The sequence below is a fragment of the Lycium ferocissimum genome, chromosome 6 (assembly GCF_029784015.1).
Source record: "Lycium ferocissimum isolate CSIRO_LF1 chromosome 6, AGI_CSIRO_Lferr_CH_V1, whole genome shotgun sequence".
Classification (NCBI taxonomy): Eukaryota; Viridiplantae; Streptophyta; class Magnoliopsida; order Solanales; family Solanaceae; genus Lycium; species Lycium ferocissimum.
Window position 1 is genome coordinate 70,805,001 of NC_081347.1, and position 72,089 is coordinate 70,877,089.

At 32.0% G+C, this 72,089-nt stretch overlaps 7 protein-coding genes across 11 annotated transcripts in view; 2 read left to right on the plus strand and 5 right to left on the minus strand.

The window, feature by feature from the left end:
• Window positions 1-2,360, minus strand: part of LOC132060283 (ankyrin repeat-containing protein NPR4-like) — a 21,123-nt gene extending 18,763 nt beyond the window's left edge. The window contains exons 1-4 of one of the 2 annotated variants that reach the window (XM_059453244.1): window positions 2,210-2,357; window positions 1,339-1,862; window positions 562-717; window positions 1-64 (exon numbers count right to left, since the gene is read on the minus strand). The exon at window positions 1-64 is cut by the window's left edge and continues 373 nt beyond it. In XM_059453244.1, coding sequence (XP_059309227.1) covers window positions 1-64; window positions 562-717; window positions 1,339-1,660 — 542 coding nt within the window. In that variant the 5' untranslated portion in view covers window positions 1,661-1,862; window positions 2,210-2,357. Of the gene's footprint in view, window positions 65-561; window positions 718-1,338; window positions 1,863-2,209 lie in introns of both variants that reach the window. The other variant, XM_059453245.1, reaches the window with a different exon arrangement.
• LOC132060282 (ankyrin repeat-containing protein NPR4-like) overlaps window positions 1-2,428 on the minus strand; it is a 58,393-nt gene extending 55,965 nt beyond the window's left edge. For all 3 annotated transcript variants that reach the window (XM_059453242.1, XM_059453243.1, XM_059453240.1), the window contains exon 1: window positions 2,306-2,428. The gene's annotated coding sequence lies outside the window, so the exon portion shown is untranslated. The remainder of the gene's footprint in view (window positions 1-2,305) is intronic.
• An 8,903-nt stretch (window positions 2,429-11,331) lies between these two features.
• Window positions 11,332-12,929, plus strand: LOC132060981 (uncharacterized). Of its 2 annotated transcripts, XM_059453872.1 has the most exons (3): window positions 11,332-11,907; window positions 11,977-12,212; window positions 12,596-12,924. In XM_059453872.1, exons 1-3 carry the CDS (start codon window positions 11,871-11,873, stop codon window positions 12,773-12,775), a joined length of 453 nt encoding a protein of 150 aa, XP_059309855.1. In that variant the 5' UTR covers window positions 11,332-11,870; the 3' UTR covers window positions 12,776-12,924. The 2 variants fall into 2 exon arrangements, with proteins under 2 accessions (XP_059309855.1, XP_059309854.1); XM_059453871.1 differs by having other exon boundaries at window positions 11,332-12,212; window positions 12,596-12,929.
• An 8,091-nt stretch (window positions 12,930-21,020) lies between these two features.
• Window positions 21,021-23,497, minus strand: LOC132060982 (uncharacterized protein At5g23160-like). The gene is made up of 2 exons (XM_059453873.1): window positions 23,073-23,497; window positions 21,021-21,781 (listed from the first exon to the last, which is right to left on the minus strand). Exons 1-2 carry the CDS (start codon window positions 23,391-23,393, stop codon window positions 21,218-21,220), a joined length of 885 nt encoding a protein of 294 aa, XP_059309856.1. The 5' UTR covers window positions 23,394-23,497; the 3' UTR covers window positions 21,021-21,217.
• An 11,477-nt stretch (window positions 23,498-34,974) lies between these two features.
• Window positions 34,975-41,387, plus strand: LOC132060286 (GTP-binding protein BRASSINAZOLE INSENSITIVE PALE GREEN 2, chloroplastic). Its single transcript, XM_059453247.1, has 4 exons — window positions 34,975-35,133; window positions 36,211-37,566; window positions 38,865-39,028; window positions 40,752-41,387. The coding sequence occupies exons 1-4, from the start codon at window positions 35,025-35,027 to the stop codon at window positions 41,070-41,072; spliced, it is 1,950 nt and encodes a 649-aa protein (XP_059309230.1). The 5' UTR covers window positions 34,975-35,024; the 3' UTR covers window positions 41,073-41,387.
• Window positions 41,388-55,720: 14,333 nt separating this feature from the next.
• LOC132061608 (antifungal protein ginkbilobin-like protein) lies at window positions 55,721-56,194 on the minus strand. The gene has a single exon (XM_059454383.1). The coding sequence runs from the start codon at window positions 56,192-56,194 to the stop codon at window positions 55,721-55,723; it is 474 nt and encodes a 157-aa protein (XP_059310366.1).
• An 8,023-nt stretch (window positions 56,195-64,217) lies between these two features.
• On the minus strand, window positions 64,218-65,213 carry LOC132061609 (protein pleiotropic regulatory locus 1-like). The gene has a single exon (XM_059454384.1). It carries the CDS (start codon window positions 65,211-65,213, stop codon window positions 64,218-64,220), a length of 996 nt encoding a protein of 331 aa, XP_059310367.1.
• Window positions 65,214-72,089: the final 6,876 nt, after the last annotated feature.

Here is a 72,089-nt window from a genome sequence, read left to right on the forward strand (position 1 = left end):
TTCACTATAGCAAGAGCCTCTTCATGCATCACTTTTGTATCCCTAATGTGTCCGATTGGTGTTACTGTAAACAACAAGAACTTTCTTGTAACATGATACAGAACTAACAAATTGTACAGCACGAAATGATAAATTTCTTAAGAATCTCTAGTTGATTTTATTCCACTACATCAACCTGTATTGTCAGTATAGAGATTTTCATAGGAACAACACTATCACAAGAGTAAAGTAATAGTTCCAAACACAGGAAGTCATTGCCCATCTACTACTGTTTTGCTCTTATCGAAGTCAATATTATTAACATTATAACTTAAAATATTTTATATGTCCAACTCCCTATCATGTGTCTTAGTGCATTTGTCAATCAGTTCCACAAGTGTCAACACCTTTCAAAGGAATATAATTATGAATCAGTACTTAACCTAATCAGGTACAGCAGGAAACTGAAAGTGGTTAATTATTTCAAAAACAAGCTCTTATTTTAAAGAGTTAAGGTGCTTGGCCAAAATTCAGGAGAAACGACTATTGCAGGTGATAACATGAATATAGTACGAACAGAACCAGAATAATGCAACCGTTGCCAGAAACTTAGTTGTGTCCCACTCCTAAATGCAGAAGGTTTCCCAGCCATCAAGCTCAAAAGGGATTCGTTATTGTCTCCATAAAACTCTGCCCGGGCCAAACCAGGATGAAGTAGAACCAGATCTAGCAGCACATCTGTTTTATGCAAGGAAAGATTAAGCAAGGTATTCTAAGATTTGGTAAAAAAGTGAGCTACGGAGTACATAAAATTGTATTAGAACATCGTATTTCCTCATGTGCTCTAATTAATTGCTAATCTTTGAATATAAGATTAAAAAAAAAAGACATCTGCAGATTTACAAAGAATTTCCAACTTGTTAAAGCTTCTTCACTAAGGGAAGAAAAAAAAAAATTAACATTCTCTTCATCTTGAAATTATTTTGCATGCCCAATATCAAAACAATTTTCTCCACTTCCATCTTGTTCTTCATTCTGTTCATCTTGAATAAATCGAGAGAAGCAAAATTTTGGAACTTTTCATTTTCTCTTCCATTCACTAGCTTCCATGTAACATGTGGTAATGTGATAATTTGTGGGACTGCATTATCCTATTTGTTTTGTTATGTTATTTTTGTTTTAATAAATATCGAGGGCAAAAATCTAATTGATCAAATTAGATGGCTCATTTCTGATATAATGGTGTTACTTCTCAGTTCTATAAAAGAACTTTAGTAAAATTAGTCCTCTACTAAAATCCTGAAGTTCCGTTATCTTGAAGAAAACTCTTATATTTGAAGCAACATGTATATATCTCACCATAGAATCCAGCCACTACTAACAAATGGAGAAAGAGGGAAGCAGTTGATTCTTTGGTTGGCGCGGAGCCTTCCATCGTCCTGTCCATATCCCCAATCAAAAGTAAAACCATCTCCCTATGACCATATCTAGCAGCCTCTATGATTGGATACGGCCCAACAGCTTCATTGAGAGCTGGCAAAGTCGGTGGGAGTCCCATTTCAAGTAGTAATAATTTCCTGGCTGCCTGCATGTTCCCAACCATTGCAGCCACACAAAGAGGTGTATGACCATCTCTGTTACGCAAAGTCAATGGTGGTCCAATCATTGTTGGATTATGCATCAGGTCATCAAACCACTTTCCAGCACCAACAAGTAATGAAGGCCGGTGTCCCCTGTTCCTGTTATCTTCTTGGACATGGCTTCAACAAAAGGAATATGTGGGAAGAGAGATTGAGCAATTTGTTCAGAACCACGTTGGTCGCCTCTGAGTAATGCACGGTGTAAAGGCAAGCATCTCCACACCTCCTTCTTGTCGATTATGTCTGTTCAAGTATAGCCAATTTATTCTCAAGGGGGACAGATGAAGCACTCCTCCCGTCCCAATTTACATGACACCATTTAACTTGAAATAAAGTGAAAGACTTTTGACTTTGTAATCTAAAATAATCTCTTAAATATTTATGTGATTATAAATCGTTGTTTCATTAAAAATAAAATAAAAAAAACATTTATGAAGTTAAAAATTTTATAATTAAGTTTTTTATAAGTATAAAAACGTGACATTTTTTTTAAAATAGACCTAAAAAAAAAGGTGTCAAATAAATTGGACAAATAAAGTACAGTTAGGAGGAAATGTAGAATGATGAAAAAGAAGGAATAGCTTTTTTACCAGGAGGGGGCGATGGGTGATGACCATTACTGTTTGCTTCTGCTAGATACATATTTTTCAGTGTTGGAGTCAAGCTGGAGCAAGCAAGTGCTCAACCTTCTCACTTCTGATGACTACTGGATAGTAGGGGAATCCGTACCACCCTTTTCTCAGGGATTTATCTTCACTTCTGATGACTAGTGGATAGTAGGGCCATCTAGTACCACCCTTTTCTCAGGGGATTTATGATGACTAGTGGATAGTGCCATCACACAGAATTGATCTCTTCTCAAAATTGACTCCTGTCTGTCTTTTTCTTTTCCTTTTCTATTCTCCCCTTTTAACGGTTTCCTTACCATTTCCCTTTTTTAACATTACCATATACATTCATAATTAGTAAAATACGTGGCCAAATCTAGCAGCCCTTATGATCGGATATGGCCATATCTCCAAGAAAACATCCACATTGTCTGTATTCCACCCTCTTTAATCCTTAGGCCCCGTTTGGACATAATTTGAAATCATATTTGGACATACAATTTGAATATTTTAAATTATATTTTCTCTTATAAATATAAAAACTCTCACAAATTATGAAAACTATCAAAACATTCCGGTTAACATAATCTTTACCAAATGAGCAAATCATAGTTTATAACAAATTAGTACATTACTAGAGAGCTTTTCTAAAAAATGCAACATCAATTAATCAAACTTTACTTCAATAAAATCGAAAATTTAACATGAATAGTAATGTAACTACTATTTAATATAATCTTCTCACATAAATTAAAGATTGGTAGACATAAATAAAGGTTGGTGGAAGTTAATGAGATTGGTAAATGATTGATAGGAGTAATTGTTAAAAATATTTACCAACTTATGATTTTTTTTTTTTTTACAAAGTATTAACTTATGAGTTAAATTTTATATTTAAAAAGATTGAAACCATGGTTTTAAATCCAAACCATGCTTTTTTGGATGATTTGGGTTCAAACCATGGTTTCAAACCATGACCCAAATTTTGATGGCCAAACCCTGGTTTGAAACCATGGTTTCAAACCATAGTTTCAAAATTGATGGCCAAACGCCTACTTAGAATATAATGAGCTCAACAGGCACCTTAAATTCTTAAAGTAAGGTACCTGTGTGCCCACACGAAAGTGCAAGGAAGAGGAGAGTGGAATGTCCTACTTATCACTTATAGCGCAAAAACTCTCGCACTTTATTCCCGATAATTGCACTAAAATGTCCCTAATTAAATAGGTATTAGGATTTGGACACTCGTTTTGAACCAAAAAATAAAGGCCAAGTAAACACTCTTTTTGAACCGCAAGGAGTAATTAAATAAAAAAGACCTCCTGAGTTAATTTGAGCTACATATCAGCCCTTTTTTTGTAGCTGAAATGCAAGTAATTGCACGGTTTTATCCTACAAATGGACTGGTCTTTAATTTTTCCCCTTCAAAATTGAACTTATAGGGCATAAATTCTTTAAGGGAATTGCATAACTTGTGATGCGTAACTTATGCCTCTCCGTGCATAAGTTCCATTTTGAGGGCAAAAATTAAATATGAGCCCAGTTGAAGGGCAAAAATTAAAGACCAGCACAAAATAAGGGACAGAAGTGCAAATGACCCGCTGAAATGGGCTGAGCTACTAAATGGACGGGTCGATAACCCACCCAAACTTACATGGGTTGGGCGGATTATGTTTTCATGAACTAATTTTGCCTCTCAAATTGCTAATCTTTAATTTTTGCCCTTCGCTTAAAAAAGTGGCCGAAAATACCATAACTTCTGGGTTTGAACCCCTGTCGATTAAAAAAAAAAATTGCAAGGCAGGAACTAATTTTGGGCAAATGTTAAGCCTAAGGCAGAGGTTTGCCTTAAGGCCTAATTTTAGGCAAAATTTTATCTAAAGGCAAACATCTGCCTTAGGCCTAATTTTTATCCGAATAGGCCTAGTTTTGGGCAAATGTTAAGCCTGACAGAGGTTTGCTTAAGGCCTACTTTTGGACAAAAGTTTGCTTTAAGGCAAACATTTGCTTGTGCCTAACTTTTGTTATGAAACTCTACCTTGTATTTTTTATTTTATTTTTAGCGGATTCGAGCGAGAATGCTGAATTATTAAGTAAAGGCTAAAAATTAAAGATCAACAATTTGAGGGTCAAAAATTAACGATCACCCCCGAATAAGGCCAATCATGCAAATTGCCCCAAATTTTGCCGCCTCTAATTGTTCCCGACCTGAAAATTCTGCAACGGTATACCAAAGTTCTATGTTGAAGAAGTCAAAAGTCGTTCACACGAACAAAATACGACCAAAAATTGAATTCAAAAAGTTAGGATTACCGACTGGCAGTTTATCACTCTGCAGCATAAAGTTGTGAATAGATGTTTTGGTAACAAACAAAAATCAACTTGTAGTTATTCGAAAAACAGCACATGGTCAATTCCAAGAGATTGAATTCACCAGAGGAATTTGGAGCTCTGTTTGGATTGGTTTATAACTAGCATTAGTTAGGAATTAGGAGCTCTGTTTGGATGGGTTAAATAACTAGGATTAGTTAGGAATCGTTTTTGACTTATTTTTGCTATTTTAGCTTAAAATCAAATGGCTAAAATATTTTTTTTATTTTACTCAAACATACAAAAATATTCAAAACCTACTCTTTCTGTTTCCTAATAAGTTTTTTTTAATGCTTATACACAATTTTTAAGAAAGTACTTACTCCTAAAAAATTAAGAATATTTTTATTAACTTATTCTTAACTAAATGCCTAAAAAAAATATTAATAATTCTTGATTATATAAATAACGGTAATTTTGGAAGAATAAAATCAATTTCGTCTTAAAATCTCAAAGCACCAGTTAATTTGAAACAGATTAAAAAGCCAAAAACACTATTTATTTAAAAAGGCAGGAAGTATTTTGACTTAGTCTATTTGCATAGAGTAAAACAAATTTACTTTTGAAGAGTTGAAAGATACGCTTGAAGACTGGTCCGATAAAAAATTTTGTTCTGTTAATAAAAAGAAGCACTAAAAATTAGATGGGATGGTCCGAAAAATATTTTAACGTGGAAATAAAACAACAGCAAAAACAAAAGTACAAAGAACTTATAAAAGCTTGAATCACATGAATCTTTTTTTTTTTTTTTAGCCGAATCGTTGGTTCAACATGTTGACACCCAATTTTGTCTCTCCTTTACTCCAATTCATTTTCTTGAGCTTCTAATAATTATTAATAGACTAAATATCTTATTTTCGCCCTTACTTTATTACTATTGCTACTACTATATAATTATCGTTAGGAGTACATTGCTTTATTAATACCTTGTATATTGCTACTTACTCGTTCACATGTTAATAATAAGATATAATCTATATAATATTCTTACTTATTATTACCTTACTTATATTTTATTAAATTACATCTTATTAATTTTAATGGCTAAATTATTAGTAGTATCACGTATATATATATATATATATATATATATATATATGTTCCTACATAGTATTATGTTAATTCAGCCCAAAATCAGTCCTAAAAACTACTTGGGCTGAGGCCCGATTAAGTGTGCGACCAATTGATAAAAACACTACACATTTTAGTCTCTCTCGATTTTTCTTAAAACCTAATCTCCTAACTTTTCGGCCTAGTTCTATCTCTCTCGCTCTCTAGCCATTTTACATAATTCTGACTTTCTTGACCATGGACAAAAGTCTGCCTATCCCATTTTTGCACAAAATTTGTCTCTACATCTGCCTACATATGTGCTCTGTTGTTTAAAGAGAAGACTTTCCCGTTCTTGCTTCAAGACGTGCTATAATCTTCAAAGACCATAAGTGATCGAACCATTTTCGGGTAACGTCTAAGTCAGATCACGTGAAGATCTGTTCAAAAACACTTTCGATATTCGGATTCAAACGGTTCCATTTGACTCGTTTTCAAACCCTAGGTGATTGAAATCTTGCATGACTTTTGACTTGGAGGAAAGTCACGCAATAACACGGGGAGAGGTCTTGGGGTATATAAGTAAGCATGCCACCTCCTGTGACGCGTTTTAAAGCCGTGCGGGCACGGGCCCCAGCGGACAATATCAGCAGTGGGTTGGGCTGTTACGGATGGTATCGAAACAGCTCTGTGTCGACGCACTTGTCGATGGGGGGAGTTGGGGCTGTAGTTTAGGCAAATCCGGGTGGCGGGCAAAACCTCGATCTTGAGTCTAGGCGAATCCCGTACGGTAGGCAAACCTCGGCGCGGACGGCGAGTCGTAAAGAGGGGTGTATGTGACACCCCAGCTTAGGAGGAAAGTCAACCAGTTCAGATTTTGGATCGCCAAGTTAGAAGGTTGAGAACAAAGGATGTTGCGTCGGTTAAAGTGTTATGGCGAAATCATAATACCGAGGAAGCTACTTAGGAAGCGGAAGAGGACATGAAGAAAAGATATCCTCACTTGTTCCCAATTTCGGTATGAGTTAAGTTTTGAGCTATTAGTACGCAAGTTGATTGTGTGGTTAAAATTCGTGTTGGTTAATTACCTTCCAGATACTATCTCGTTCGAGGGACGAATGATCTTGAGGGATAATGTAACACTTCGTAAACTTGAACTAGGTGTGAATGTGTAAAAATCTAGTATTAAGATGATATTATGTGATATGAATCCATTCTTGATGAATTCGGGTGGAAGATGGTCGTTTTGAAGCCAAACCAACTAGTGAAGTTCTTAAGGCCTCTTAAATTCGCCTAAGTTTTGGTAGGTCTATCTTCTAGGCGATTTTTATGAAAATGTGTTACGAATTTAGAAACACTTCCTCAATGAAAGTTGTAGATCTTTGAAATATCTTTCCAACGGTAGGTCGCCCATCCCAAACGGAGCTACGTACAAGGAGTTATGTCTATTTTACCGAATACTGTACGGAAGCGAGCACCGTCGCATTTTCGGGCGCGTGGGGGCGCGTGCGATGGCCGCATCGCGAGCCGATCGCACAAGTCCGAGTATTGAGCTGCAGAACATTTCCTCCAGTGACGCGCGTTTTAAAAGCCGTGCGGGCACAGGCCCAGCGGACAATATCACTAGTGGGATTTTGTTTCAAATCCGCTCAAAACTTTGAATGCTAAAAACTTATTTTTTGTATCTATAAATACTAGCATTTGGAGTCATTTGGACCAGGTTTTGCCGTCACTCTTGCTCTCAAAAGCTTGTTGTTTTCTTTTCTTTTCTTACCTCTAAAAGTCCAATCATTTCTTGCTGCCATTTTTTTACATATAAAAAAAAATACTCGAGGATTATATCGGATTCGTCGGATCTAAGACCCCCACCTTCCGATTCAGCGCACCATTAAAAGGTAATTTTTCCTTCGTCTTAGCTTTATTTCTATTTTTAGTTACGTCAGGTGTTTCTTTTATTTCGATTCTGTGGTATATTAAGTTTAGTTTTGAAATATTGTTTGAGTTAAACAGGTAATTTTCTATCTCGTGATGGTTTTTATTTTAGTTATTTGCTTGCAAGTGTATTTATTGTTTCGGTCTGTTATATGCTCATTCTAATGTAACATGAGTTAATCCTTATATCAAGTATGTTCGGGCATCTATTTTTAGCATTTCGTGTTCTCCTATCATGTTTTCAGTTGTTGTAAGTGGCCCATTGTTTTATTTTTGGAGTCACTGATTTAACGGTATTCCTAGCCTCCCTGTTTGTTTAGATTTAGTATGGATCAGAGATTTTGTTGGGGTTGGCTCTGAATATTTTCATTAGGTATGACTTTGGAATTACTTCCATCCCTCCCAAATGCTTCTATTATGATTCATCAGCCTTCCAGTTGATGTAGTGGGCAGGCACACTACAAGAAAAAAGATATTTGGCAACGAAAAAATTTTTGTTGTTATAGATCGATTATTATTGCAAAAAGTACTTTTGGCAATAAAAAAAAATTGTTGCATAAACTTTTCCCAACAACAGCGTGCAACAATTTTTTTTTGTCGTCAAAAGTACTTTTTGCTGCAATAATAAATACTATGGCAACAAAAAGTTCATTTGCCAATAATAAAACTAAGTTGTTTTTCAAATATTAATTTTTTTGTTGTCATTTCTATACTTTTTTGTAACCAAAGACACTACAAGAAAAACACGAATTACATGGCGATTTTCCTACGGATTATACAAGAAAATTCGTAGGTAATTCAGTTTCCTGTGAATTTTCTTACCAAAAAAATTCGAAGGAAAAATCTTCGTGGGTAATTATTACATGGGGATTTTCGGATCCCTAGGTAAATTTATAGGCTAATTTGAAAATCCCCATGTAAATTACGTGGGGATTTTAATCCCCAAGTAAATTACTTGCGGATTTTTTTTGCCAAAAAATTAATAATTCCCAAGATTGTTTTGGTAGAAATTCATAAAAATAGAAATTTTCCTAGGAAAAGATCCCCATGTAAATTCCGCATGAACATTTTCCCGAGTAAATCGGTAGGAACTTAAGACAACACTTTTGTTTTCTATTTTTGCTTGATTCCTCAGCTCGATTATTAATTCTCTTACCAATTCTGCTACCCCACGTGCTCGACCATCCATATCTTCTATTTTTAGTTAATTCTCTTACCAATTTTGGTCGTTGCGAGGAATAATAAATTTCACAAACCTCGTGCACGCCCCCCAATGTGTCGCTGAGTTGGCATTTGACTCTAGATCGTGGCTTATAAATTGTAGAATGTTCATTTTCTAACCGGTGTGGTACTGTTTGTTTATCTACTATCCTCATTTCTCTCCTCTTCTTTTTATCTACTCAATAAATCTTATTTTCTTTCTAATTAAGACTTCCACAATCCACAATAAAACTAAATAATTCAAGTGAGAGTAAGAGGATTTAATTATGACTATGCTAACTTTTATTTTTAAAAAAAAGGAACTCTCAGCTATTTTTCAATTTATATTGGCACAATAAATTCTTTTAAAATATAAAAAAATATCGTTATTAAACATAAGCAGTGTCCAAAAGTGCTACACCAATTCTAACAAAAAATACAAGTTCATCGATTTTAATGATGTTAAAAGTTAGTAGTTAAAATGATGTTTGAAAAGAGAATAAGAAGATCACTTGATACTTAAATATCAATACTAAAAAGTATCAATTAATATAGTTGAAGTTACATACTATAGTTAAATTACATCAATTTAAATACATGTGGACAATAAAAAATTAGTTAAATTATTTTTATCAAGTCACTTCAATAATGTTATAAGTTAACTGAGAAGATGTTTGATAATAAAATTACTTGATCACTTGATATTTATATTTTAGCGCTAATATTTACGAATTAATACTAATCATAAGTAACATACTACGGAAAATTAAATCATTTTAAATGCTTGTGAAGAAATAACATATACTCCTATACAAAGTCGGATTAATTTGAATGTGTGACGTGATCGTATCTTTGCTTTCTCATATTATTTTTTGACATCAACAACATCAAATTCTTAATTTTAAATATAATGAGGTTTATGACAATTATTTTTGTACTCCCTCCGGATCTAGGATCTAAGTGAGCTTACTTTTCTTTTGAAATTAAAAGTGTCCCTCCGTTTGATTTAGCAAGTTTTGAATTCGAACATTCTACATTATTATAAGTTTAAGACAACAAGATTAAAATTAAAGAGATTTTGCTAAATTATACACATCTTTAATTTAAACCACAAAACTCGAAAACCTCTCTTTATTACTCCTTTATGTGCTTAATTAAATTAAAACACATGAAGAGTTGAATTTAATACCGGCCATTAGACACATTTTCGATCTCAAGTACATATAATATCGTTATATAATATCGTTAACCTTTATATGGGATGAATATTTTAACTATTCTACTATAAATAAATTTTAAATATATCCAAGAAATAGAATAGGTATAAAAAATGATTTTAGTACATAGAACCCCAAGTAGATCCTCAATAAATAATCCATAGTAAAATCGCAGCAAAAAATCCCCAATTAATTTCCTGGGTAATAAAACTCTTACATAAATCCTAAGGAAACAATCCTAGCTAAAATTGCATAAACAAAAGCCCCAGGTGACTTCCTAAGTAATAAAATAGCTAGATAAATCTACAAAAATAATCCTAGTTAAAATTGATGTGCTAAACAAATCCCTCAAGTAATTTTCTAGGTAATAAAATTCCCAGATAAATACCCAAGATATAATTCCCAACTAAATTCGCAACAACCAAATCCCCAAGTAACTCCCTAGATACCTAGGTAAATTCGCAACAACAAAATTCCCATGTAATTCCCTAGGTAACAAAATCCCCAAATAAATCCCCAAGAAAAAATTCTCAGCTAAAATCTCTGCAACAAAATTTCCAAGTAATTCTCTAGATTATAAAATCCTCGGGTAAATTCCCAAGAAATAATCCTCAGGTAAATCCTGAGCAATAAAATCCCGAAGTAATTGCCTAGGTAACAAAATCCTCAGATAAATTCCCAAAAACAATTCCCAGTAAAATCGCAACAACAAAATTCCCAAATAATTCCCTAGGTAAATCTCCAAGAAAAAATCCCCAGGTAAATGCGCAAGTATAACTACATGGGAAATTTCTTGCCAATTCACAAAGGAAATATAATTTTCATATTACTTGCGGAATGATACTTGGGGATTATTTTCCTCAAATAAATCCCCATGTAAAATTTTGGCACCTGTGGATTTACCTGGGAAAATCATATCCGCAGGTAAATATAATAGATTTTAGGAATTTTTTGATTTTCGCATGAAAATCCGCGGCAATTATCTGCGAAAAAAATCCCCATGTAATTTGAGTTTTTCTGGTACTGAGATTTGACAATCCACACTAAACAGATTGTTGTCAGGGGCGGATTTACTAAGGATAAAGGGTGTCATCAGATACCGCTTGGTTGAAATATTTTACGAAATGCACATGTAAATTATATGCAAATACGAAATAACATACTCTATATTTAAAGGTGATAAGGCTTGATAGCGGTTGCTTCTAGCATAGCGGTTGGTAGCTCATTTTCGATTAACCAAGTTGTGAGTTCGAGCCCTTGTGCTTGCGCATTTTTTTAAACTTTGACCTCAGTTTTCTTAAAAGATTATACCGGTGTGACAATGATGCAACACCTACATTAAAGTAAAATTTACTTGGTATAACTACCCCTAAGACTTATTTATGGATAATATCTAACCTTTTTAATATTTATGATCCATAAATATATTTTTCAAATTTTACACTTCATAGCTACCCCACTTTTTTACTAAATAACCGTGCAGCACCATATCCCTGTTTAGGCGCATAGTTCCCAAATATACTCTATCTCTCTCCCTAAATACACGCAATTAACTCCTAATTCCCCCCATTTCTTCCATAATTCAAACCAGTTTCTTTCACTTCTTTAATTATCAATTCCGTTTTTCACTCTCACATAACTCCACATTATTTTTACTGTTTCTAAGTAAAACATTTACCAAAAATAGGTAAGCTTTTTTTCGATTTTGATTTTGTATACTGTATTTCAGTATATTTTTTGGCAAGATGCATGTTGTTTGCTGTTTTTTTTTATTTTTTGTAAAATTCTCTGTTGCTTTAATTTCATCATTCTCAGATATACAAATCATTCATTCTTAGTGTTGTTTTTCCTCAAGATTCACAGATTCGATTTCAATGGCTGAAATCGGCTCTCCGGGCACGAGAACTCGAGGTATAGAAAATATAATAGATGGTCCTAGTGTCTCTTTGGGATTTACTCAACAAGAAAACCCCATTGCAGGAGGGTCATCTTATGCTGAGACGTGTAGCAAAAAAATCAATGATCCAAGAAGGATGAAACAACATCATGATTCTCATGATGATAAAGAAACAAAGAGGAAACAGTCAGCACTAGATAAAAAAGTTTCTCAAGTGCCGCTACAGAAGAAGAGAAAGGTTACCAAGACTGTTCCTGGAGGCAAGGGCAAAAAAGTAGTTCGGAAAAAACCTTCAATTGATGTAGAAGACGATGGAGAGGTATTTTTCCCCTTTTCATGAATGTATTTCAATTCACCAGATCTATATTTTCCATATATTTATGTGTATTTTTTTTTTCGTATTTCCTTTGGTTTTGAATTATTTATGTGTTTTTCAATTTGTTATATACATTTTATCATCTGGTAGTTATGTTTTTGTGTTTTGTTATATTTTTGTTTTTAATCTGGGTTGGACATTCTATCAGTATAATTGTTCATTATATTTCAGTGTATTTCGGTGAATGTCAAAAATACAGCATGTTTGTTACAAATTTTAAGACTTTAGCAGTTGTGTTTCTTTGTAGTTGTGATTTCTTGTTTTTAAATTTTTGTATCTTAGCTTCGTAGGAAAATTGTTGTGTTTTACATATGTCATTTGTTCAGGATTCTAGATTTTTGGTCACGAAGCAGCCTGCTGTGGCCCCATCTATGCAAAGATACACGAACGTCAATGTAATCAGTGACATTAGGGGTAAACTAACAGGGGTTGGTCAGATGGACAAGTTTGCAGACTCTATTTTTGGGAAATATCTCAGAATGCAGCATATGGATGTACAAGCATAATTGTTTAGGTGCTTCATGGTTAAAGAGCTTAAGGGAAGTACATACGAGTGCTTTACATTTGAAATAAATGGAAAAGTATTGCATTTTAGCATTAGAGAATTTGCACTAATCACTGGATTGAATTGTGTATCCGATGCAAATGAGTTTGTATACGATAAGACGGAAAAAATAGGCTTATGGATGATTATTTGGGAAGGAACATCCGATCATATCAAAAGAGGGCATTTGGATTGAGTGTTTCAACAATACAGTTGGGAGGACAAAGGCGAGGACGCCGTCAAGATGGCCATATTTTATTTTATAAATACATTCATATTCACGGTGAGCTGCTCGATCAAACATACCTAGGATACATTTGACGTTGTAGACGATGGGAGATATGTTGATTATCCTTGGGGCAAAAGAGTCCTTCAAAGAGTTGGTTACAAGCATTAGTCAGAAATATGCCGACTTCAAGCAATATTATAGGATTCACAGAATGCCAATTGCCATGCAAGTTTGGCTGTATGAATCTTGTTCAAAAGTCCCATCCAATATTGCGATTAAGTCGGGGAATTTAATTCCAAGAATCTTGAATTGGCGGACCATTGAAGAAAGACCGAAATTTGATGCTTTGATGGAAGGCATGTTTACAAATGACATACACCCGGTAAATTTTACACATGCATTCCTTTTCTTTTTTTTTCTAACTGTATTTGAATCAAAGTTTATTCGTTTGCATCCCGTTGTATATCACTTGTATTTTTCCATATATATTTATTGTATTTCAGTATATTTCTCACTCTATTTTACTGTAATGTAGATCATCACTTTGTTGGGGGGGTGGGGGGGGTGGGGGTGGTAATTATATGTATTTCACTATATTTTTCATCGACTCGGTCCTATATCACCGTTTTTCTCATTATAGCCCCCAAATATCATAAATGTTTCCATATATTTTTTCCGAAACTATTATATGTATCTATACAAATATATTTCATTCAATTTCTTTTGATGTACTTAATGTATATCACTTGTATTTTCCATATATATTTATTGTATTTAAGATATTTCTCACTCTATTTTCTACCGTAATGTAGATCATCACTTTTTTCGGGGGGGGGGGTAATCATATGTATTTCACTATATTTTTCATCGACTCGTCCTCACTTATATCCCGTTTTTCTCATTATAGCCCCCAAATATCATAAATGTTTCCATATATTTTTTTGACACCATTATATTATCTATACAAATATATTTCATTCAATTTCTTTTGATGTACTTAATGTATCTCTCACTGTTTCTAATTTTTTTTTCACGGATTTGTACTTTTGATGATGTTGTTCCAACCACTGCTGAGTTGGAACGACTTAATTTGCCTCGTGTTGTTTCACAAGCTATCCCCAACCCAACAGACAGTGAAGTTGCCGAAGGCAACGAGATGGTGATGATGACTATGATGACTTCGTACCACACCACCACACAATGTAAGGGTAAACAACAATAGCGGTCACCAGTATCCGATTCACCGCCTCATAAGAAACGCAGAGGGGTTTCGATTACGATTCTACTATTAGGAAACAATCAAATTTTAACGAACCACTCACAACATCGAAGGACGCTTCGACATCAAGGGATCGTGATGTCCAAACAACCACCAAAGCGATGAGGTGAAGCGCTTTCGTACAAGAGTTTCAAGCTTTTAAGAAAGATGTAAGTGTTTTGTTCTCCTTTTTTTTTTTTTTTTTTTTTTTTTTTTGGAATATATTTGCTTTGGTAAGGGTTTTGAAAATTTTGACATATTGTTCTGTCAAAAACACGTAGGTATCGTTCGGGATTTTCTATCGATCTTAACAAGTCCATGGATGATATTCGCAAGTGCATTGATGACAACTTCAAAAAGGTTGTTGAGGCAATAAAGGGAAATCAAACCTCGAAAAGGTAAATCCAAAAATAAAATTAATTTTATTCACAAAATACGATTTTGAATGAAAAGCGTTCCCATACTTTTACGAATAACATATATATGTATTTCACTATATTTAAAATGTACCGAGATTCATCTGAAATATACCAAAAACCAGCTACGAAAAGTAAATATTCAACTTATAGCTATAACTTGCTAGGGGCTACTAAAAAGTAGCTATTTGTGTATTGCTCTTCATTTGGGGTGATCTTTAAGTTTTGCCCTTCAAATTGGTGGTCTTTAAGGTTTGCCCTTCGCTAGGGACCCCTTGGTCACGGGTTCGAACCCCCGCTCACTGAAAATTTAAACTTTTTTTTTGCAAGGCAAAAGTTGTAAAAAAAATGCAGAATTTCAGCCTTAAGGCAGAAATGGGCAGCTCTGCCTTTTTTCTGAACTTATGCCTTGCAAATTTTTTTTTAAATATTAGCCTAAGTGGGGGTTTGAACCCATGACAGCTCCCACTAATCAAGAAACTTTAAAACACCATTTGAACTGCTGAAACTTAAAGACCACCCCGTAATAAGGGCATTCCTGCTAATTGCCCCCATTCTGCTACTGTGATGCGGGCCTTAGCCCAAGTTTCTTCTTCGTCTTGTAAGATCTGAGGCTGACTCGATGAGATGCGAATATTATGGGGAAAAAAACATAAATGTACAAAGTTCAGAAATTTTTTACAAAATCATAGAAGGATTAACTATTTTACATTCCATGACAAGTAAGGATTTGTATACCGTAATAGATGATAAAACATAATCCGGCTACATTCCAGCTAAAAGCCCCTAAAATTTCGTTACAGTCTGTTCCTAGAGTATAAAATGTTGATTGAATATTCATATATCATTTATGTACATTAAAAAAAAAAATGTTAGTAAAGTTAAACTACTCAATAAAGACAAACTACTTTAAACTGAAATTGTTCTTATTAATATATGTCATATACAACACTTATTACTCACATGACATAACAACAGATTTTGTCTGCTCTCATTTCAAAAATTAAAAATGCAGAAGGAAGCCTGAAATCTAACCTCATAATTGCAAATATATACACTGAATAAATTATGTATAAATTACAATAAATCATGTGCAAATAACAATAGATAATTATACACAATATAAGTCATGTATAAATTACACCAAATAATATACCAAGTATGTGTGTATGTATATATAGAAAAACATATTTATATAGGGTATAATTAAGTATATAAGTGGAATATATTTATACAAGGTATAATTAAATATTTAAGTGGAAAGAATGTATACAAGGTATAAATAAATATATAAGGGGAATAAGTATATATACAATATTATAATTGTGGTTAATTGAATATATATATGTGGAATGCATGGTATATATTGTACAACATAGTGCTGATATTTAATAGTGTATAATTAAATAAATATATATGCAGTATTATAATAATGTATAATTATAAATATATACATATACACTATAATAATAAAAATTTAGTAGTGTACAGCGGGGTTAGAATTTACTAGAAGGTGAGAAATGAGTGGAAATATAAATGCTAGTTATTAAGAACTAAGAAGATGAGAGAAAAGAGATATAAGTTGATAAGGATTATTTGAAATATATCCCTTGATTTGTGGAGTTTTATTTCGTGTAGAAATGTTCTATTATACTACGCACTGCTAATTGTATTAACAAGGTTGCTATTTTTGAAAAGAAACATAGTATTGTGATTTCTGAAAATATTTATCAAATATTGATTCACCACGTAAATTCCCAACACATAATGCAGGGAAAGGGAGGGATGAGTCCAATGGACTCGAGTCGAATGTCACATGCATCAAAATATAAGAAAAGAATTAGTAAGGGAACCAGAGGGCACTTATCAAACTCAACACTTGATTCCATACATAAGGCATTCTACTAATACAAAATCACATATGTTGAGCACCATACTATTGTTTTTAGTATAAAGTGAGTACACATTAATTCTTCAGTAACAAAGGTTTTTAAAGCCTTTGAATTTTCAACAAAGATTACAAAGACATAAAATTGCTGTAAGTATACACAATATGCCCAGATAGATCTTCAACTAAAAATTACACTTAAATGGAAAGTCAAAGCGGGCCTAGACTCATAGTTAAATCACACAAATGAGTATCCAATTTCGAACCAAACACTCAACTAGTCATTTTGAAGAATGCATAAAGTGGGAATCGACTGTGACTAAACACTCGCTAAAACTCCTGGGATACTTAATCAAAAGAAATCACATGTTTACACTTAGAAAGATAAAAGAAGAGCCTTGCTCCAACACTTGGGAAGCCATTCATCCTTTAGCTAGAGTGAAATTCAAAAATGACTTTTGTTTATTAGTTTAGGAACAAAATAGATAAAAGGTTGGGTCATATATGTCAAGAAAACTTAACACGCGCTACTGTTCAAATTTCTCTTGAATCTTAACCAAAACACGTCTCTGGAAACGTAGTGGTTTAAAGCTACTGTTAAACAAAAGAGGTAGGTGAGTTAAGCTAATTCTTCGTTAATCACTTGAACGTTAAACAGATAGGGGTATGAACTGATGAAAAGCGAAACTCATGTACATATGGTTTCCAACAAACTGGCAACGTCTTTTAGTCTATTAAGAGGCAAAAAGAGTTTCACAATGAAAATTCAAATAAAATGCAAGAATGATAACTAACTGATTTAAAGGGAGAAAATATTACAACATCTTTTTCATGAAATTCTTTAGCACTAATAGTGTGGGACGGATCTTAGCTTACAACTCTTAAGTTATAGATAACTCAACAAGCAAAATCGAATCTGAAATGTCTTAACAGATTTCAGGAAAAGGGCATCAAACTATGGATTTATTCACCCTATGTAGATTTAAGAGTGTTTAAACATATTCTCACAACAGCCTTCAAACGACTTTTAGAAACACAAGACACTCACCAGATTTTGTGAAAGGATCAACCATACTATAAGCTAGCTAGACGAAGCCAGTACATTGAGGCTTAACAAAATTATATAATACACACACATAATGCGCTTAAGGGAAGATAACACCCTATGCCTATTTGGAGAAAATATTTACCTGAAACGGTCCATATTTCTAATATTACCCGAAATGACCCTTTTATACATTATTATACACTTTTATAGAAGGTTGGTACATTGTCTACAGTAAGTGTATATTGTTGTATATCGTGTGTATAAACATTGTTGCAAAAAAAAAAAAAAAAACTGGGTATGCAGATGTAAATTAAAAATGTGGCTACGTGGATGTAACATTTTATGCTGGATTGTGTATTACTAAAATTATCCTTTTATCTAAAACGAAACTAGTCAAATACAAAGTGTAACATCCCATGTTTCACCTATCGAGATGAGAACTTCAGAAGAGCGAAACGACAAGAAGGGATTGAACTGGGAGGGTGTTTGGATTGGCTTATTTTAAGTGCTTATTGGCTTTTAAGCACTTTCCGTGCTTAAAAGCACTTACTTTTAGGCATGAAAAATACAAAAATAAATCAAAAGCAAAAGTTGGATATACCCAACTTATGACTTTTAACTTTTGGCTTAGAAACTACTTTTTAAAAGTCAATCCAAACAACTAAAATGATTATTAATGAACACATACAAATGGCTCTTAAGCATGTACCAGAACATGTCTTTACACCTTAAAAGAACCAATCATGAAAACAAACAGAGAACATGCTTCGTACATCCCGACCGAATGATAGGGGATTTAAACAAAACGGAATCAAAGAACAACTAAAAAGGGGAACTGGGAATTACCTAAAAAAGGGGATGGTGACAATAAAGGGATCCAAACCAGTAACCTAATGTACAGAATTAAAACTAATGTAGTCTAACTGCATAATTTTACGTAGAACAAAACCGAAGAAATAAAATAAGAAAATTATATGTTGTGGAGCAGCGAACTTGGACGAGTCAAGTCAAGGATGCGATTCTTAACCTTTCACTGAACACTTTACTTGGGCCGGTAAAGAGAAATTAAAAGCGAGAAAAAGAAAAAAGAATTAGAGTTAAGAATTAGAGTTTGGGCAAAGGTGCAAATATATCTCTAACTTTGCGATTTAGAGCAGATATACCCTTCATTTATCTGGTCTGTATTAATGTTCATTTTGCTTAAATTGGAAATTGGGATTTTGCTTAAATAAGGTCACCATTAGAATTGACATCCCAATAAATGAGTCAAAATTGCTGCTATTATTAATTTCCTGATCATGTTGTCGACTTGATCCCTCGTTGTTGACCAAGTGGTGGTGGGTGGTGAGGTGGGCGGGTATTTTTTGAAAAATATTTTTCACTAACTAACCGAACCTGAGAAAATAAGCAAGCAATTTCCTACCAACTCTACTGTTCCTTGGATATGTATTATGTTTCAGAATGCAGCTAGGCCAAAAGCACTGTTTATTACTTGGTTGCACTTGCCAGGTAAGCTGCTAACTACTGATAGGTTAGTGAAATGGGGAATTAAGGTGGAACCTAAATGTTGTTTATGCCAGAATTGTGGTGAGACAAGAGAGCACCTCTTTGTGCAGTGTGATTATACTAGAGCTCTGTGGAATAGGGTGTTATAGTGGATGCAAATGCAGCCTTACTCTCCAGCAAATTGGGAATAACATCAACAGTGGCTGATTGCTATGGCAAAGGGAAGATCACAGAAGGCTCAAGCTGTCAAGATGCTATACACTGAGGTTATTCATGTCATCTGGATTGAGAGAAAACTGAGAATCTTTGAGAAACAAAGCAGAAGTTTGGAAAGTGTAGCGAAAGAGATTGTTTATGTTTTATGTGTTAGAGCTTCACCTAGATTTCAAAATGTATGTCATAGTCTTAGATTCTAGCTTAGCTCTTGTGTTTATTTAAGGACTGATAGTGAGTTAAGAATATAACTTGCTACTGATTTGTAATGCTCTACTTTGGATGTTAATGAAAAGTTTAATTACCAAAAAGAAAAAAGTAAGAAATTCACTCATTGTCTGGGAACACATTTTCCTTTATACCGAACACACCCTTATTTCGTACCCTTTTCTGGATTATTTCTTTGTTCCCGTTCCTGGGATGTGTAAGTCTCTTACTTTTCCCTTTATGTTTTGTTCTTTATTTTCAGTAATTTCTCAACCTTATAACACATGGAAAAAGCCTCCTCTTTATCTGTCTTTCCTTGAATACATTTTCTTTTTAATTGATTATGATTTGCTCCAAATCTGCTTTCACATTTGTTATAGGGGTTTGAACTGATCATATGAGATCAAGATAATGAGATCTTTAAAGAGTTACTTATAAATTAACCTGCATATTTGGGTCTTAATTATGGTCTCATAGTACGAGAGTCTGCTCATCTCCAGTACTTATAATCCCTCTAATTAGTTCAGTGCACAGTTAATTTTGAATTTGGCTCCTCTCCGTTACACTCTCTCTCATCTCCTCAGGTATATATTTAGATGGTAGACACTTGTCCACCTAATTTATGTTGAGATTATAGTAATAAATGATGAGTTCTAAAAGTGATTAGATGCTCACTTTTAAAGCACTGCAATTTTGTTTGTTATGTGTATGTGGTTTTCGACCTTTGATTTAGTATAAAAATGATGATTTGAACAAGTTTACAGGTTCATAGCCTCGGTTTGGTCCTGTTTTATAGTACAAGTAGTTAATGTGTATTTTCTAAATTTCATGAGTTAAGGTATGGTTTTACTTGATCACTAGTATGGAATTAAACTAAGTGTATTGATTAAGTTTTGTTAAAATATGCTGTTGAGTCAGCAATTTGAACCAGTTTGGTAGTATTCGAACAATATTTTTCAGATCCCCATTGTGTCATAAGTTGAAACTGCAAAGATGCACTACTCCTTAGCATGTTAAATTGTGTTCAAGTTAAGAGCTTTATTTCTACTTTGTCAATTTGCAATCCCTCCAACTAAGTACTTACACCTACAGTTCCAATTTGAGGGTCAAGAATTCAAACTTCTTAATCGAATGTGGTGGTCTAGTTACTAATTATAACATTGGTGGTTGGATTATTAATATTGATCATTTGTTAATTGTACAAGACTGTTTTATTCAGTATAGCACCGTACCCATACTAATTTTTCCTTTCCATGTACATGTGAACTCCTGTTTATGATTTGAAAAGTGAGCATCTTATAGAATATTTGGTGAATAACAAAGAACACCATCGAGGATTGTGGTGAGATGAATAAAATCTTTTCACTCTTTATGATTAAAAAAAATATATAAAATAATTCAAAACGAGGTTGAAATTAGAGAAACTTGTAGAGCAAACAGCTATCTCTTTTGAACACTCCTACCTCACGTCAAACATTTACACAAAAAAATCAATCGAAATGAAAAAAACGTGTTTCTCCTTTCTTTTCTTCCTCTCTTTTAATTTACTTTCCCCTTCCCATTCTTTTTTCATTTAAAATAGATGAATAGAAAATGTCCCACCATAAAACGTCAAAAAAATAAATCATTAGCAGAAGACCTACAAAAATCCAACACCATTCCTATGATTTCTCTCCAAAAATCCTTCCAACACAACTTTCTTCTTGTACTCCTCCGAGTTCAGATCAACGCCGCCAGCAACGCCAATTTTTCCGGTAATGATCGCTTCATTTTCCGGTTGTCGAAACCGAGGGAGAAAATAAAACCAAGCACACGTACAAATAATGGCACAAGCCTTGCCCCAAAACAACATTATCAATAGGGTCACCATTAGAATTGACATACCAATAATTGAGTCAAAATTGCTATTATTAATTTTTTGATCATGTTGTTGACTTGATCTCTCGTCGTTGACTTTTTCTGTGGCGGTTGCCACCGGTGATTTCTTCTGTTTTGTTGGTGGCAGAGATGCTGAATGGGAAAGTTTGATCTCATGTCTGTCTTTTGTTGAATTTATAAGGTGGCTCAAATTATGAGTACTAGAAATTGTAACACTTTTTGAAAACTCATTTCGACAAGTTGAATAGTCACGTACGTTGTCTAATAAGTGATCCAAACTTTTGTTGTTTCTGTGGTTGATGTCCTCTATTTTAAGATCCTTTGTCTGAAAATAACGAGGTAAAAAAAATTGTTAAACAAGTGTATAATTCATTTAAGATGAGAAAAGGAGGGCAAAAACAAAAAGAAACGGAGAGAAATACCATGTAATTTTAATTTGTTTAAAATACTATGTGTGGTGCTGGGATTCTTTAAAAGTACTGATAGGTTCATGTGGAATCCTCCAATAGTAGTAATGTATCTTTATTTTTTAAGAATCCGACACAGATAAGACAATTATTTTTTAAGAATCCGACGCAGATAAGACAACATATTTGGAGAAAATCCGAGTAACGTACATTACTACAAAATCTTGTATAAGTGAAAATATTTGAAAAGGGGGAAGAAGTCTCATACTTCTCAAAAGAGCATCATCATTTGCATAGATATCTAATTAGGAAAATATATAGTATCAAAAAGAGAAACGAAAAATGGGGGAGAATTGTATAAACAAATTTTGGAGTTAAGTCTTGGTGTTAATAATTTTATTAAAATAAAAAAGCGTTAAACTAATTAATCCGTTGGCGACAAACTTTTCATTCTATAATTTTAAACCAAATAAGCACTAAAAAGTAAAAATAAAAATGAGGAAATCATGCAAAGAAAATCATGTAAAATGGGAGTAAAGTACTTTTGTCCAACAAATGAGCCATTGTAATATGTTAAGTTGTCATTAAAGTTACTGCTTTATTTTTATGGTTGCAAAAAAAAAAAAAAAAAAAAAAAAAAAAAAAAAAAAAAAAAAAAAGATCCAAAAATAAATAAATAAATAAGAGTACAGATAACCACTACCTAGTCCAAAATCCATAAGAGAAAGAGAATTAAAAGATACAGTACCTATAATATTTCAAATAGAAAGTTTTCTACACATGGATTTGGAAAAAAAATAAAATAAAATTGAATGGTGATATCTAGAAACTCCATCTATATAGCGTAAATCGAATTTCTTTACTTTACATCACCTTCTTCGTATGAGCTAGGAAATTTATTAAATGGAGGACGTTAAACTTATTATTTCACTAAGATTTAATAATAATAATTTTAAACTCCTTTCTTCCTTTTTATAATATGGTTTCTTCAACTTATAGAATCTTTCTTTAGTTAAGTAAAAGAGAAATAAAGCCCTGGTAGGAAACAGTTTCAGCTAAGGGGTCTTACACAACGTGAATTCATATTAATAGGAGCAGTGAATTCTGAATACAGAATGAATATAGAAAATAATTAAGAGAATACATTTTCCAGAATATGCAATCAATTAGTACTATATATCAAAATCACTACTAGTAATATTAACATACCTTATTAATAACCTTCTCACGTAAGTTTGTTTGACTTTGATCCTTAACCAAACCCTTCTTCTCCGGCTTCACTACATGAATTTCTCTACTACTCCGGTTGTCAATCTTCTCTGATATGTCCACCGGAATAGTTTTCGCGATCGACGAATGCTTCCTTACAAACTTGGAAAAAGAGAACAAAGACTTGTTTTTTTTCTTGGCACTGGTTGATTTATTAACAGATAGGTTTTTATCAATAATGGAAAATCCAAAACAACCAAGAAAATAAGATTTTCTGATGGATTTTTTCTTTTTGGGTCTATCTTGATCCATTTGAGTCATGGAAAATGAAGAAAATAGTTTTTGGCATGGAGGAAGAAAAATTTTAGGAGAAGAAAATTAAGGAGTGGAGTGGTGGAATTGTCTTTAGGTGTAGAGTTGAAGTCGCTGGCAAATATTCTTAAAAGGGAGCAAGTGTTGATTTATATATCTAGATGGTCAAGGTATTAGAACTAGTCAAAATATATGTGTTTATGAACAAAAACATTGGAAATTTCATGTCAATTTCTCTTACGCTCCATAGATACGTTTTTCTTTTTAATTTTTTTACACAGGAATGACTTATTTTTTATATTTATAATTAAACTTCTATAGGCTATAGCTAAACAGTAAAAAATGTTTATTAATCCTAATCAACGATAAATTAGCGAGTCGATTATTAAAAAAATATTTTTAGCTACATATTATTTAACAACGGATAAGTACTTCGGTTTTCAAACATAAAAAATTTGTTGCCAATCTTATTTAATGGTGGATTACCCAAAATTTTTTTAAAAAAATCATGTTAGCTACGATGATTTAGCGAGTGATAACTTCTATTGCTAATTAAACAACAGCTATATGTTGTGAATCCTATTTAAAGATAGATTAGTGATGAATTTATAGAAGTCTTGTTAGCTACAAAGTATTTAGTGGCCGATTAGTGACAAATTTCTTCCTAATTAATTTCTGCTTTTTTTGTAGCAATGCTTTAAACTTTCTATTTACTTTCAGTGAGATATATATAGCTATACATATCTTTATATCTTATTTTAAATCATAAATTTCAAAAATCTTCAACCTTGTTAAATTCACAAATGACATGGAGGGATTTTTTTTTTTTTTTGTTGCGATATATATTTTTCTAAATATTGAAAAATCTTCTTACTATTAAGAATTATGAATGGATAAAATATGTGTAAGTTTATTTTTTAATTGTCGGCCAACCGCTGTGGGGTTTGGGAGTGGAGGGACTGGACTTCGTGGAGAGATTAGTTTTCCATAAGCACGTTTACATTAATTATTCTGTTTTCTTCCTAAGCAATTCTATAATTTAAATATTATATTTAAAAGTATTAATTATATAAATTAATTTATAGCAAAAATTTTCTTAGAATTTTGAATTTATGAGTTATGTATTTTAGAAAAGAATAAATTTTATGCATATCAAGTGAATCTTTTCATACAAATAGAAAGTTTGTGCTAAAGCTAGCTATTAATTTTGTCGAGTGTCGAACTCGTAAGTAGAATTTTAGCTTCTTCCTCTCTAAATAAAATTTAATCAATTATAACAAATCATTATGCTATTTTTTAGATTATTATTTCAAGTTCTATATAGAAAGATATATATCGTTAAAGTCATCATAATATATATATAATATATTTTAAAAATTACGTAAAAAGATAAACTCTACATCTAAACTTAGATCCTCTCTTCTTGATCTCTTTTGTTGATTGCTAACTAATTTTATTCTACTTTAGCAATATAAATGGTCGAGTGACGTCAAACAAATTGAAATCAGTTTCACGATAACTATATGTTATAATGAATTTGGCTTTTACGTCTTCGTTTTGCTAATTGCATGTTGCTTCTAAATGAGATTAATGTTGTTTTGTTGGCTCTCTTTTCCCCATAATGTCCTTGTTTGTTTCTACGTATTGTCTTGTTCTGTAAGTTCGTTGAAATCAACGACATCAAGGTGTGTTTGGTAGGAAGGAAAATAGAATTTTTTTTTAAAATATTATTATTAGCCGTTTGGCCATGAAAATCAAAGATTTTTCACTTTATTTAGAATTTTGAAGTTGGAGTTAAACCAGTCAAATGGATCGGGCCGGGCCGGGCCATTTGAACGTGGCCCTGGCCCGGGGCCGGGGTCGGGCTTAGCGAGGAAATGGGTGTCCTCCTAGCCCCTACCCGGATAGTGGGTACACCGCGGGCTAACCGGGCCGGGTTTTAGTTAGTAGGCCGGGCCGATTGTAGTTTTTAAAAAAAAAATTCTAATACTAAAATAGACATTTACATTTACTAATAATAATAAAATTAACATTTACATCTAATGATAATTTTGCTAAAATCCAAAAAAAAAAAAAAAAAAGTTTAGTCGTTGTCCAATTAAAGAAGCTAGTCACGCTGTAAATGCAGTCCACCTTCCAACGGAACACACTTATTACAAATCTATATGCTCTGTATAATAGTTGATAATTGTTATATGACGTAAATTTATTTGGCTATTAGTTGATAATTTTACCTTTTTCCCAAAAAATTGAAGTGGGTCAGGCGAGGGCGGCCGGTCTTCAAACAGGGCCATCACTCGGGCTTACGGGCCGGCTACCGAGTCGTCCACTTTGTCCCAACCCCTAATAAATCCCACCTAGCCACCCCCTTACCCCCCTTAGTCTGGTCCATACCGTGCCAAAGGTGGGCCGGGTTTACCATGCGAGGTCAGGCCCGGCCCAACCCACTTGACAGGCTTAGTTAGAGTTGAAGATAAAGTTGTGTTTGGTTATAGTTTTTGTAAAGAATATTTGGTTGTTTGAAATTTGAATGTATCTAAAGTGAAAAAAGTGGAAAAAAGTGAAACGAGATTTCAGGTGTTTTTTAAATTTCAAATACAACTTCAAGTTGTATTTATAATTTTCATGGCCAAACACTAATTTCTAAATAAATTGAAATAATTTTCTGAAAAAAAATGAAAAATTCTCATGGCAAATGAGTCCTTAGTCTTATAAAAGACGGCGTAGCAGAAAAAGGTTGAAATAATGGTTGCAAATGTATCTTTAAATTTTCAGAACAATAATTTTTTGCTTATATGCCTAACATAAGAGAAAAATAAAAAACCATGTATTCCTATTTCCTAGGAAAATATTTTTCAGAAAATATATTTTTTCGTGGAATTTTTTTTTTCTTTCGGACTAATCAACAAAAAGTTCTAGAAAGCGTTAGCGGTCAATTTATGCAATTCCATTTGATCGAAGCCATCATTTTTAACCTTAATAATCTCTATTTGGTCTTCAATGCTTGTACAGCTATTGGTCCTCATAACTATTTTACAAGATAATTATAATCGCATGATAGCAACTTGACCCTTCGTTTTCCATGGATAGATTTTTTTGTTCGACCTTTTTTCAAAACTTTGCAATTATTTTCAGTTTTTCAAAAAACTTGAAGAAATAGAATTTGGGAGCTTTTCAAGTTTTCCAGAAACTTGAATAAATGTTGAAAGTTTTGGAAAAAAAGAAAAAAAGGTGTATCTTTTTGCGAAAAATATCAAACAAACACAACTATAGTATATATATACTTTAAAGAGTTTTTGGTCAACAATTCTTTTACCTTAACTATTTTCCTTTCAAATGGGATTGTAACTTACATATTACAATTCGAGGTTTCTTTCTCTCTAGGGGTCCGGGTAGGTAAAGACAGAATTCAGATTTTGAGTTTATCCATTATGGATTGTAAAAAAGATAGCGTGTTGGGTTATGATAAAGTATTTATACATATTAAATGAATTTTTAAAGATAAATACAGTGTCTGAATCAAAACTAGTGAGAAATACCGAACTCATAAACGGACCTGTAGCTCTGCCCCTAATTGAAGATTCAAGTCATATGAAAGGTAAATTGGGTAAAAATAAACACAAATGATAAAAAGAAGGGTTTTGGAAAATTAGAACCAAGAAAGTCCCAAACATGAAGTCAATAGTTGGCTTATAGTTTGATCATAACACTCCCATATGAAAAACATGTCCACTAAGTAATCTAACTGAGGAAAGTAGAACAACAAAATATTTTAGGAGCACCAGCCAGGAGATTCCATATTTGAACATTAAAGCTCTCTTCGAGAAAAAAAATAATCCAAATGGTCCTTAACATATAGGGGTAGGGTTATTTTGGTCTTTTGAATATATAATCTTTACCCAAATAGTCCTTAATATTTGCAAAAAGTGGACACTATTAGTCCACAACCATAAGTCTAAAACATCCAAAATTTCACGTTAAGTATACGAGTAACATCCAACATTTGAAATTTCTGCCTACATCGTGGCTAATTGCAAGTTTTTATTTTTTATTTTTTTTTATTTTGACAATTTCATCCAATTAATAGAGGAAATAGTCTCATATGGCCATTTATATTTTAAATAAAAGAAAATAATATTTTCCGATCTTAACAATTAAGAAGAACATTCTAAGACATAACGTAAATTAATTGAAGGAGATGAAAAAAACAAACCAACCTGAGGGCCTACAAATGAGTATTGTCATGTTCAAACACTTAATTGTCCGTTAATTTCACCTATGGGCCCCTAAATATTATTCAAATGTACAAATTTTGTTTAGTTCCACATATGGGTCCTAATCCAAAACTGAAAAATTTCTCAATTCCATATTTGTGTACTACACTCAATCATGTTTAGGTAAAGATGACTCGAAAAGTCATAATTTGGCTAAAACTATATATTATTTTTAAACAGAAAACTAAGAAGGTGCAATGTTTTGCGTTGCAATTTTATATTTTTCTTCATATGATTAATCGATCTTTTGAGGTTTGTTTAGTTTACCAAATAATGGTTTTTTTTAATGCCAATATACTATATTCCACTAGGAACTAATGACTAACGAGCTCCTTTTTCTTTTTTCTTTTTTCCTTTAATAGAGTATCACTTATTTGCTATTATCATAAAAGTAATATATTTAAAATATACGCATTGACAGTGAATAACTATTTACAATTATGAATTACCCTATAGCTTTATACTTTAGATGCGTATTGGCTTTTCTCTAGTTTATACTAGCTAACAAAATGATCCGTAAATTGGAAAAATTGTGTTCACCTTCACGTTAATTGTTGTGCAACTAATAGATTAAATTTGGCGCTAGCTAGAAAATGTCAGGTGATCAATGTTAAGAGGTGGATCTGGTAATTAGCTTATCAGGTTAAGAATATTTTCTAAAATCATATAAGGAGATAATCAACCCATCTCTCAATCAGTGTAGGATAATTTAGCACCCTCACACACTCAAGACTACCAACTTGAGCATGAATAATATAACATGATGCACCAACACTGAGACTCACAATAAGAAGGATGGAGCCAGTTACCTTCTTATTCAAAGGTTAAGCTGCATGTGCGTGAAAATTCTTTTTTATAATGGGGTGATGAGACTTAAAATGATGTGGCAAAAGGACCTTTCTCTTTGAGAGAGTGAGAAACTTCGACTTAAAATTTGTATTTTCTTAAAATATGAATATAAATATAGTGTCTTCATTTTAAAAAAATAATTAATTTTTCAAAATTTTATAAAAAACTCAAAGTTAAGTTATGAAAAATAAAAGTGTAAGAAAATGATTGTCAAGAGGCCATATTTTAGGATCATGCAAAATCTTAATAAGTTAGAAAAAACTATATTCATTTATTTATTTAATTATGCAGTTTTTTTTTTTTTTTTAAAAACGGGTTTTAAAAATAAATTTTTTAAAAGAAAACATCATTTTTTAAATTCTCTCAGTTTTTTTTTTTTTTTGTACGCGAAAAATCAGTTTTTTAATTACTTTTTTTTTTTTTTTTTTTTTTTTTTTTTTTCGGGTTTTAAAAATAAATTTTGTAAAGAAAAATCAATTTTTTAAGTCGTAGAAATAAAAATAAATGCACATGTGGCAAGCATCACACATGTAGTAATCCTTAAGGGGTAAAATATTACCAATTAAAAAGAACAAACCGAGAGATAGAGGGGGGGGGGGGGGGGGGGACTTTTGGACACCATGTGTCTTGAGTTTAACTCAAAGTTAAATTATGAGGTAAGGATTGTCCAAGAGGCCTTTAGGATCATGCAAAATCTTAATAAGTTAGAAAAAACTATATTCATTTATTTATTTAATTAATTCTCTTAAAGTTATTTTTGGGTCGTAGAAATTAATTAATAATTTCTACATATTTGACAAAAATTTTCATACAAATATATGATTCGGGGTTCTAATTCTTTAAAGTTATTGGGTTCTTAATTAATAATTTGTACATATTTGAATAACACATGGCTCCGGACGGGGGATACAAAATAAAGAGTGTTAATTGTTAGCCAGTGGGGTAATGTATAATTGTATATATCAAACGTGGTTGCAGCAATTTTAGCCTCGAATATTGACGTGAATCGCATGCCTTGATTGAATCTCCACTTGTGGATTTAGTGACTTGGAAGATGTTCTAATTAAATTGATTAATATTAGATACGCACATATTTGTCCTTATATTTAATAATGGTGATGTATAGAAAATAAAATAAAAAGTGAGAAAAGAATTAAAATATGTCTGCAACCATAGTCGTTTTCTCAAAATACAACTATATAATACAAGTAATGCTTAACCTCATAGCTGACAGCTTTGACGGCCATAGTTCGTGTCTGCACAATTCTCTGAGTCCAACTTAGTGACTTTGTCAAACTATAATTAAAATCTCAAATTAAATAAAGGCTACTGTTATGAATATGAAACAGACAAAAGTATAAGAGATAAGGGTCAAAAACACATTAGATAAGGGTCAAAAACACATCGTAACTATCACTTTTTTTTTAGTTTCATATCTAAACTATTATAAGGTTGAGAAAACTACTTAAACTATCACTATGTAGTTTGCAAAACACACCTAAACTAAATGTGTGAACTCACTCTCTAAAAGACAAGTGAAGCTGAAATTTTCTCGAAAAATTTGTCCACATGGCATAAGTAATGCTATGGTGGCACCTACATGAAAATTAAAAAATAATATTTTTTTATAAAAAAAAATTGTATATTTTTTTAAAAAAACTGCATTATTTTTTTTAAAAAAAATAGCATTTTTTTAAAAACAAATCTGGATTTTTAAAAAATAATCTGAAAAAAAAATTGTAAAAAAATATTTAAAAAATTTAGAAAATCGGAAAAAATTGATTTAAAAAAATGGAAAAGTTGATTTTTTTTTTTTAATGTGAAAACTAAATAATCAGTTACTTTTCCATTTTTTCAGCTATTTTTTTATTTTCTATAATTTTTGATATATTTTTACAAAAACTATTATTTTTCAGTTTGTTTTAAAAAAAAAAAAAAAAAAAAAATCCATGTAGGTGCCATTGTGACATTATTTATCCACGTGGACAACACTTAACAACATTTTTATATAAAATGGAGAGTGTAGGTCACATGCCATTCAAGAATAATTTGAGGCGTGTTTTATGCAAACTAGATAATGATAGTTTAAGTAGTTTTCTCAACTTTCTAATAGTTTAGGTGTGAAACTAAAAAAACAGTGATAGTTGAGGTATATTTTTGACCCTTATATCAAAGTATAATGAAGTACTTGGAGCTTTTCTCCATGTGAAACTACCTTATAATTGTGGTTCTATTAATTAGTATCCAAACTAGCTAGGAAATGTGAGTGGCTCATAGACAAATTGTGTAATTAGTACTCTGAAGCCTGATTTATTTTGGCACCCTTCCTAGAAGGTGGTGAAGTGGCTAGATGCTTCTTAGGTGTATTTATTTTTATTGGTATGATAATATTTACAGTTTATTGTTCAAAAACAATTGTGGTTTTACTATCTAAAAAAGAGTACATGTGTTTATCATTCTTTATGATCACCTTTAGACAACAAAAGGAATTAAGTATTTAAATTCTTTTTGACACATCAAACCATCAATATTATAGCTAGTCTAGCCAAGTTGATAGAAGATTAAAAGTGCTTATCTTAGAAAATTGAAGGGTTAGTCAAACTTTTACGGAAAAAAAAAATGTTTTTGAATAGTAGCATAAATTATTTTTCAAAAACTAAAACAAGTCGTTTTTCAAAAAGCATTTTTTGAAACTTGGCGAACTAGAAAATGCTACTTTAATATTAACAAAAGTGTTTTTCAAATTGATTATAGTCAAATACAAATTTTTACACTCAAAAATTACTTTGTCGAAAACACTTTTCGAAATAAATAAATTTTAAAAATTTGAAGCTTGGCCAAATAGGCTATCAGCGCGAATTTTTTTCGCTTCTTCATAATCAATGAAGAAATGCCAATTTCTTTTAATATATGAGATTGTAAAAGAAACTCAAGTTTAGTATTCATTTGTTTAAAAAATCAATAATTTAGTGAATCGAGCATTTCCATGTGTGTTGTGAGATCTTTTTCATGTCAAATAAATTTCATACTCAATTTCAATTTGTTAGCGTCCGGACCTCCGTCGATGACAAATTCAATTAAGTTCCTTACTGAAAAAAGAGTAAAAAACATATGATGAAAGCTCTGATGAAGCGCTCAAATTCAATTTAGATCGATATTTCAAAAAGTTTTTTGGGACTCATTCGGAGCTCGCTTTTAGATGGGGTATGTGTAAAACTTCTCGAGACACATGGGTTGAGCTTTGTTCTGTTAGGCTTATGTCTCAACGCCCGATTATATGTGTGTCTTAAACATGCCCATTACTCAATGTTCAGAACTCGTACCATAATTCTTATCAAATTATTTGCCAAAATCTCTAATGAGCACCGTTCACCCTCTAATTCTTCAGCACGTTGAAGGATAAAAGTTCTATCCTTGTAGAAGTAAGAAGATTGAGAGTTAAGGGCTAGCCTCCTCTTCGCTTCTCCTTATTGGTAGTAGTATTAGTAATCGTGTAGTAATAGCCTTTGGATAGAGTACTTGCAAAACTGCTTGAAACAGATGTGTGGGGATTTGTTCTCTAAGGCTTATGTCTCAATAGCCCGATTGTACGCGCGACTTAAGCACGTTTTTTTGTGCGGAATGCCCTTCAAAGGCACTAGTCTTTAATTTTTGCCCCTCAAATTGGTGGTCTTCAATTTATGCCCTTTGCTGAAAACCTCTTGGTTCCGAGTTTGAACCCCTGCTTAGTCAAACAAAAATCGCGAGGTAGAGTTTGAATTTGCAAAGCAGAGTTTCTTTACGCTTCGGGGCGAGTTTACCTTATGCGCAAAACAGCAAAACCTCGCCTTGCGAATCCAAACTCTACCTTGTGATTTTTTTTTTTAAATTTTTGATTGAGCGGGAGTTCGAACCCGAAACCAAGCGAAGGACAAAAATTAAAGACCACCAATTTGAGGGGAAAAAAATTAAAGACCAGTGCCTTTGAAGGGAAATCGTGCAAATGACCCACTTAAGCGTGCCTAATGCCCAATGTTCAGGACTCGCTCAACAGATCTTATTAAATTATGTGACAAATTCTCTATTTAGTATTGTTGACCCTCTAATTCTTTAACAAGTTGATTGATAAAAGTTCTAATAATTTAAAGAAGTAAGAACATTGAGAGTAACTCAATTAATGAGCCATAGGATTGCACAGTCTATAATTAAGGACACTGTGAGGATGAACATCACTTGGCCATTTCTTTTGAGTATAAATAGAAGTTTATATAGTCACTTGCTATCGATCTTCACGTCTTAATTCTATGTCTCTCAAAATTATTGAACTTGTATTATTTACTATTTATAATTTTATTTTATTCATAAAAGAGTAATTGTTTAAATTATAGTACTAATGAAGTGTGCTGATTATTAAAATGTATTGATTATAAACTTGAGCTAGTTCACCGATTTTAAGGACATATTTGACACCAAATTCAAAGGAAGGACAAATTTATTATTATTTTTTTCGTATTTGATGAGTAATTTTTTAGACTTTTCCCATATTTAAATTTTAGCCGCAGGTCTAAAGTTGGGCTTGGCTTGTTCCTAATTTCAGACTTTTGCAATGCAAGTTTTCAAACTTGAGTCCTAGAAATCAAAATAAAAAAATGTCAAAGCCAAACTTCAAACATGATGGTTTAATCTTCAAGCTTTCGAATTCTAACTTCAGACATATACGACTAAAGTCTGAAACTTCAGATCCACAATTTTCAGTCTGAACTTGATTCTAAGATGGCTAAAGTTTAAAAACTTTGTAAACTTCAACTATTATTTAAATAGAGATCCATAATGTTGAGCCCAAAAACTCCAGAGCATTAAGGCTGTACCACCTACCAAAATGTTTGTACTTTAATTTTGCTTAATTGTCCATGCCATAAAAAAGGCTAAGGCATAATTGCAGCTATGGCGTTACTGCTTTCAACTTCAACAGCATCAGCTATCTCTCATTTATCTTTGAAACAAAGCATAATTTCTTAGTACCTCAACTACAATTTACAGGTATTCCAATTTCACCCTTTCAATTCTTTCCTCATATTCCAACATTTACATACTTCAGGCCCGAAATTTGTAACTTCAGTCCAGCAGGTCTGAATTTGATCTTGAGGTGGTTAACTTACACAAATATTCCTCTTTGGACGACCATTTATTTTAGTTTCTATTCTTAAAAGTTATGCAAATTGCCTTTTGGACAACGTCAGACTCAAGTCTAATGTTTGCTTTTCTATTGCTCAACCTCACAAAAAAAAAATATTTGACTGTTATTTAAAGTTTGTGATAATTTACAAATTATAGACAACAATCTAACATTTTTTCATAAAATTTTCAATTCGCTCAAAAGAAAAAAAATTCTTTAGATCATTATCTAAAAGGTCATCAATTAAAAGAGAAATAAAAGAGGTCATTTATTAAACAACTACTCGTATTACAAAAGGGACAACCAAATAAAGTCTTGAGATGGCTAAAGTTTGAAAACTTTGTAAACTTCTTCTATGCTATAGAGGTCCTAGAAACGGCTATTTTGCGCACTTTCACTGTTAAGACCCAGCATTGGGTTTAGACCCGTAAAATGTTGAACCCGAAAAATCCACAGCATTAAAGGCTGTACCACCTTCCGAAATGCTTGTACTTTAATTTTGCTTAATTGATGCATGTATTCCCCTCCTAACCCCTTTCAATTCTTTTCTTTCTTTTCCAACATTTACATACATTAAGGGTGTGTTCGGTATGAAGTAAAATATTTTTCACGGAAAATGTTAGGTAAAGATAAACTTTGAATATTGCGTTATGAATAACGTTAAACTCAGGTTTAATGTTTGGCTTTTTATATTACCCGTTTTTACAGATCAAACATTAGTCCTTATTTAATGTCTGCAATAATTAACAAATTTTAGATTGCAGTCTAATGTTTTCTCATAAAATTTTCATTTGCTCAAAAGAGATTTTTAGACCATTATCTAAAAAATCCATAAAATGCAACAAAAATAAGAAAAGGTCATTTACCAAACAGAAGGGACTATCGAATTTTAGGACCCGTTTGGCCATAAGAATTATTCACTTTTTTCAAAAATTAGTGTTTGACCATGAAAATTTCAAATACAACTATTTGGAATTTGAAAAACAAGAAAAACTTTCACTTTTTTCACAACCAAACAAGTACATTTCAACAAAAAAAATGTATTTGCAAAAACTATGACCAAACACAACTCCAACTCCAAAATTTCCAAAATTTCCAAAAAAGTGAAAAAGTTTTTGATTTCTATGGCCAAACGCCTACTTAGTCTGATATGGAAAGTATACCTTTGTAAATTTTGGCTATTCTTTAAAATATGAGTCCTAGAAACGGTTATTACTGCACTTGCCCGACTAAACCCGACCCATAAAATGTTGAACCCGAAAAATCCACAGCATTAAGGATGTACCACCTGCCAAAATGTTTGTACTTTAATTATGCTTAACTGAACCATACCATAAAAAAGGCTAAGGCATAATTGCAGCTATGGCGCTACTGCTTTCAACTTCAACAGCATCAGCTACTTCTCATTTATCTTTGAATTTCACCTTTGAAACAAAGCATAGTTTCTTGGTACCACAACTCAAATTTACAGGTATTCCAATTTCACCCTTTCAATTATTTCTTTTGTTTTCCAACACTTTACATACATTAAGGGTGTGTTCGGTACGAAAGAAAATATTTCACATTACTTATTTGTGTTCGGTACATAAACAAAAAATAATATCTAAAAGCATTTGTTTATAATATAGATAAATACTACGGGATGAGGGGTGGGGGTGGAGGTGGGGGGTGGGGGTGGGTGGTGGCTGTGGTTGGGTGGGTGGTGGGTGGTAGGGAGGAGCGAGGAATCAGTGTGGAATGACACTTGTGAGACTTGTTTTCCTAGTTATATTTATCTTTGAATTTCACCTTTGAAACAAACATTAAGGTTGTGTTTGGTATGAAGTAAAATGTTCTTCATGGAAAATGTGTTTTTTCGAAAATGTTTTTCAGGAAAATAAGTGGGTTTGTTACTTAATAGGCATTTGGCCATAAAAATCAAATATTTTACCTTTTTTTTTTATTTTTTTATTTTTATTTTTGAAGTTGGAGTTGAAGATGGAGTTGTGTTTGGTTATAGTTTTTACAGAGAATATTTGATTTTACCAAATGTGAAAAAAGTGAAAACAAGGTTTTAGTAGTTTTTCAAATTCATGTATTTGAGATTTTCACGGCCAAACGCTGATTTTCAAATAAAGTGAAAAAAATTCCGGGAAAAAAGTGAATAATTCTCATGGCCAAACGGGCACAAGCAAACTATAGTATCCTACAAGCATTTATGTATAATTTAGATAAATAGTATTGGGATGGGGTGGAGGGTGGGGGCGGGGCGGGTGTTGCTGAGGTTGTTGGTCGGGGGTGGGGGAGTGTGGGTTGGGTGGGCGGGGGTGGTGGGGAGGAGACTAGGAACCAATCAATGTGGAAGGCCCATTTGTGAGACTTGTTTTCCCTACTTTCGTTAGGGAAGTCATTTCCCTACTTCCTAGAGAAAATGTTTTAAAAAAATTTTGACCAACCGAACATGAGAAAATTGGAAAACATTTTCCTCCATACCAAACACGCCCTAAATGAAGTAACAACGGTAACAAACGTATGAGATTTGTTTTTTCTATTGAATTGATTTGAACAGGTTATACTCAAAAATTCAACAAGAAAAGATGTCAGCAAACAGTTCCTTTCATGGTTTTATCTGTAATAAAGGGTACTCAATCAAGAACCAAAAGGATAAGTGACAGAAGTAGTAATAGTAGCAGTAGTAATTCAAGAAAAGATAGTAACTTTAAGCTCATATTGAGTGAAGGGAGAGATAATGATGAAAATTATGGATGTATATGTCCTGGTTGTGGAATCTTTATGCAAGATGAAAACCCAAATCTTCCTGGTTATTATAAGGAAAAAAGAGTGGAAGAAGATATAGAGGATTTTTTGGATGATGAGGATGTTGTTGGTGATGGGGATGATGAAAAGGAGGATGAATTTGAGGATTATATTGAGGGGAAATTGGAAGAAAGTGAAGGTGAAGAAATGGGGTCAGAGAGTGAAGATGGATTCGATGCTTGGGATTCAGAGTTGGAAGAAGATGACGACTATTTAAAAGAGCTAGATGGTTTTTTGCCAGCTGGTTTAGGTTATGGTAACATTACAGAAGAGGTTCTTGAGAAAGGAAAGAAGAAAAGGGTGTCGAAATCGGAGAGGAAAAAGATGGCGAGGGAAGCAGCTAAGGGAGAGAAAGAGGAGGTCACGGTTTGTGCTCGATGCCATTCATTGAGGAACTATGGACAAGTGAAGAATGAGATGGTCGAAAACCTAATACCCGATTTTGACTTTGACCAATTGATTACTACTAGATTGATGAGACCTACCGGGAGAGCCGATGCCACAGTTGTAGTTATGGTGGTTGATTGTGTTGATTTTGATGGTTCCTTTCCGAAACGAGCTGCTAAATCTTTGTTTAAGGCACTAGAACAAAGCAAAGATGGGTTGAAACAAAGTAAAAAGTTGCCTAAGCTTGTTCTTGTGGCTACAAAAGTTGACCTTCTCCCTTCACAAATTTCCCCCGCGCGTTTGGACAAATGGGTTCGACACCGTGCTAAAGCTAATGGAGCACCTAAGTTAAGTGGAGTTTACATGGTAAGTTCCCGTAAAGATTTAGGTGTTCGAAATTTACTGGCATTTATTAAAGAATTGGCTGGTCCTCGAGGAAATGTGTGGGTTATTGGGGCCCAAAATGCAGGCAAGTCGACGTTAATCAACGCATTTGCTAAAAAAGAAGGTGTAAAAGCAACTAAGCTTACAGAAGCTCCTGTACCTGGAACTACTCTGGGAATACTGAGAATCGGAGGAATATTGTCAGCCAAGGCAAAGATGTATGATACTCCGGGCCTTTTACATCCTTATCTTTTGTCCATTCGATTAAATAGGGAGGAGCAAAAAATGGTTGAGATACGAAAGGAGCTGCAACCTCGAACATTTAGGATTAAGGCAAGTTAGTCTCTCTTATTTACTTTTCGTTTTATAGTCCATCATATGATCTGTTTTGTGATAAATAGCTGAAGAACGTACTCTTTTCTAACTTTATGATTACTGAACCGTATTAGTTATTTGAACTTTATGAATAGGTATGAATATCTGTACGAATGTATTGCAGTTAATCCCGTAAGAACGCTTCTTTGATCTGAAATTGCGTTCGAAATAATGATGTGCATGAATATTCAAATTTATCAGTTGACTCACACTTATCAGCACTACCGCACATTCTGATCTTTGCATGATCCCTTAAGCTTTCCTTCAATACAATTTACTATTCATACGGTTACTCCCTGCGTCCAGTTTGTGGGAAGGTGTTTCATTGGTCACGGAGTTTAAGAGAAAAAGGAAGACATTTGAAACTTGTGGTCTAAAACAAGCCTGAGAAATTTCTTTAACTATAAACATATCATTAGGAATAAAATGGGAAGTTTTAAAATCAAATTGTTATAAACTTTTCTAAGGATTTCTCTTGTTGGGACTGACTAAAAAGGAAGGAGTGTCATAAAAATTGGGACGAGGGAGTAGTTGTTAGTACTTATATTCAGAAACTTGTGTACTTATATAGTCTAAAACATGTTGATGTATTAAACACAAAACAGTACATGGGTTGTAACATATACAAGTCATAGTCTCATTAGGAATAAAATGATAGGAAGTTGGTTAAAATCAGTTAAGTTTGATCTCCTGCATTGTGTTGCTGCTATAAACTAGAGTTCCTTTTTTCCAAATTGCCCACCAAATGCAAGCAGGGACCATCTTCCATCTCTTGTCATCTGCTCCAGCTCCAGCTGCCTCCCAACTAAAGAGAGGTAATCTTTCTAGGCATTGTGTCTGAGATTAATGAAGATCTTTGGATCAGTTATCCTGCAGGAGTGACCAACTGTTGTTCACAGAGAAAACATCTTGAGCACATAGTCTTTCTGCATGAAGTTTTGATGTGACATGTGAAAATAGGTTCTGTGCTCTAGAAATAGGTTCAGCCCTTTTGTTTGGTAGGTAATATTGATAAAGCAACTGCCAGGGCTATGAAATTAGAGAGAAATTTGACGAAATGACCTTAAATCCTTGTAAACTGACCCCTAATCGAATTATTTGGGATTCAGATAGCTCCTTTTATACATCCCTCAGAATTAGCTGTTCTTTTAGTTTTATATTGCTGTAAAAAATATATGTGACTGCAACAGAACTTTTTGCTGAGATCAAAAGATTTGACTGTAAAATGTATATTTTGCAACTTTTTTTTTTTGCAGCAAGGGCAGACAGTACATATTGGAGGCTTAGTTAGACTGGATTTGGTTCAAGCATCAATAGAAACAATCTATGTCACTGTCTGGGCATCACCAAGTGTTTCTCTTCATTTAGGGAAGACTGAAAATGCTGATGAGCTCAAAAACAACCACGCTGGTGTGAGATTGCAGGTAATACTCTAATTCTTGCAGTATTTCTGATTCAATAATATTTCTTACTTCATTGCCAATTCCACTCGAACAGTATCACTATGTTTTTGGTTGAAGATCAATGTATAGATTTGAGAGAAGTACAAGGAAAGGAGAGGATATTCTTTGTTAAAGAAAAGTAGTAGTGAACAAAACAACTATGAATCAAGTTAGCGTGATAGCTCCCTTCTAGATGTCATAGTGCCGTATGTGTTGACAAGTCCTCTACCCTTGGTTCATCAATAACCAAACTCCCAAGTCCCTACTAATAACTAATAGTCTAGAAGCCCCTTCTTCAGTATTACTTATGCCTATCCTTGTAGATTTTCTAGCCCAAAAGAAAAATATCATGAAATATTTTGACTCTCCTTTTAGCCATCCTATATGAAATTTAGTTTTTGGTAGATCGAAAATCATTTCACTGATAATTCGCCAAAGTGGTGCAAAGTTAGTGTTGAGTTGAACTTCCAAAATGTTTTATCCAAATCCTATGCCAAACAAAATAAACTTCTTGATCTTCCATGTTGGTGTTTCAACTCCTTTGGCCTTTGGACATCCTTCTCCTCTCTCTTTCTAAATCATCCAAATTAAACACAAGGGTGCTAGCCTCCAAACATCTTTCTGTCTCCCCATTTTGATCCTTCTGTTTCCATAATTTGTTTATTTCCACATTGGTTGGATCTTGGATACAACTGTTCTACCCATGCGCGGTGATGTGATTCGCCAAGCTGAGACAAATCTTTCCAGCTTCAGTTCACCTTATTATGCTTTAGATCTTGAGCTTAAATGAAAAAACATGGTCAGTGGGGATTCATATAGCTAACGACAACTTGTTTGGGACTCAAGCTGTTCGGGGCAACCGCCTATCGATTTGAGTTTCCCTACCCAGCAGGAGGTGTAACTGGCCCCGGACCCGGACCCGGACCCAAGGGAAGGAGTAGACCCGCAACCTATACGTCTTTCCGAACTGGACCAGCTGATTCTTACTTGCTAAGGAGGATGAGGGAAGCTCTTGACTCTAAGCTAGTCAAAGAAGCACGATTGATCGTTTGCCTTATTTTTGTTGTAGTATCTTGTTATTACAGGGGACATGTAATGGTGAGCTGGTGCTGCACACAATTAGGGTTAAGAATACACTAACCATTTTCTCCTTCATTGAGAGTTCGCCATGTAGCTCTCGAACCATGTCTCTATCCATGCCTGCTCTCTTCTGTCCAAGTGGCACCTACATTACTTCCTAAAGTCACATTAACAAAACAGTGGGAAAGGATGAAATACTGCTATACATAGCGGACTATACAGAATCCGGAAAAAGAAAAGCATAATTTTACTAAATTGAATATTGATAGAGTGTAAAATGGAATCTTTTTCTTGGGCTCTGTGGCCCATTTGCAGGTTTTTGTTCTGTCTCTATGTGTTTTCCAAGTTAACACCCAAAGGAAAATTCACTCTAGGAAGCTCAGCAACAAACATTTTTAAGCATATATAATCTAACTTGTTGTGTTTGTTCAACGCTCTCCAGTGCTCCTGTTCACCATCTTCTCTTCCTATCTTGCACCTTGATTATTATGGGTCATAGTCTCATAGATGAAACTGGTTTATCGATGCCTCTAAGATGGTTTCAATTTTCAAAAGCTTAAAACAAAAGGATCGTAAAGAGCACAGAATTACTCTAATTGTACTTTCTTTTTCTTTAATTTTCCAGCCTCCTGTTTCCGTGGAGCGGGTTTCTGAATTGGGACAATGGCAAAAGCGGGAAGTCAAAGCACGCGGAACAAGCTGGGATGTCAAAAGCATGGATGTGGCTGTCGCTGGCTTAGGATGGTTCTCCCTTGGTTTGAAAGGCGAAGCAGATTTAGCGCTGTGGACATATGATGGCATTCAGATCACATTGCGGGAACCATTGGTACTTGATCGTGCAAGCTCTATCGAAAGACCTGGATTTTGGCTGCCGAAGGCTATATCAGAGGCCATTGCTAACCGATCAAAGATTGAAGGTCAAGAACTTTCAGAAGCAACTGACTAAAAGAGGTAGCTGAGTCAATTTGCTTGTGAACATTTCTAGTGTACAAGGCCTTGTACGCGACTTAAAATATGGTTACTTGAGTAGTGTAGGAAATGGGCAGGTTGAAAACGGGTTAGACTAGAACACATAAGAGTCCCTTATGAAGGAAACCAAATGAAAACAAGAGGGAGAGAACACTTGTGCCATTATAGTGTATGCACACACGTACGTGAATTGGGAAATAGGAAGAGTCAAGATTCCTTCTTGTTTTCATGTCTCTCTTGTAATTAAACACTTGTGAGTTTTAACTGAGGCTGATTCAGGATTTGAAGTTTATGTGTTCCTATAATAACCTCACTCTTGCCTTTAAATTTACGTTTTTAGTTTGACTTGACACAAAATGTAAGAAAATAAAGAGAACATTCGAATCTTGTCTAAAAGCAAAGATGTGTATAATGTACCAAAAGATCATTTGAATCTTGTCTTACTTAAACATGTCACGTGGGATGTAAGAATTAAGGAGTTGCTAAATACAGAAAGTAACATTCTTTTGAAACAGATTAAAAAAGAAAATGAGAAACATAAATTGAAATAAAAGTAGTAGGAAATAGCTCAACTTGTAGTGGAGTATCTTCAAACATTAACTGGAAAATTCTTGCAAGTTTAACAAACATAAGAAATCACATTACTAGGATATAAGTCGACCAATACACGATTTGAAGTTTTAACTCAACACGTTACAACAGTAAAACAATGGCAAAAAAAGAAGATGAAAAAACGAGATAGAAATAAGGAAAACACCAAAAATCAACGATATATTTCCTCATCACACCCTTGTAGGCTTGGAGCAATAAAGGGCTGAATCTTCATGTATCGTGGCAGCAAGGTGTAGGCTCTAGTTTATTTGCTGAACGAGTATTGTTCATACCTCATCGAACAATCAACAAATTCGACTTGACCTCCAATGCTTCTATCACAAGTACTCAACAAGAATGATTTTGCACTGCTTAGACAAAGGGCGCAGTCTGAAAATTCTAAAATTGGGTTGCAAGTAGCATGGCCATAAACCAAGGCATTGTTTGCATAGTGAGTATAACCTTGATTTGGAGTCACATTTTGTAATTCTTCAAGAACATAAGCTAAGCTTTGTGCAAATGGACCGCTCTTATCATACTCATTGCCATTGCATATATATGGTTCACTTCATTGGTGTTTGGTTCACTTCTCACAAAGCTACTAAACCCCAATATTCCAATTATAAGGAATATGGTTAGCATTCTCATTCTCAAAATAGAAAGATCCATAGCTAGCCTCTCTAGTTTTGTATCTTCTTATCTTCCACTAGTACTTCTTTTGTGTTACAAATTTGAGTTTTACATGTTCTTGTTTGAAAAAAATAGACCCGACCATAATTGGTTTGGTTTGGCATTACATGTATTCAATTTTTAAAATATTTTATCATAAAAATATTTATTTGTAAAGTAATTTATAAATATTTCTTAAATTTTTCGTAATTTTTTATCTATTATCATATTATTCAAGCTTGAACTTAGAATTTTGAATGTCAATAAGTTTTATATCCTATGGATGTTAGTAACTCAAATGCACTAATCCTAACAAAAAAATTCAATTTACCACTAGAAATGACAATAATTTGGATATCTATTCTATAATTGATTTTGTAAAAATACATAACTTAAGTTTTTTTCTTTGTCATATAATTAATACTTATTTTAGCATGACTTAGTATTTTTAGATTATGGTCATTTTCTTTTATGGCTTGTTAATTAGCAATATTTATTTTAACCGATTATATTAGCTTTTGTTGAATATTTTAATACAATGTCATCACTCTTCTCACATTTTGTTGAAACACCTTAATAATATAATTGTATCTTACTAGGACTAAAGAAATATTTAAAGTAAAAGTTATATGTTTTGTATCAAGACTATTCGAAAAAAAAACCCGAAAAATCCGAGAAAACCGAACAACCCGAGAAAACCCGAGGTTGAAAAACCCGAATTTTATTGGTTTGGTTTGGTGTATAAATTTTAAAATAATGACACAATTGGTTTGGTTTGGTGTTTAAAAAATCCGAAATAATTTAACCCCTATCCATAGCTAGCCTCTCTAGTTTTGTATCTTCTTATCTTCCACTAGTACTTCTTTTGTGTTACAAATTTGAGTTTCACATGTTCTTGTTTAAATAGATTTGGCCATCCATTGGTTCCTCCACCAATGCAAATTAAATATTCCACGATTTGGTCTAATTGGCTTGTTTTATTATTTACTAAACATTCATGGGAAAACATGTACACTATCCTTTTTTGTTTATGTGACATTATATTAATTGCTTAGTGGCATGTTTTAAAAAGAATAACACATTGCTATATTTGAAAATAATTTAACTTTAAACTTCCGATTTTATTCTTGATTAAAATTAGTTTTTATAGCCAAACAAATATTATGGTATGTTTAAGACCTTAATTAAGTTTCAAATGTATTTTCTTTCTTAAGCTCTGTGCAGAGTAACACTACGTCACTTAAAATGAAACTACCTAGAGGATAAAAATCATACTCGTACCCGGTGTTTGTGCTAAATCAATGAATGTAAGACAAATGTCTTTTATATGCACATTTAATTTATCACTTAATCATGCTTAAGTGATATGTATTTTCACTTTAACTTTTAATTACAAAAGTGAAATTGCTTGATTTAATGTTAACACTAGATACATTGAGTAGTATTTTTTGTTTTTTCAATACGTATGCTGGCAAAGAAGTACTGCATGCATCTTAATTTCGTACTGATCGTCCATTTTTGGCATGGTCTTGTTTATATGTTGACTTAGTGATTATTGGTTGAGCAAGAGAGTGAGAATTGTCTTTTCTTCTGTTAAATTTCTCTCTTTTTTTTTTTTTAGTTTTTGTGTTTATTACTCTGATAAAAAATGGTACAAATTAAACTCTTCCCAAAGAGTAACAGACCAGGATCATAAGTCATTTTAGCCAAAGGTTACTTATGTATGGTGAAGATTAACTGCCAGAATATGGAGAAAATGATCGAGAGAATAACGTTTAAGAGCAATAATTAAAAATTGCTAACATAAATAACATAACTTTTGCATCTTAACATAAATAGCAAATTTTATATCATTTTCTAACATATACATAAAAATCTGTAAGTTAATTAATCAAATAAAATATTAATAGGGATCCCACATAATTAGGGATTTACATTTATCAAGGGATCAATTTCCATCAATGCTCCATCAATGTACTTTTTACCACATTTCCTTTTTCCTCTCTCTCTCATGAGGTTGCTTGAGGGAATTTGTGATAAATTATTTTCATCAAATTTTATTTTAATATTGAATAACTTTTTCTGTAAAATATATATTTAATATATGTCGGCTATATTAGATAACAATTGTGTTTATATAATGTAAACTTTCCACTAATATATCATATATACTGTTTATATTATATTATATCAAATATATGGATAGCATATATTCAATATAATACATGTAACTAAACAAAATCTATTATACATACTATTTAAATATGTACAACATATATATATATATACACACACACATACATATGTGTGTGTGTGTATACATATATATATACGGCTAATATATGGTTTATAGTATATATCTTTGGAATAGAAAATACAAACTACTAATCAAATTTAAAATATGTGAAAATAATATACTATATAATATCCAAATTCGAATTTTAAAAAAATTGCTAGAATTAAAAAAAGGAATAAAAGCGCTAAAAAAAAGAAAGGTAAAAATAAAAATAAAAAAATTGATAGTATAAAAAGAAAATAAGAACAGAAGAGATTGGGTTAAAAAAAAAAAGAATCTTTTAATCTTTTTTTAGTCAACCGTTATTAGCATTTTATCAGGAATTAGTTGAGAAAAAGGGGACATATTTATGATAGATATTTTTTTTTTCTCATTTAATGGGGTTTATGCTAATATTGTGCAGGATATTTTTTTTAGGTCTTTAATAGGAGTTATATTAATATGGTAAATATTATTTGGCTATAACTGATACAATCAATCTTATGCTAAAAATTAGCAACGTCAATTTTAAGATTGCTTACTTACGTAACTTCCTCAAAATGATCAAAATGATCGTTAATGTATAGGGGTTGGACTATTTTGATCCTTATATAGTTTAAACTAAGTAAAAAGTGTCATTCGCAAAAATGTCCCTATTTCTGGATGATCTTTAATTTTTGTCCTTTTATACTTTTGGTGCTGCATAACTTAGATTTTTGCCCTTTTGCCCTTTTGACGCTGCATAACTTAGATTTCTCTCGGCATAATTTAAGTTTTGCTTCGGCATATGTAACATAATCTCCCATAAGTTATGCCGGACAAGGCAAAACTCTCAATACCAAAACATAATCTAAAAAACAACATAACTTAGATTTCGCTCGGTATAGTTTGTATGTAGCATCGGTATATGTATCATAATATCCACACAAGTTATATATGCCGGAAAAAGTAAAACTTTCAACACAAAACTTTCAACACTCAATATAATCTGAAAAATACTACCACATAACTTAATTTTTATAGAACTTGTGCCAAGCAAAGCAAAAGTTCAGTTTCTAAAGATAAAAGTGTTATAGAACTTATGCCGAGTGAAGCAAATCTAATCTAGATGTTTCCATTAAATAAGCAACAAACACAAAAAGTAAAGACCACAGATGTGAGGGGCAAAATTAAAGACCCGTGCGTTTGAAGGTCAATCCGTACATAATTTATGAAGTAAATAAGAAAGACGCCCAAATAAAAAACTAATCCAAACATATAAAAGTAAAAAAGAGAGAACCCCGAATAGAACTCATTGTAGTTCAGAAGAGAATATTACACCCAATGACCTTGGAAATGAGGATCTTGAACTTTTGCACCCCCATGCTTGGTAGGCAAATCTTTAAGGTTAAAAGACAAAACATATTAAAATTTGAAGTTTTGCCCGTTAGGCAAGGCGATGTCAAAAATTCAAGACCACCCACTTTCAAGACCATTAATCTTGTAAATCAATAACTGAAAAACTGAACCAATTTACGTAGTTGTTTTCTCTAGTAACTCAGTTGGTTTGGTTACCTGAACTTTCACTTTGTTCTTTGAGGGTTCAATTCTCCAGCTTGTAATTCTCTTTCCCAACCCCCAATTAAAAAAAAAAAAAAAAAAAAAAAAAAAGGAAGAAGAAGATTTCTCTAGTCCAAAAAAGTATCATAAAATATTTAGACTCTCCTTTTAGCTATCTTATATTAAATTTAATTTTTGATAAGAAATTTTAAGGAACTTGTTTTTCTAGAAAAAAATATTATCAAAACATTTTGGCCAATAATCAATTAAAGAATGTTCTTCATACCAAACACTCCCTACATCTTAGTACAAAGAAACATATACTCTCCGTCCCAATTTATTTGTTTGGCTTTTCTTTTTAATCTTAGTTTAAAAGGAAAATAATTTTTTCAAAAAAGATCAATTTAACTTAAAGTTTTTGCCCCGCTAAATAACGATAAAAAAAATTAGCCCAACCATGGTGGATGGGCACTTAAGGTGTGTCACCATGAATTTGACATTTCTCATTTGAAATGCTAACGCACCCACAGTGGGTGTGCATATATCCTTATAATTCATGGCAAACACACCCATGTTGGGTGTTACTTCATGATACCACATTGTGGTGACAATTAATGAGTCGCATATGCTAAAGTATAGTGCAATTGGTTTATAGCTAACCAGTGTGGTAAATTTTCCAGAGGAACTTATTTCTAGCTAGTTTTTTTAATTTAATAATAGAAAAGAGCTATTAAACCCATTGACGTAATTAATGGTTAAATACGTTATTTTTTTAACGAAGAATCACTGTGGATAAAAATGACTTTCACTAATGGAGGTAAGATGACAAAATGGCAGTAATATGTAACATCAATGATCAACTTTATTATCTTCGTTCTGATAACATAAACTATATACTAAATTGTTATCATTAAGAAACATAAATGACTAAAAATATTTTTGAACTATTGAAATAGAATAAAAATACATTTGATTTGATTTTTGGTCCAAAAGTACCCCCTATTATTTGAAATAGGACAAAATGTCCTCAGTGGCAGCAAATTGGCTCAATTATGCTTCTGTCCCGTTAATGGACATACAGGTCTCATTTTCCCCTTTTAAAAACTTATATATGGACTCTACCTTGGAAAGCCGAATCCTTATTCCAATAGAGACAAAAAAAAAAAAAAAAAAAAAAAAAAAAAAGGTGATCTCTTTATTCCACCTATATGTGTAGTTTATGGAGGAAAGAATTATTCAATATCTGAATTGGCGGAAGGTAGCATATACTCATAAAATATATTAGGCCATCTTCTGCTCTTATCTTTCACCTTTTCAAGTTTAGACGCTATATAATGTTTGCCCGCCATTGACTATTTTTTTTGTTAAATAACCGTCGCATTTTATTCACTAAGTGACCCACCAATGAGTATTATGGGTCAAAGATGAAACTGGTTTATCGATGCCTCTAAGATGGTTTCAGTTTGCTCAAGCATAAAAGGAAAACGATTCTAAAGAGCATAGAATGATAGAATTACTCAAATTGTTCTGTCTTTTTATATTTCCCGGTTCCATGGAGCGAGTTTCTGAATATGCAAGGGCAGATTGAATGGAATATGAGCAGGTTGAAAACGGGTTATAGACAAATGCAGAAAAAAATCCAATCCGCTCATATTTAATATGGGTTAAAAAAAGTAGGTCAAGCAACGGATAATATGAATATCCTTATTTCCACTCCTATATGATTCACAAATCAATTTTATTATTCTGAATCAGTGATACATTTAGACATTCTCTTCAAACCCCAATGGAGGAGACCAAATTAAACAAGAGTAACACTTTTTTTTCAATTCCTCTTATCCAACTAAATTAGATAACTGGTAGTGATGAGTGCTGAATCTTCAATGATAAACTGGAAAAATATTGCAACTTTAACAAACATAAGAAATCACATAACGAGGATAATTCAACCAAACCATAATTAAAATTTTGAACTCAACAACACCATTACAACAGTAAAACATCAATGCATGGCAACAAGCAAAACATCATGGCAACGAAAAAAGATGAACGAAACGAGAAGGAAAACCCCAAAAATCAACGATAAATTTTCTTGTCACACCCTAGGCTCTCGTTTTTATTTTGAATATTCGGAGCAATAAAGAGGGTTGAATCTTCGTGAATCGTGGAAGCAAGGGGTAGGATCTAGTTTAATTTATTTGCTGAATGAGTATTGTTCATACCTCATCGAACAATTATCAGCAAGTTTGACTTGACCTCCAATGCTTCCATCACAAGTACTCAACAAAAATGATCTTGCACTACTTAGACAAACGCCACAGTCTGACAGTTCTAAAATTGTGTTGCAAGTATAATGACCATAAGCTGAGCCATCGTTTGCATAGTAATCATAACCTTTAACCGGGGTCACATGTTGTAAATTTTCAAGAAGATACGCCAAGGCTTTTGCAAATGGACCATTCTTATCATACTTATTGCCATTGCATATATAGCTCACCTCATTGGTATTTGGTGCACTTCTCACAATGCTACTAAACCAAAACATTCCAATTATAAGGAATGTGGTTACCACTCTCATTCTCAAAATAGAAATATCCATAGCTAGCCTCTCTAGTTTTGTATCTTCCTATCTGCTAGTATTTGTTTAAATAGATTTGGCAATCATTGGTTTCTCCATCAATGCAAATAAAATATTCCATGACTTTGGTCTAATTGGCTTGTTTATATTTTTATTAAATATTCCTAAGACAACATGTAGTCCATTCATTTCAGTTTATGTGACAATATTTTCTTAGTGGTCCGTTCTAAAGAGAATGATGCAGTTTTATATTCGAAATGCATGTATTATGACATGCATGTTTAATTTAAGACCTTAAACATGGTTATAAGGTAGACGAGGAGCTCAATGTAACATGCTTTGATTCTTTCTCCAAGATGATTCCAATGACCAATAGAATTACTTGGAGAGAGGATTAGAGAACAAAGAGATCAAAAGAATGAAAAAGAAGATGTGTCAAGAGTTAAATTTGGAATTTTTCGGTGAACAAGAAAAAGAGTTACCAACTTCGGCCCCGAAGAAAACTAAGATCAAAGAGCAATATATATTTAATAAAATCCATATTGTTGGAGTTTAGTTTATTGGATCTAGTCTAGTACTAATGTGAAGAGAATTGAAGTTTTCTCATTTCTCTCAAATTTGACTTTTATAGGGGTTTTGGACTTTTGGTCTAGTCGCCCCTTATGTTTTCTGTATTTTGTTCTTTGTTTTAATAAACTCCACAACCATGCATGGGGTGGCTTTATTTAAAAAACAAATGTCTTTCATATAAACACTTATTGCTTAATCATAGTTAAGTTATAATATGTATTTTTGTTGGAAATATTACAAAAAATATTTGATCACAAACACTATATGAAATTCTTGAAAGTTTGAGGTGTGTCCACTGTCCGTAAGAAAATTTCACCCGGTATAGGTGTATTCCTCGAGATTCAGCAAGCTCTTCTAGTATAAAATTAGGAACTAAAATGTTTATACCCAGCTCACATAATATGGAAGGAAGAATTTATCTTTGTGTCTTATCACATCCCAAACGGGAGAGAAAGGAAGAGGAAATTTAGAGATCATTTGGGTTAGTTAAAGACAAATATATCCTCATTTTAATGTGTTGGCATGAATTGTTGGGGATATTTTGGAGAATCAAAATATGGATATGATGCTAACTTACTAATTTCATGTAGCAGGTTAACAAAACCCATATATATATAAGAAAGAAAAATTTCTCTTAATATATCCCTTCATCATCAAACTATAGGACAAGTATATAGAGAATAGAATATCAAGGCCGGTATAGACCTTTGCCGGTTATGAAGAGGTTTAATAGCTAATAAAGTAGTTTGCTTCAAATGCAAATAAAGGATCAATTATAATATATGATAATGAATCATTAATGGTGTGTAACCACAGCCATTTGCTAACGTTAGGATAAAAAGATTTATTATCATATTAAATACTCATTAATAAGTTTTTAAAAAAAATTGTTTTTATTACATAAGGGGGTAGGGGAAGGGGAATTAATAAGGTATTAAGTATTGAACCTAGACATTAATAATTTTTTTTTTTTGAGATTTTAAAATTACTTTCCAACAATCCTCCACATATCCAAAAAAAGAAAAGAAAAAAGGAATAGAATGAAATAGATAGCTGAGAGTCTCAGACAATGTAACTTTCAGAAGTATCTGACTAAAGAGTAGCTGAGTCAGTTTTGCTTGTGAACATGTTAGAACATTTATAGTGTACTAGGTGTTGTCCACGATTTGAAATATCACTATTTCAGTAGTGTAGACAAAATGGGCAGATTGAATCGAATATGAGCGGGTTCAAAACAGATTAGACAGAAATGGAAAAGAATCCTATATGAAGGAGACCAAATAAAAACAAGAGTGAGAGAACACTTGTGCCATTATAGTGTATGCACACACGTAAGTGAATTGGGAAATAGGAGCAGTAGTCAAGATTCCTTCTTGTGTTCATGTCTCTTGTAATTAAACACTTGTGAGTTTTAACAGAGACGGATCCAAAATTTAAAGTTTATGTGTTTCTATAATGACCTCAAGGTTTATACTATAATTCTCTATGAGAATCAACAACTGCTCCTCTTTAAATTTACGTGTGTTTGTTTGACTTGACACGAAATTTAAGAAAATAAAGAGAAATTTGAATCTTGTCGTCTAAAACTAAATTTGTGTATAATGTATCAAAATCCTTTAAATCTTGTGTTCTTAAGAATGTCACATGAGATATAAGAATTAAGGAGTTACAAAATATAGAAAATGACATTTTTTTTAAACAGAATAATAAAGAAAGCAAGACACGTGAAACAAAGGTGCTACAAAATAGCTTCGGGAAACCCAAAAAAAGAATCCACTCTTATCCAACTAAATTAGATAACTGGCCGCCGGTACTAAAGAGTAATGAATCTTCAAACATAAAGAGGAAAATTCCTGCAAGTTTAACAGACATAAGAAATCACATTACCAGGATATAAGTCAAGCAATTAATACATGATTTGAAGTTTTAACTCAACAACACATTACAACAGTAAAACAATGGCAAAAAAAGAAGATGAATAAAACGAGATAAAAACTAGGAGAACACCAACAAATCAAAGATAAAGTTCCTCGTTCCTCGTAGGCTTGGAGCAATAAATGGTTCAATCTTTGTGGATCATGGCAGCAAGGGGTAGACTCTACCGCTCTAGTTTATTTGTTGAACGAGTATTGTTCGTACCTCATCGAGCAATCAACAAATTGTTAGAAAAATATTATTTTTTGGTATCTCAAAATAATGAGGTCGGTCAATTGGTCAATGAATTTTAGTACAAAGATTTATTACTATTTTATTAGCCTTAATGGCTGAATTCATGTCAAATGAATTTGACGTTTTCAAACGCTTTTATTATATTCAATTTGATCAAATTGTCTTAAAAGTTTTCAAAATGAGTATTTACTCTATGTTATCCGTTGAAGACAATTGATTCCACATTTCTTGAATTCTAACCCTTAAATTCAATGGACTTAAATGGCTTTTAGTGGAAGCTTAATACGTGAGCAAGCCATTATCCATTTCGGTTATCATTTGACCTTTGCTTTATGATTAGCTATTAATTTCCTTTGTTTTCATGCATTAATCTTTTTTACCGTTGTAAATATTTTTGAGCTCCCCCAAGTTATTCAACTATATAAAATCTGCCCTTTTCCTTTTGGGAGGGGTGATAAAAAATATAAAATTACATCAACATATCTTCCTCTTCCTATTTTCCTTTTGCTGGGTTTTATAATAATGGTTAATCTTTGTTAGATTCTGGCTCCTAGTTTTGTACTAGAAGAGCTTGTTGAATCCTGGGGAATACACCCATACCGGGTGAAATATCCTTAAGGACAGTGCCATTGGCATGCCTCAAGCTACGAAGAATTCTCTACAATTGTTCGTGATCAAGCATTTTCCTCAAGTGTAAAAGAAGTTCCTACAAGTGTTCGTGATGAAGAAAAGTCCCTACACGTGTTCGTAATAAAGTATTTTCCGTAAGATTTCCAACAATCTTAAGGATAATTCATGCTATGTTCTTACGAAAAATTAAAAGAAAAATAACTTAGTACAATCTTTCTAAGTTTGGTATGTTTGAATTATAGTATAATGGAAAATATATGATCTAAAAGTAAAGTAGTAATGATTTTGATATGATTAATTTATACTTTTATTTGAGACTTTTAAGTTGTGCTTGGATAGTAGTTTTAGTGATTATCTTCTCTAAGATTTAATATTGAGTTGTATATATTTCTAGTGTAAAAATTATAAGTGTATTTATAATGATGTTCTACAAGTTCGAGATTTTGTGGTGAACATTTTTATATTGGATAATGTAGACTCTGAAATTAATCATGTTTTTTTTGTCTTAGTCATTTGGGTCAACAAAATGCTGAATACAATGAATTGGTTTTGGGTTTGTGATGAATTTGTGTTGTTGTTATATTATTTTAGGTAGCTCTTAAATAATGTCCAAGCCATTTGTATATTTGTGGATAATCTATATTTGAGGTGGTAAGATGAGTGCAAAGATATGTATAATAATATGCATCTATATGTTGTGATAATTTTTTGAAAAGTTGGCTTGAAATTGATGCTTATCTTCATAGATTAATTATGGTGCAAGAACCTGTAGACCTATCATTGAGATTTGTGTTTGTATAAGTTGTGTTCTTTGCACATTGAAGAGATTTGGTAAATTAATTTAGGCTTTAAAATTATCTTGTTTGATGATTTAATTTGGATGAAGAAATGTTGAATTATGACAAATTTCTTTTTCTACAAATGTGAGATATTTATATGGAAATTTTACTTTGGTCCTAATATTTTTTTTTATGAGAATGATGCTGGACAAAGTCAACTTCATGTGTCAAATGATATGGTATTGATCAGATTCTGCAACACTAATAAAGAAGGTTTTGATGGGAATAATTATTATTTTGTGTGTGACGAACTATGTCATCATGTTCATCAATGTAGAGAAGATTCGGAGAATGATAATCCCGCTAATTAAAAATAATTTTGGTTAAGCGGATGATATATTTATTGTGGTCATTTCTCGAGCGAATCTTTTGTGGCTAATGTAAGATATTGAGTGTTAGATGACTTTGATACTACTAATCATATTTGTAAAAAGTAAAGTTAATTTTGAGTTCTACACTCAAGTTGAAGAAGAAGAAAAATGATTTACTTATGTTGGTGATTCAAGAACTACTCAAGTTCTCACAATAAAATTAAAACTTCTTAAAACTACTTTTGAAAAATATTGGTGTTATCATTGGAGTGAATACTCTATTTGAAGATGATGAGGTTGTGTTCCAAATTGTGGACAATAAGTATTGGAATTATGATTTATATGTGCTTACTATTTTAAAAAAATACTTTTAATATCGATACTTATTTTTCTCATATTGTTTTTCTTAAAATTATTTATTCATGATGACATATTGTGAGTATAGCTATTTGGGTGAGTTCTATTATTAGCTTGTTATTTATAAGATGAAATGTTTTATGAGAATTAGTAATACTACTTATGAGGTTATGAAAATATTGTTCCCCTATCTTAAATACTTTGAAAATGTGGGGGTTACGGTGTTATGAGTCACGAAAGTCTTTACTTTGAAATTTTTGAAATTATGGGGGTCATGATATCTTACTAGAGTTATTTTGAGAGAATGTTTTAAAAGTGATAATATTTCAATTGGTCTTGTTATTCAAAATGTTTTTGAAAAAAATAAAATAAAATTATGGTGTTATTTATTTTCTCGGTACATGATTTTGAAAAGAACCAACTGATGGATAAGTGTTATAGTGAATTAATATTTGATGTACTAGAGAGGATAAAATGATGCTAAGTGGATCTCAAAATCCACTAGTGAGTATGTGTTTACCCTTTGTGGGGGTGTAATAATTAATATGAAAATAAGCCAAGTAGACCATAATGAAATATGAGTTTATGGTTTGAAGTTGGCTAGTGATGAGGTTAAGAAACTTCTCAGTGAGTATTGAGGTTGGAATAAAACCAACATGTATATATTGTGGTTGCCAAACAACATTAGTTGTGTGAGAAAATAATTTCTTAATAGCGCTATTGTGAGATGTGATAGTTTTTATAATTGTGTGAAGTCTGAGGTGAATTTGGCCGATTCACAAGACTAAAAGAAACATCGAGGGGAATGAGACTTTTGTCATTTGAGAAAATTAATAATGATGGTAAGCCAACCTATGTGATTGGAGATCCCATGAATTAGGTTCATATGGGTAATAACAAGTCATTAGTTGATCAAAAGTGTACTATTAAACTATGTCCCTTCCTATGGTGTGTGAATATAGTGCAAATCAAAAGGCAAAGTGAGGTTGAGTTATAAACTCTTAATGCATTACCATATCCTTTATAGGTGGTATATTGCTCTGCAAAGTACACTTGATGTGTGGACCTGAGTGTAGAATGGTGCCGCTCCTATGAAATTGTGACGGATTTCTAGAGCACTCATGAATACCAAGACACGTGCATGGCCTCTTAGTGCAAAACCGCGATAACGACAAAGATTGTGCGAGTATCTTTGTGATAGAATAAACCATGAGCTTACAAAAGAATTTTTGGTTCATAGAAGTTGTAAACTTCACCAACTATTCTGTAAGTTTAATCTTGTTTTATCTAGGTCTGGTTCATAGTCTACGAGACACTAGATTCGACGCATTGTACTCATATATGTAAACCCAACAAAACTTCTTATTTTATTTATTTTATTATTTTTGAGATATATGGGGGATTGTTAGAAAAATATTATTTTTTGGTATCTCAAAATAATGAGGTCGAATCAATTGGTCAATGAATTTTAGTACAAAGATTTATTACTATTTTATTAGCCTTAATGGCTGAATTCATGTCAAATGAATTTGACATTTTCAAACGCTTTTATTATCTTCAATTTGATCAAATTGTCTTAAAAGTTTTCAAAATGAGTATTTACTCTATGTTATCCGTTGAAGACAATTGATTCCACATTTCAATTAGCCTTGAATTCTAACCCTTAAATTCAATGGACTTAAATGGCTTTTAGTGGAAGCTTAATACGTGAGCAGGCCATTATCCATTTCGGTTATCATTTGACCTTTGCTTTATGATTAGCTATTAATTTCCTTTGTTTTCATGCATTAATCCTTTTTACCGTTGTAAACATTTTTGAGCTCCCCCAAGTTATTCAACTATATAAATTCTGCCCTTTTCCTTTTGGGAGGGGTGATAAAAAAATAAAATTACATCAACATATCTTCCTCTTCCTATTTTCCTTTTGCTGGGTTTTATAATAATGGTTAATTTTTGTTAGATTCTAGCTCCTAGTTTTGTACTGGAAGAGCTTGTTAAATCTGGGGATACACTCATACCGGGTGAAATATCCTTAAGGACATCTTGCAAACATTGGCATGCCTCAAGCTACGAAGAATTCTCTATAATTGTTCGTGATCAAGCATTTTTCTCAAGTGTAAAAGAAGTTCCTACAAGTGTTCGTGATGAAGAAAAGTCCCTAAACGTGTTCGTAATAAAGTATTTTCCGTAAGATTTCAACACAAATTCAACTTGACCTCCAATGCTACCGTCACAAGTACTCAATAAGTATGATTTTGCACTACTTAGACAAAGTCCACAGTCTGAAAATTCAATAATGGAGTTGCAAGTAGCATGACCATAAGCAATGGCATCACTAGGATAAGGAGACGTTGAATAGTAAGTGTAACCTTGATTTGGAGTCACATTTTGTAATGCTTGAAGAACATAAGCTAAACTTAGTGCAAATGGACCACTCTTATCACACACATTACCATTGCATATATAATCCACTACTTTGGTATTTGGTTCACTTCTCACAAAGCTACAAAACCCTAACACTAATCCAATTACAAGAGATGTTAGCACTCTCATTCTCAAAATGGAAACCATACCATACTTTTTGCCTCTCTATTTTTATGTATCTTCCTATCTTCTACTAGTATATAGTATTTCTTTTGTGTGACAAATTTGAGTTTCATATGTTCTTGTTTAAATAGATTTGGCCATCCATTGGTTCCTCCACCAATGCAAATTAAATATTCCATGATTTTGGTGTAACTTGTTTTTAGTTTTCACTAAATGTTCCTAGGAAAACATACATGGGGTACATGTTTGGTATGACGAAAGTCATTTGCAAGAAAAATATTTTCTACCAAAAGGGGGAAAATAACTTTCTCACTTTCGACTTCATATTACGTTAATTGATATTTAGATATTATGATTAATAAAATTTAGTATATATTTTTTGAAAAAAATATTTTCACTCACCACGTCAAACACATAAAACGTTTTCTAAACAAATATTTTTCATGAAAAATATATTCTTTAGGAAATCATTTTTCACGAAATATAACTTCCGTCATACGAACCATATACACCTTATATTGTTAACCAATGCATATGCCAGCAAAGAGGTATTGATTGCTACAAACTCATTACTAATTTTCGTGGAGGAGGTAGATCATGAAAGATTAGATTATGATTGAACATTTGAAACTTATTAAGATGAATTCAAGAGTTGGTGTATTCTCCCAAATCTCTGTATGGAGGTTGTTTCCCTACTTCCAGAAGTCCTTTTCCTGATTTTTAAAGAACTTGTATTTCTTAGAGAAAAAATATTTTTCAAAATATTTTTATCATTCAAATATGAAAAAAATAGAAAATTATTTTTTAAAGTATTTGTATTCGTACCAAACACACCCTGTATCTTGGTGCAAAAAAACATATACTCTTGCCGTTCCAATTTATATGTCAAACTTTTCCTTTTAAGCCTGTTTTAAAAAGAATATAGTATTACTTTTTTTTTTATATAGAAAAAATAACTTTAAACTTCTCATTTTATTCATGTTAATAAACGGCAAAAAAAAAAAAAAAAAATCAGCCCAACCATGGTGGATGGGCACTTTGGGTGTGCCACCATGAATTTAACATTTTTTGATTGAAATGCTAACGCACCAATAGTGGGTGTGCATATATTATATTATATATCATGGCAAACACACCAATGTTGGGTGTTATTATGATACCACATTGTGGTGACAATTAGTGAGTCGCGTCTGCCAAAGCATAGTGCAATTGTTATATAGCTAACCGGTGTGGTAAATTTTAAGCAGTATTTATTTCTAGTTCTTTTTATTTAATATAGAGCAATTAAACCTATTAAAGTAGTTAATGTTTAGATACGTTATTTTCTTGACAAAGAATAACTGTGGATAAAAATGACTTTAAAGTTTAAATAATACTAATATTTATACAAAATTACAAAATGGTAGTAACATGTAGCATCAACTTTATTATCTTCGTTCTGAGAATATAAACTATATACTAAATTGTTCTCATTAACCGTTTGATTATTGGTCCAAAAGTACCGCTGGATCATTAGAAATAGGACAAAATGCCCTGGCTCAATTATGCCCCTACTTACCGAAATGGACTCCACCTTAGAAATCCGGATTCAAATTAATCACAACAGAGACAGAAAAATTAAGGTGATTTCTTTGTGTAGTTTTTGGAGAAAAGAGTTATCCGATATTTGTATTATCTTTCGTTCTGAGACATATAAAATTTTTGAGTTGCGCACAAATTGACATTTCGACAAGGATGGATGAAAATCGTTGACGTGACTTCTGCATTAATAATTCACACAAAAACTATTTGATCTAGGACTTAATTCACCGCTCTAATCATTTATTTCAAAAAAACTTCAAGTTTCCGCGTCCGAATTTACAATCAATATTTAAAAGTTAACTCTCGAAATTCAAATGGTGCCCACATAAATTGGGACAAAAAGGATACAATGTTTGCTCGTAACTTTATTATTAGGACTAGAAAAAAGATATGTATCAAGGAATATCCATGCGAAGAGAGGAGAGGAATATCCATATATATATATATACACACACTTTTTTTTTTAGCAGCTTATATATATATATATATATATATATATATATATATATATATATATAAAGAAACACAATGCATATTACATATCCACTATAACAAACAAGCTAAGTTACACCATAATATGGAATACTTAGTTTTCATTGTTGGAGAAATCAATAGATGGCTAAATCTATTTAAACAAGGACTACATGGGAAACTCAAATTTGTAACACAAATCAAGAAGAAGATTAAAAGACAAAATAAATAAATAAATAAATAAATAAATAAAATAGAGAGGGCGCCATGGTTTCTATTTTTAGGATGAGAGTATTAACCACATTTCTAATTGTAATCTTGGGGTTTAATTGCTTTGTGAGAAGTCAATTTCCAGAGCCCAAATTAGTGGACCATATATATGCAATGGTGATGTGTATGACAAAAATGGCCCATTTGCAGACAGCTTGAATTAGGTTCTTATAGGCTTAAGAAATGAGACACCAAACAAGGTTTTGATTACTACATGACATCTCCTTATCCTAATGATGCTTTAGCTTATGGCCATGCTAGTTGCAGCTCTAATGTAGCATATTCAGATTGTGATACTTATGTAAGGCTTGCAAGAGAATACTTGATGACTACTTGTGATCAAAGCATTGGAGGTCAAGTCGAAATTGTTGAATGCTCGATGAGGTGTGAACAATACTCGTTCAGCTAATAATCTAGAGCCTACATTTGCTGCACGATCTACTGAGATTCAGTCCTTTGTTGCTCGATGGTCCTTTTTTATCCCTTTCCATTCATTGTTTATAATGTTGTAATGGTGTTGTTGAGTTCAATGTCGTAGTTGACGTTAGATATCCTTAATGCCAACTGTAATGTTTGTTTAATTAAGTTGCAAACTTTTTCATATAAATAGCAAAAAAAAAAATCAAAACATTTTGACCAACCAAACATGAGAAAAATGAAAAATATGTTTTAGAAAATAATTTCTTTCATACCAAACACACCATGTATCTTGGTGCAAAGAAAACATATATATACTCCCTTTGTTTCAATTTATGTGACATACTTTTCTTTTTAATCAGTTTTAAAACGAATGTCATACTTCTTTTTATAAAAATAATAACTTAACTTTAAACATTCGCACAAATGCCCCTATTTCGGGGTGGTCTTTATTTTTGCCCCTCAAACTGGTCTTTAATTTTTGCCCTTCAACATATTTGTCTCGGCATACTTAGATTTCACAAGGCATAGTTTACGTTTAACTTCGGCATGTGTATCATAACATACACACAAATTATGGCGGATAAGGCAAAACTTGCAGCACTCAATATAATCTGAAAACAACATAAATTTAGATTTCGTCCGACATAGTTTATGTTTAACTTCGGCATGTGTATCATATCCACACAACATAATCTGAAAAATACTACAAAACTTATGCCGTATAACTTAATTCCTACAGAATTTATGCCGAGACAAAAATTCAGTTTCCAAAGATCAAATATTACAAAAATTATTCCTTACAAAGCAGGTCTAAATATTTTCATTAAATAAGATATGAAGGGCAAAACTAAAGACCAGTGTGTTTGAAGGACAATCCGCGCAAAAAGATTTAGCCCAACCATGGTTGATGGGTATTTTGGGTGAGACACCACCAAGTTCAAATTCAGGATTTTCAAGTTGAAATTTCTTTGAATATAGAAAATTTAGGTATTACATTTTATTAATTCGAAAGTACATGGAACTTTTTCCTTCTGAAGATCGAAAATGGAAATCTTTTTCTACTTTTTAATTTGTACCTATGCATTGTCTATTCATGACTTTGTTTAATTGCTATGAAATGATATAAATATCCTGACTTTCATTCCAATAAAGCTAAATATTGGGCATAATTAATTTTTTGTAATTTATTTGAACGTTTTAGCTACGGAATTTGTTTGTCTCTAGTTTCTATCATTTTACTAGTGTATGAAACTTGTTTCCCTACTCCTAGTAGAGAAGTCATTTTCCTGATTATTAAGTGACTTGTTTTTCTAGAGAGATTTTTTTTTTTTTTAAAACATATTGACCAATCAAATATGAAAATATTTTTTAGAAAATAATTTCTTTCAAAGCAAACTCACCCTTGTCTTGGTGCAAAGAAAACATATATTCGCTTTGTTCTAATTTATGTGTCAGGCTTTTCTTTTATGTCTGTTTTAAAAAGAATATCATATTGCTTTTTGCAGAAAATCAAAAAATTAACTTTAAATTTCTCATTTGTGCCCCATTAATAACGACAAAAAGATTTAGCCCAACATCATGGTGTCTGGGCATTACCGAGGACAAGATTTTCAATTTGGAATGCTAATGTACCCATTGTTGTGACAATTAACGTGTCGAGTCGAGTAAAATATAGGGCAATTGATTTGTAGCAAATCGGTGTGGTGTATTTTTCAGCAGTACTTACTCATATTTTTAAATTTAATAGAAGAGCAATTAAACCCATTGAAGTAGTTACTGGTATACGTTATTTTCTTAACAAAGAAACACTGTGGATATTTGACTTTAACTAATAATACTTATATAAGACTACAAAATAGTAGTAACATGCAGCATCAATTTTATTATCTTCGTTCTGAGAACATAAACTATATACTAAATTCTTATTATTAAGAAAACGACAAATGGCTAAAAATATCTTTGAACTATTGAAAATAGAACAAATTCCCTCATGTTTGATTTTGGTTCAAAAGTGCCCTTGAATTATTTGAAATAGGATAAAATGCCTCAGTGGCAACAAATTAGCTCATATCATGTTAACGGACCTACAAGTCTCATTTTCCCCTTTTAAAACACATATTTACTTAAATTGACTCCCTTATAAATCTAGATTTCAATCCCAATAGAGACAAAAAAAAAAAAAAAAAAGGTGATTTCTTTTCACCTATATGTGTAGTTTTTGGAGGAAAAAGTTATCCAATATTTATATTGGTAGAAGTTAATAAGTAATCATAAAATGGTTAAGTTGCGCGTAAATTGACATTTTCGACCAACATAGATGAAAGCTGAAGTTGTCACCACATTAATTCACATATTCACAAAACTTATTTGTTGTATGACTTAATTTATAGCTCTAATTATTGTTAACTTATCTTTTTTAGACTATAGGATCAGCCATGTGCCCAAGGGACAAAAAATGGTGATGTCTAATATATACAAACTTTTAATGTATATAATAAATCATTACCAAGTGATCAATTAGTGATGTCTTATCAAATTAAAGTCGCCTAAATGAGGTATCACTATTTTGAAATCTAAGCTTATTTTTAAGCTTTATTTTATTTTCCATCAACTTTGAGCTGTGCTTATAACTTTATATATGTTTGCTAATTGCTATGAATAGACTTACCCAACTTCCTAGTTATTCTTTTCCATAGGAGTAGTTATACTTTTGACTCTAAAAGATCTAAAATATAGTCACCATTATGTTAATTATTTATTGAATTTTTCCGACTTTTTTCTATGTATGGGATGGTAATAAAAAATCCAAAAGACTCCTTTACTCTCTTAAATATTGGTGATTAATTTTATCCAATTGATGGTCATTAACTGTTATAATTTTAGGCCAGTTACAAACGGACTTCATCCTATAGAATATATATATATATATATATATATATATATATATATATATATATATATATTAATTAATTAATTAATTAATCACCAGTTAAAATGGTGAGTGAATTTTTGCGTTATTATTTTAAGCAATTTCATTCAACAAAAGGTTTGTTTTAAAAAAAAAAAAGTACAGCTACAAATGAAATTCATAAACTATAATTGTTTATTCTTTTAACACTGCTTTACAAAGAAAAGGCACGGCTTGGAGTCTCAATAATTGTAACTACACAGTATTGTTTTCTTAATTTTTGTTAGTTTGTATGGGTTGTAAATTTTGAGATTGGTTTTCAGATATCTTCCACGGAGTTAGAGGCCAACAAAAATGTGGGTCCTTACGTTTTATTATCTTTTTTCTTATATTTATATCACCTTTTTAATAATTCAACAATAGTAGAATATGCTATGCCTTTGTTTTACTTATTTAATCTGTATTTTTCCTTACTGATACATTCAATGTGAAAAGGATGATCTTTAGGTATATCTAAATTTTGTGAGAAATATTATTTATTTAACGTTTTTATGATTTCACGTGGAAGGTCACGAAATTTGTTGTGCTCTTGTATTGTATATTATCATAAACGTTTTTTCGAGAAGTCATTAATCTGAAACGTTGACAACATGAAAACAATGCAATCTATTTCATGCTCCACCAAAAACCTTATGAGTACATGTATTAATTGTATTTTGTTAGTCTAATCCTCAGTTCTTTCTTGAATATTTTTTTTTTTTAAAATGTAAAAGGATGAGAGATGAATGAATTCTTTTGAATAAATTTGATTTGGTCTTGTAATTATTTCTCATCTTTTTCTTTATTGTGGTGTTTTTCTTGATTTTATTATTTTATTTTTTTCTCTAATGATTCTAAAAAATTGGTGAATTGACGGAAAGATATAAGAAGACCGAAGTTTGAAATATTTTTCATGTGAGTCTTGTGGATTCTTTTTGTAATTTTTTGTGTGCGTTGAATTAAAGGATAAGCTTCCAAATCGAACTTAATATATTTACTTTGAGCAATTTGAGTATGAACAAGTGATTTTGAGGATGAAAAAAGATTATTTTAGATTGGAAGGGGAAGTATTATGGAAGGTGATAAGAAGATAGAGAAAGACGAAAGAAAGGGATAGACATGAAAGAAGAAGAAAAGAGTCGAGGGAAAAATGAATAAACAATGACGAGAATTATAAAAGAAAATTAACACAATTAGATTTTGAGGATTTAGTGCAATTTCATCCTGAGCATTTTTATTTTGAGGATTTAGTGCAATTTCATCCTGAGCATTTTTATTTTGATTATTCTTTATTTTATAGTCTTATTTAGATTTTGATAAAAAGAAACTTATGAAATCAATCACCTTTATTTTTTAATGAAAGGATAAAACTAATACTCATATACACATAGTATTGAATTTACAAAGTAACAAACGTATTTTCAAACTGTATCCATATGCACGTAAACAGATCAAAAATCTTGAATCTTTCATTCTTTACATGCTTATTTAAGAAATATAAAAAAGTTATAGTAAATTTTGATTATCTATTAAGCAACCGGACAAGTTAATATATATTTATTATATATATATATATATATATATATAATATATACTTAGAATATATATATATTAAATCAGGAATTTTAATTTTATGCACTAACAATCTAAAAAATACCGACACAATTTAACACTGTGTAAAAAGTAATTACAAAGAACCATTTTAAAGTAGCTTTCACCTTACAACAATGGTAATTATTTTAATTTGTTGTAAAATGGATAAATGTATCTAAATGAGAAATATTGTTTATTTAACAACACATATTGTTGTCAAACGTTTTTTCCTTTCCTTCTAAAACAACCGAGTCTCCAAATGTAAATTTGTGCCCGCTTGGCCATTGAGAGATGAATGAATTCATAATGACTTGTTGATGGATAAAAAAATTTTGGTGCTTGTATAACACATCTTTTTAGTGCGTTATTAAAACGTCTTTATTTTATTTTTATGTTAGCTAGTCTATGAGATTTTTCTTCTTGCTGATTTTTATGGCTGAAATTCTAAAATCATATACTAGTATGTGAATTTTCCATTAATTCTACACGTAGAAAGAAAAGCAGACACTATAACCATATAGTAGCAACTAAACGATAAAAGATAAGGGAATTGTACGAACCAAAATTTTAACAGGGAAAAGGGAACCAAATTAAGCAATCTGTCAGAAAAATTTGAAATTAAAGTACCACGTACTATGTATTTTATACTAGCACCAGCCCTTAAACTTTAAAGGCCAAAAACAAACAAACAAAAAAAAGATTAATAGCACTATTATTACTTGTCGGAATATTTTACCAATAAACGTGGAAGATTAAGTACGTATTCTAACTTTGTTTCCACATCTTGATAGTCTTGTCAGCCTCACAACTAATAAGCCTCGTGCCAGTTACATCATACGTGAGAGCGTAGATACCGGCCTCATTATCCCAAGATCCAGGTTGAATAATGGTTTGAGCTTGTTGTATGTTGTGACCACTTGTCCAATCAGAAAACCACAAGCTCCCATTGTGACCTCCTGTGGCCATTACACCTTCATCATTGACCGCCATCGCATTTATTATGGTCTTGTGTTGTGATGAAATCATATCATGCAAAAATTCTCCTTTTGGAATGTTGAATTTCTTTACGTTGTCACTTGATGCAGAAGCAAAAGAATAATCTTCCTTAGGATGTTGAACCATGGATCGAACAGATTTCTTATGATGTGTGAGTGTTGTCATTGGTTTACCATATCTAACGTCCCAAAACTTTATGGTAGAGTCACAAGATCCAGTTACAACTTGAGGGTCCATTGGTCGAGTTAAAATAGAACAAATCGCATTATCATGTCCAGACAAAGCATAAATTTGTGTTTTAGTCCGGATATCCCAAACTCGACAGACAGAATCGCCACCCCCTGTGAACAAGATGTCAATTGTGGGATGAAGATCTAAGCAATAAACACCACTTAGATGACCATGATAGGACCGAATCACCTTATTTTTTTCGAGGTCCCAACATTTAACTTTCTTATCATCACTAGCTGAGAACATGTACGTGTGTTTGTTGCTAACAGCAAGGCCTCTTACTTGTTGAACGTGACCTGTTAACGTGAGCTTTAGGCTACCACTTGCTAAATCCCATATCTTAATGCTCCGGTCTGTTGATCCTGTGCAGAACCAAGTATTACTAGGATCCATTGCAACTGATCGCACCCATCCCAAATGGCTGCTAATAACCCTGTAAATTTTCCACATTGGGCGTGGATGTTTAATTGTTATACCTCGTCTCTCCATGATGGCAGCTATAGAATAGATCTCATAATCTCTAGTAGTACTCATATTTATAATAGTGGAGTATAAAACACATTTTAACTAGGACTAGGAGTAGAAAACCTAAAACCTAAAACCTACTTAGACATGTATTAAGTAAACTATTGTAAAAAGTACCAAATCCTATACAATTTGGGATCTATAACTCTTAGTTTAATTCCTAGACCGTGTAATAGAATTTACATTTTACATCATTAATGAAAAGCTCGTATTTAGAATTAGGAAATTTTGGTTTTGCCAGTCGCTTAAGCCGTTAAATACGAGATCGTTGTTTCCTTTTTTTCATTTTACTCTTTTGTTTTATCTTTCATTTTCCTACTGCTTGGAATGACTACTTTCTGTTTTGTTTTTTTTTAAAAAAAAAAAAAATTATTGTCGACATATAAATTTTATAATCAGATGAACACAAAAATTAGAGTTCATAAAAAAAAAAAAAGAGATAATGAACCAAAACCCCTCTAAATTATTACGTTTTTATTAATTTCATATTTAAACTATTTCGTGTTTATATTACCCCTCTAAATTAAATATTCCATGATTTTGGGGTAACTTGTTTTTAGTTTTCACTAAATGTTCCTAGGAAAATATACATGTGGTGCATGTTTGATATAGTGAAAGTCATTTGTCAGGGAAACATTTACTATCAAAAGGGGAAAAATGACTTTCTACTTGTAACTTCATACTATTACTTTGATTAATAAAACGTTATTATGAATAAACTTTAGTATATATTTTTTTTCTAAAATATACTTTTAACTCATCGCGTCAAACACCCAAAACATTTGCTAGACAAATCTTATTTCATGGAAAATATATCCGGAAATCATTTTTCATCAATAAGTTCCGTCGTACCAAACATATACGGATTGTTTTTTAACCAATGCATATGCCGGCAAAGAAGTATTATTTTTTCTGACAACAAATAACCCTATGATATCTTTTCTTAATTTGCTTTGATAAAAGTTTGCTATAAACTCATTCCAAATTTTTGTGGAGGAGGCCACGAATCATGAAAACAGAATATGATTGATGTATTTCTCCAAATTTCTCTATGCGGAGCTTGTTTCCCTACTTCCGGTAGGGAAGTTATTTTCCTAACTTTTAATGGACTTGTTTTCATAAAGAACAAATATTTTTTAAAAATATTTTGACTAACCAAACATTAAAAAAATGAAAAATATTCTTTTAAATGTTTCATTCGTACCAAACACACCCTGTATCTTGGTGCAAAGAAAGCATATACTCTCTCTATCCCAATTTATGCATGACTTTTCTTTTTAGTCTATTTTAAAAAATATTTTTAGTCTATTTGAAAAAGAATATCATGTTTTTTTAAGAAAAGTAATAATTTAACTTTAAGCTTTCTTAATTTTATCCGCAATGCCTAATGAGATGCTCCCTCCGGTTTAAAATAAGTTTTCACCTAGTCTTTTTTATACCCCTTAAGAAAACACGAACTCCTAAAGAAAATAGGTATTTTGACTAAACAACTCTTAATAATACGACTCTTGCTTATTTATTGCTTTGAGTAAATGGGGGCAAATCTGAAAAAATAAAGTTAATTAATTTTCTTTCTTTTTTTAATTCAAAAGTCCACCATACTGGTGTGGGGTTAGGCCTGGACCCCTACCTGTGTATTCCATAAAGCATAAGTACATGGAGGAGGACATAAACCTTAGCCTCCAATACAACAAGTGACACGGTGTTAACCACGGAGCAAAAGTTAAGCTCCAACCTAGAAGGATTGTAATTCTTCTCTTTTAACAACAGTCTACTGGACATAGTCCATATGTAGCAAAAAAGAAAATGATTAGTTTCTACCATGAACAAAAGAGAAGTTCTCTTTTTGTGCTTTAATCCTAAAACTAAAAGCTCCATTAATGTCTTTCTTGATTTTGTAAGTGAACACTTATTTTGAACCAAAATAAAAAGACTAAGTGGACACTTATTTTGAACTGGAGAGAGTAATTTATAACCAAAAACAAATAACTATTGATTAGTTTAAACTACTAAATTTCAAAAATCTATCGTTAATTTCTTAAATTTTGTGTCCTGCTAAATAAGTAACTGCAAAAAATAAAACTAAAAATAAAAATAAAAAAAATTAGCCCAACCATGGCGGATAGGCTATCGTTAATTTCTTAAATTTTGTGTCCCGCTAAATAAGTAACTGCAAAAAATAAAACTAAAAATAAAAATTAAAAAAATTAGCCCAACCATGGCGGATAGGCACTATAGGTGTGCCATGAATTCAGGATTTCTCAATTGAAATGCTAACGCACCCATGGTGAGTGTGCATATATCTTCGTCTAAATTCATGGCTGACACACCCATGTTGGGTGTCATTTTATGATACCACATTGTGGTGACGGCTAGTGAGACACGTTTACTAAAGTAAAGGCAATTGTTTTATAGCTAACCGGTGTGGTAAATTTATAAGCAGTATCTATTTCAAGTTTATTTATTTAATAAAAGAGCAATAAACCTATTGAAGTAGTTATTAATGGTTAAATACGTTATTTCTATCCTACCATGCCGGGGATTGCTGCTACAGTTTCTAACATCATTGCACGACAATCATATCTCCTTTGGATCACATTAGAATCGATAGATGTAGTAAAATTCATATAGATGATCTCAACTTGTTATGAATTGAGATCACTTTTTCTTCTTTGATTTTTTCTTCAACTTGTCTTTGGTGTGGCCGGTTATTCAACTCATTTTTAATTGGGCGGGTTGGACGAACACTTAGCAATTTTATCCATTTTGTAGCACTATATGTACCTTAGACACAATTCTCCTTGAAAATTAACAAATATGAGCGAGTTTAATTTTATATAAACCGGTGTTAGGAACTTTTACACCAAGTCATCTTTACCTGTTTTAGCTATTAACTTGTCTTACTTTCTAGAGTATTACCACATTTTAATTAAGAAGTCTTATTTGTAAATATCCTTTAGATGACTTAATGATATAAAATTTCCTTATGTGACGTGTATATAGTTTAAACTCAATATAATTAGCTTAACTTGCAGTCTAAAGTAACACTTTTTTTTCTTCTTCTTTCAATTCCTCTAATCCAACTAAACTACATAAATGGTAGCGAGGAGTTCTGAATCTTCAGACATAAACTGGAAAATTCTTGCAACTTTAACAAACATAAGAAATCACATTAAAGGGATATAATTCAAGCAAAACATAACTAAAATTTCGATTCAACAGCACAACTACAACAATAAAACACTAATGGCAAACAAAAGAAGACGAACGAAGTGGGATGGCAATTAGGAAAGACCAAGAGATCGGCTCTCGTTTTATTTTTTTTGAAGAATCGGAGTGACAAAGTGCTGAATTCGTGGATCGTGGAAGCACGGGGCAGGCTCTAGCTTATTTGCTGAATGAGTATTGTTCATACCTCATCGAACAATCAATGAATTCGACTTGAGCTTCAATGCTTCTCTCACAAGTACTCAACAAAAATGATTTTGCAGTACTTAGACAAAGGGCACAGGCTGAAAGTACTAAAATGGGGTTGCAAGTAACATGGCCATAAGCTAAGCCATTATTTGCATAGTAATCATAGCCTTTATTTGGAGTCACATGTTGTAAATTTTCAAGAACATAAGCCAAGCTTTTTGCAAATGGACCATTCTCATCATACTTATTGCCATTGCATATATATTGGTTCACTTCATCGGTATTTGGTTCACTTCTCACAGTGCTACTAAACCAAAACATTCCAATTATAAGGCATGTGATTAGCACTCTCATTCTCAAAATAAAAATATCCATAGCTAGCCTCTCTAGTTTTGTATCTTCCTATCTTCTACTAGTATTTCTTTTGTGTTGCAAATTTGAGTTTCACATGTTCTTGTTTAAATAGATTTGGCCATCTATTGGTTTCTCCCATCAATGCAAATAAAATGTTCCATGACTTTGGTCTAATTGGCTTGTTTATATTTTTATTAAATATTCCTAAGAAAACATAATAGTCCATTCACTTCAGTGACATTATTTCCTTAGTGATCTGTTCATGATCGATGTAATTTTATATTCGGATATGATTTAACTTTAAACTCCAATTTTACTATTGATGATAAGTTCTTATAGCCACACAAATACTATAGCATTTTAATTTAAGACCTAAGATTTAAATGTCTTTCTGTTATTTTTTTTAATGACATGATCGATGTAATTTTATATTCGGATATGATTTAATTTCCAATTTTACTATTGATGATAAGTTCTTATAGCCACACAAATACTATAGCATTTTAATTTAAGACCTAACATTTAAATGTCTTTCTGTTATTTTTTAAACGTCGTACAAAGTAACACTATGTCACTGATCTGTTCATGCTCGATGTAATTTTATATTCGGATATGATTTAACTTTAAACTCCAATTTTACTATTGATGATAAGTTCTTATAGCCACACAAATACTATAGCATTTTAATTTAAGACCTAAGATTTAAATGTCTTTCTGTTATTTTTTAAACGCCGTACAGAGTAACACTATGTCATTTATAATGGAACTACCAAGAGGGTGAGTACTTACTCATACACGGTATTTACATCAAATCAATAAACGTAAGACAAATGTCTTCCCTATATACCAAAACATGGCTTTCTCCGACGAAGATAATTCCAATGATGGATACAGTTACTTTGAGAGAAGATTAGAGAACAAAGAGATCAAAAGAATGAAAAAGAAGTGAACAAGAACAAGAGTTACCAACTTCGGCCCTGAAGAAAACTTCAAAGAGCAATATTTACTAAATCCATGTTGTTGGAATTTAGTGCATGCATTGGATCTATTCCACTAATGTAAAGAGAATTGAGGTTTTCTCATTTCTCTCAAATTTGACTTATAGGGGTTTTGGTCTAGTCAACACCACCCCCACTCCCCCCCCCCCGCCCCGCCGGGAACCCAAAATGTTTTCTGTATTTTGTTCTTTGTTTTAACAAACTCCACCACCATGGGGTGGCTTTATTTAAAAAACAAATGGCTATCATACAAACATTCATCGCTTAATCATAGTTAACTTATATGTATTTTTACTTTAAATTTTAATTAATAAGGTTTAATGCTTGGTTTGATATTGTAGTGATATTTTAAAGAATTTGTGATATTTTAAATAATTATTAACACAGGGCAAATTGGCCAAATGTCTTCAGCATTTAAGAAGAGTGGCAAGTTAAAACCACCTGGCAACGCGCATGGCAATTTGTTGACAACTAGCATGCCCATTTGTCATTCTTTAAAAGAGTCTCATTGCCTATAAATAGGCACTTAATGTTGAATGAAAAAATGCATCAGAAATCTTTCTATCCTCTTTCATCTCCCACGTTTTCTCTCTCTTCTCTATTTGCCTTTTTTACAATATTTTATTATTCTTTTCTTGTTGTTTTATTGTTCTTTTCTAAAATTTGCTGGTATTATTTAACTTTGCTGATTCCTGGTATTATTTAACTTTGCTGATTCCTATATCCTCTAATTAAAATTAGAGAAAGACTTGTTTAATCCTGGGGAAACATTTTACATTCTTTGAAATAGTTTCTTAGGACAGTACCTAGCACGACTCAAGTCATATTTATTAAATATATTATTATTTAACTTTGCTGATTCCTGTATCCTCTAATTAAAATTAGAGAAAGACTTGTTTAATCCTAGGGAAACATTTTACATTCTTTGAAATAGTTTCTTAGGACAGTGCCTAGCACGACTCAAGTCATATTTATTAAATATATTATCGTAGTAATATTTATTTTTCAAGTGTTGTTATATTACTTTGCTAAACAATTATTATTATTATTATTATTATTATTATTATTTATTATTATTATTATTATTATTATTATTATTATTATTATTATTATTATTTATTTTGTGGTTTTCCCAACAGATATAAATACTAAGCACGAAAGTAGTATTTTTGTTTTTGCGATATCTATACCGGCAAAGTACTGCATACTGCATCTATCTTAATTTCGTATTGATCGTCCATTTATGGCATGATATTTCTTCTATTTTGAATTATGTATTATCGGGAGAGAAAGTGGAGAGGGTTGTCTTTTCTTCTGTGAAAATTTGAAGAATTTGTGAATTTGATGTTTCTTTTATTCTTTCTCATATTTTTTTGAATATAGAAAATTCAGGTATTACATTTATTAATTCGAAGAATTGGTATGTGGAACTTTTTCCTTCTGAAGATCGAAAATGGGGATCTTTTTCTACTTTTTAATTTATACCTGAGCACTGTCTATTCACGACTTTGTCTTATTGTTATAAAATGATGTAAATATCGTGACTTTCATTCCAATAAAGCTAAAATATGTGCATAATTTGTTTTTTGTAATTTATTTGCACGTTCTACCACTACCTTGCATATAATTAGCAATTTGCACAACTTCAGGATGCTCAGTTTCAAGATACATTGTTGTCTTCACAATAGTCATTATATTGAGATTTATGCCATTCTTATTTTAGAATTTTAAATGTTAATGTAATTATCTCTATAAATTAATTTTCCTATGAACTATCAGTTGCTTTTCAATTTTATGTGAATGGAATAGAGAGAAAGTTAAACAGAAAAGAGCAAGAAAATGTCATATTTTTTCGTAGTTCGAATTTTGAACAACAGAACTTTAACGTGAATTATGGAGACTTTCCTGATGTCTTTTTAGTTTCTTTTAAAAAGAATATCATATTTCTATTTGTAAAAAAAATAATTTAAATTTAAACTTCTCATTTTGTGCCCTGTTAAAGAGATCTTCATTTTTTATGCATAAGATATTTGAAAAAAAAACACATAAGAAATCTGAAAAAGACATTTTTTTCTATTGAAATTGTAAGAGGCCAAGAGATCTTATTTCCTCGGTT

Bases quoted from the DNA above. Each gene is read 5' to 3' on its own strand.
- LOC132060981 (XM_059453871.1), top strand. From the start codon at position 11,871: ATGGCTGAAATCGGCTCTCCGGGCACGAGAACTCGAGGTATAGAAAAT. The intron at 12,213-12,595 runs GTATTTTTCCCC...TCATTTGTTCAG, and splicing joins ATGTAGAAGACGATGGAGAG to GATTCTAGATTTTTGGTCAC.
- LOC132060982 (XM_059453873.1), bottom strand. From the start codon at position 23,393: ATGACTCAAATGGATCAAGATAGACCCAAAAAGAAAAAATCCATCAGA. The intron at 21,782-23,072 runs GTATGTTAATAT...CGTTATTTTCAG, and splicing joins GTGAGAAGGTTATTAATAAG to ACAAAGGATCTTAAAATAGA.
- LOC132061609 (XM_059454384.1), bottom strand. From the start codon at position 65,213: ATGAGTACTACTAGAGATTATGAGATCTATTCTATAGCTGCCATCATG.
- LOC132061608 (XM_059454383.1), bottom strand. From the start codon at position 56,194: ATGGTTTCCATTTTGAGAATGAGAGTGCTAACATCTCTTGTAATTGGA.
- LOC132060286 (XM_059453247.1), top strand. From the start codon at position 35,025: ATGGCGCTACTGCTTTCAACTTCAACAGCATCAGCTACTTCTCATTTA. The intron at 37,567-38,864 runs GTTAGTCTCTCT...TTTTGCAGCAAG, and splicing joins AACATTTAGGATTAAGGCAA to GGCAGACAGTACATATTGGA. The intron at 39,029-40,751 runs GTAATACTCTAA...TTAATTTTCCAG, and splicing joins ACGCTGGTGTGAGATTGCAG to CCTCCTGTTTCCGTGGAGCG.